Source organism: Schistosoma mansoni, chromosome W, assembly GCF_000237925.1.
Source record: "Schistosoma mansoni strain Puerto Rico chromosome W, complete genome".
Classification (NCBI taxonomy): Eukaryota; Metazoa; Platyhelminthes; class Trematoda; order Strigeidida; family Schistosomatidae; genus Schistosoma; species Schistosoma mansoni.
Window position 1 is genome coordinate 14,682,671 of NC_031502.1, and position 63,976 is coordinate 14,746,646.

A 63,976-nucleotide genomic window follows, 5' to 3' on the forward strand; every position below is an offset into this window, starting at 1 on the left:
TAAGTCGCTTCTTCAGAGAATAAATAACCAAATTAACATTAATCCAACTTTAAATAGTACAAAGGAACAACATGAATATTCGTGTTGGTTATTTATTCTCTGAAGAAGTGACTTACACTGAGTCCCGAAACGTCATAAAATCTAATTTTTGTACTCATTGGGATATTACAAATATATTATTTATTTATAACAATCTACCCAATGCTCAAATTATCAAATCAAAACGTGATAATGATACCCACAAATTTCCTAACTGATTTCCAAAGACCGTTCCTAAACACTACTCTTGTCCTTTTAAATTTTTATGATATTAAGTTAACATCTAATCAGCATCTGATATGATAATCATGTATAAACCTCACTATAAAAGACTTTATTTAGAATGAAAGTAATATAAAAGCGTACCTGTAGTAGATGTATTTAAAGGGGAAAATAAATAACAACCTTTTAAAAGTTTACCGGACATTGTTTTGGTCTTTGTTATCAAGTACAGAGTCTTTCCGGGTCCTTATAAAAGATTTCAAACAAGTACTGTAACTACAGTAACTAAAAGAACTACTTATAACACAGTTAGACCCACTGAAAGATATCATCATATTTGAAATGCTCCCCGTTTGTACCAACACACTCATCCTGTCTTCGTTTTCATTGCCACAAACAATCAGGGAATTCACATGGAGATAGAGTCTTCAAATTCCTCGTCGTCTTACGTTTATCGTTTCCGTAAAAATATGTTTTGATTCAGTGGACATGAAGTCTACATGACAAACTAGCGTCAGCTAGATTAGCATTAAAAACCACTAAACATTGGCTAGCTGCTTTGTCCTAGTACAAAACAAATCAGCAGTAAGCATTCACGACTCCACCAACGTTCGAACCCGGAACTTTCAGGTCTTTCAGAGAGTCCTTAACCTTCTGACCCCTGAGTTGGTACCTATCTGTTTAGATTTCTGGCTTCAATCAATTCTCGCTGCTGCACAATCATCTTTAAAGGTCATTGGTGAGTGACAGCCTCACATTTGATATGGTTGATCTCTACATTTTATGGCTGCTTTTCAGAGTTGACAGGAGTAAGACCTAAACGTACTGGGCTCGGTCATCAGTGGGATCGTGGACGCTCACTGCTAACAAGTCCATACTGGAACGAAACAGCCGTCCAAGTGTTTCTGGTTTCCACTGGTTGTCAGTTCGTTATGTAAATTGTAAAAAACAACACTATTCACAAGTGCCTTACACTATCAGTGAATATATTTAAATCACAAGTTAATGCCTTCTAGAAAACCAGCCAACACCAAAAGATACTATGCATTTAATTTTTTTGAACTGGTAACTTTAGAGACAAGCAAAACCCTACTTTTAACTGTGTTTAATTCACGCCTTCACATTTTTTCTCCAAGCATATAAACGTTCAAGTCTAGTGTTATGGGTCCGAATTAAAGACTAGATAAAACGACTGGCTAGCATAGTCCTTTTTAATGGCTTCCAGCTAATGTTAGTTCTTTGGGAAAACTACCGGACATAATCCACTCAGCAAAAGCTTATTAGTAAAAGAAGACATTTTACTGAATAAATCAGTGCACAAATAATATTCCCAGTTTAGCGTTTAATTCATAAGTTGATTGACCGACAAAAAGCTTACTTATTCTAAACCAATCAACTGAGACGAAATCAAACCTTCAAACATAAGTTCATGCAAACGTTTCTAGGTTTATGCCTAGTTTTATGCTTTGAAACTTAAAGTTCATCTGGGAAATAATTATTTACTATTATACTTAGTGTCTGTCTTCTGTTACTAACTTTACTTTCATTTTTTTCTAGTGTTTGCGGCTATGTCTATCGTTCACTCAGCTACAAGATGTTATGAAATTGCGAAGAAGTATCCGTTACATGCGGCCTCTATCATTTACATATTTTTCAAAATTCTGTTCTTTATCACTCAGACTGTATTTTTGCTACTTTTACACCGTGTAAGTTCCCAATTTTTGTTTAAAAACAACTATGTATTTATTTGCAATGAAAACATATTTCTCGTAAAAAAAATCTATCCATTTCAGATAGAGATAATGTAAATTATTTTTAAATTATAATCCATCTGATGAGTCGAAGATCACAGATGGACACAGATGTGAAGTTAATGTCAACATATGTTGTAGTACATATAAATATGTTTTCCTTTCTCAGAGATTAATAAACAGATCAAAAGAAAAACACAACATAAATACAAGGTTCATTTTATCACATAGGGATCATGTTCTGAAGACTTTATTAGGTTTAAAGTTTCCTTCATTGCTAACTGATATCAAATGAAAAACCATTAAAATTCATCTACACCGATTATATGTTCCCCTCTAAAATGGGACTCAACAACATCAAATCTGTTCACTCCTGCATAGTTTGGAACGAAAAACTTCTTGGTTGCTGTAAAGTATAACAAAGTTTAATCATCCATTCAAAACCCAGAGTATTGATAGTAACTTCTTCACGACCGGTTAGTTGTAGTCATTCATAGCAACTAATGGGAAATTATAATGGGTGAATAATACTGATCATCATATTTCCTCATTGTTTCCTTTAGCAATAATAATGAACCCCCTTTTAAAAGGAGTTTCAGCAATTCATGGATATTATGAGTGTTCCTCGTACCCAGTTTCTACTATCCAGAATAAACTTTTACTTTATGGGTATCATTACCAAGTTTTGATTTGATGATTTTGAATAAATTGAGCATTGAGTAGATTGTTATAAATAAATAATATATTTGTAATATCCCAATGAGTACAAAAATTAGATTTTATGACGTTTCATGACTCGGTGTAAGTCACTTCTTCAGAGAATAAATAACCAAATTAACGGTTGCTCGAACTTCGTGGATTGGTTGAAGTTAGACATTAACACCGTTGGATGCCGGCTCAGTGATCTATCGGTTAAATGCTCTGGCTCGAGACTAGTAGGCCCTAGGTTCGAATCTCGCGAGTGCGGGATCGTGGATGCGCACTGCTGAGGAGTCCCATAATAGGACGAAACGGCCGTCCAGTGCTTCCAGGTTTTCCATGTTGGTCTAGCTTTAATTGACTCATGATTTCAACTATGAAAAACACTGAAATCTCCACAAAACTCCTTCTGAACCAAGTTTAAATAGTACAACGGAACAACACGAATATTAGGTGCGATCAATCAAAAAACAGGTCTGAATTAATCAATGTCATGTCATTTCGGTCAAGGTGATTCATAAGCGACATGTATGTAAATTTGTGTGTGTATGTGTGCACTGTTAATGATGAAAAATGTATGACCTTTATAATGATAAAGGATAGAGTTTAATTTGTAAGGTAATAGTGTGAATTGTATATAATATCAGACTAGGTGACTAGGATTGATAGTCCAAGTAAGATGTATGGTAAGGCCTTCCTTTCTATTGAGAGAAGTAGGATTAAGCATTATATGGAACGCTTCAGCTACTCTCCTTTCTTTGTAATTGGAAAAACCATTTTGTAATATTTTGATATTTTTGAAGTCGATTTGATGATTGTTGAAAATAGTGTGAACTGCTATTGACGATTTAATTTGAAGTCTATGCAGTTCTACAGGATTATTAGGAAGTTTCTTTGTGTACCTAATATATTCTTTGGCACGAGTCAAGATTTCTCGAGATGACTCTCCAATATAGAAGGCATCACAATCGATACAGCCTAATTTGTAGACGCAGTTCTGTGTAGACATGAATGGGATTTTTTCTTTTAATCGAACTAAAGTATCTCGAAGTGTGTTCGTTGTTTTGTAATATACTTTAATTCTGTATTGTCTTAAGATCCTTTGGAGTTCTTCTGTTGTGCCATGACAGTATGGTAGAACTGCAGTACCAATCCATGGCAGTTCATTCGAATTATTATTATTGCGCACTGAACCATCTTGTTTTAATATACTTCTAATAATCTTCATAAAAAAATGATTAAATTGTAAGATACTAATTACATTCTTTTGTTCACTTTGTTTGTCCTCTTCTGAGTCACGAAACGTCAGAAAATCTAATTTTTCTACTCATTGGGATATTTCAAAAATGGATATTACAAATATATTATTTATTTAAAACTATTACTTTGTTTATTCACATCATTTTAGTGATGTTCTAATCCTGTCTATTGGGATTATCTAAACGAGAGAGTGAATAATGTAATAAGTAGTATATTGCTCTAATTTTATGGGACTTCTATTGGTGAGTTTATGTTGAAATGCAAACTGTTTAAGCAATCAAGATTTATTCGTTTCTGGATGTACTAATCAGTCTAATTCGGTCGACCTTGTGTTTAAAATATATCTTAGTAACTGCGACCGAAATAAAAGATTGTGTGACCATTAGTTTGGTAGCTTCTAAAGGTACACACTAGCAACTGATATTACTTGAAGTAATTGCAAAAAATTATATCCATTTATACATAAACACTAGACTAGATACTGGATTCCTAGTTTAGAAATTGTGAGAACACTTGATTTGGACGCCTTTTACAAATTTATCAAGAACATGACCCAATCAAAAATATAGGATCCTTGCTATACGGATACACTATGATAAGATAACTGGTAAATTGAAAAGCAATCCGAATATACCAGGTGGCTAGGGGTGGGATCGATGGTTACAAAAAGAGAGTGAGTATTTTATTGCTTGAGTATTTTAGGAATTCGGTTACGCTTAGTATATACTAAATTAAACCAACGTAACTAATAACCACATCTATAATGTTAGGCATAATGCTCCTTCAGGATTTTTAATAGTAATATGCATACATATATCGTTCATTCACATAAATAAATCGAATGTAAACCTGTTTGTCTTGTTTTCCCTACGATCTTATCGCTTAAATATAGCATTATTTAAAGACAACTGTCCAACTGTTATTTATTTTATGCACGAGCATAATTACTTTTAAAAAGATCAATAATCTTTAATGAATATTTATGAAGAAATTCAATTAAAAACCTTGTTATGAAACACTTTTTGAAGATATCATTATTCCACCTTTTTCCATCAATTGAAATCCTTACTTTGAAAAAACAAATTACTTGAAGAAAAATATAAATCTACATCACAGCCAACATGGAAAAGCTAACAAAACAAACCCAGTCAGTAACATGAATGATAAATAGATGCCACACTTGTCTCAATAAAATGTCCGTTACTTTATCTGTATATACATTTTTATCAGAATTACTGAAAGTCTAGTAAATCTCTTGTTTTTTACAAAAACATCCCTTCAGGTGACTTGACTGATAAATATTTTGCTTATGCTCTAGGAGACTTGGTAAATATTCATCTGTTAAGGTGAGAGAATTGATTTATTATGTTTTTGTGGATAAATTACTTCTTATTATAAAAGCAACATATTTACTACGGTTAAATACTTTATAGTGAGGCAAAAGAAATTTTCGTTTACTACAGCTAAATTTTCAACAAACAGTTCTGTAACTTGGTCAACAACTAATGAAGTGAAGACAAAATTGTTGATTATGAGATCATCCTACATACAACTGTACATTAAACTTGTTTATTGGATCTTTTGTTTCATAATTCTTTTCTTAAATGGGTTGTTATAAATCGAAATCCAGATACCTCTAAGGAATCACGCTTATTTCTCTGCACCGTAACAGATGTACAGTCTGAACAGCATTATATAACCGAAGGTTCATGGCGACAGTTAGTTTTAAGTTATTTTGGTCAAACTAGATAACGTTTTATACAATGAATGGGGCATTTTTTATTCATAAATGAAAGGGAAACGTGTTTCTAACTCTCATTCTAACCAACATATAGCTATAATGAACGATGAGCTTTGACGTTTAGATCGGATATCTGATTCAAACTTAATCTTTCCTGGTATCATTTAAGAAACAAACACAATCGTGTTTGTTTCTTAAATGATAACAGCAATGACTAAAAACTAAATGACTAAGGTGTACGATAAATTCAATACCTATAGGAATTTGTTTCTTCATGCTTAAACAAAACAGAAAATTATTACATGTGAATAAATGCTATTTTATTAATAATATATAAATAAATTTTGTCCTTTTAGCATTTTTCCAATGTTTCATTTTTACAGATAGTAATTCTTGTGAGAATACGAATCTTCAGTTTTATACTACTACACATTCTAACGGTGAATCTGTGCATCTGGTCAGATGCTGTTATTAAAAAAATATCTAAGAGTATTGGAACTTTGGCTGTTCTAAATGTGACTGTTGTACATAAAAAGTATGAACTAGCGGCAACAAATTATTTTCTCCCTGCAGTACCAGAATATTGTGCGATTGCTGTGGCTGTAGTTTACGAATTGTTACATCGTGTTGGGCAGTTGAAGCAAATCGAATGTCAACATGAAGTAAGATGCATATATGTTTACATAAATTTAAACACTAAAGACAGCAGAATAACGATATAATGACACTAATAATAGGAGAAACTACATATCAGTGTATCAACCGAGAAGCATTTATATTTTTTCAAGTGATTTAAAGATAAATGTCTATTTCCTACGCAACCAGAGAGTATATACTTCAAACATATGAAAATTCATCTAATAAAATGCTGTAGCAGTTGCATATCTGTTGAACGTATTTGACCTAAACTCTATTAAAATAATTGCGATCACCTAAATGTATCTTGATGAGAGTAGAATATGTAATCATCATTTTATACAAAACTTCCAATATAGTCCTTCTATTTCTCAAGAAATCGACCTCGCTTTTGTTTTCAACTCTGCTTATCAATTAACAGTCAGATGAAGATATGACTTCTATACTAAGCCCACTTAGTTATTGATAGTCTAACCATCACTGGCCACTGTTATGATAGACATAACTGATTACGTTATTTATATTGATAGATTTAACCAATTTTTTGTCCTTTATACCATCAGCTTGGTCGATAAATAGTTTTCCTTGATGTCAACGCCTGGTAAAACCTCTTAATGTTAAGTCTTTATATGCGTTTTCATTACTCTTACCATTGATCACCCTAAGTAAATTTACATATCGTAACTAAGCAATCTTTTACTGGTAATTCATAGCAACCGGTGACTGTTCATTAGTAATGAATTTCGGAAAGTTCCTTTACTGTTTACAACCTTATGATGACCTGTATATCCATAAATATCATTAACAATGAGATAAATGTAATCTCAAAGTATCAAGTGAAAAGTTGCTAATTACACTAAAAAAAACAGTTATGTAATATTTCTTATACTAGCTTGTGATAAACGCTCATGAATAACTTAACTACATGGTTAAATCTTGCAAACACAGTATAAAATATCTCTTATCATTATCTGATCATAACTCTAAAAAAGTATTCTTTTATTTATGAATGACACTACATATAATGAACTCATGGAAACAGCTCATAATAGTTAGGAAAAGCTTGTATGAATCCTTAGCCTCAATGCCTTTTAGACAATAAACAGGAAAGAGGCTTTTTCTAGTAACACGAACTCTTTTGATAAATATGCTACTACATCACTCTTTATATGTCTGAGATTTGGACATTTTCGGTTTTTTCATAAATTTTCTATTTTAAGCAGGTTTTGTAATTCTTATCTGGTCAGCAAGCTTTGACTTTGAAACTATCTTTTACGAATGTATTACATTAAGGCGTTAGACATACCGTACACTAAAATTCTCTTTTTCATCACTTCTGAAATCAAGAAAGTCGTAGACAACTGCTTTTCAGCAATTTCGGCTTCTTCGGTGGTGCTCATTTTTATCTTATTCAAAAGATAAGATATATTAATTCTTCTTATTTTAATCGCATTACTGTAAAAATGTTATCATAAACTAAATTGATTGTATTTAAAATATAGCTGTAAAGTAATTTCCTGCATCTGGTTAAAACTAGATAAGTATTTCATCTAATGAAAACGTAGGTTAAAGTAACTTATTATTAACACTTCTCAGTGAAAAATTAAAACAGCCATAATTGTCACTGTAATATTGAAATCGTCTGCAAGCTTATTACTAGATCACATTCTGACAGAATCCTAAGGAATTTGTCAGAGTTCAAATTTCTATGGTTTTCATTTGATCAAAGTATTCTAACTTAAGACAAAGAAACAGTAATTTCTAAAAAAAAACTGATCGGAAAGCACTTGCGTAGCAATTAAAACCAGCTTAACATCATACAGAGCCAGTGTCAAAATAAAAACAAAGAGATTACTGCAGCAGAAAAAAATATCGGTTTATAAAACTGCTGAACAAACGAAACGATGATGACGAGATAGTTGTTAAGATACTCAGCAGTGCATTAACTCAGAGTAACATGGTCATCAAAAATTGTTACACTAAACAAACTGAAGTTGTCAGATTTCTAAATCTCAACAGCTTTTAGTGTCATTTTATTTCACATCCGCATACAAAAATAAAAAACATGGAAAAGTTATCATCAAAATTGTGAAGTCATTCATTTGTCTAATTTCCTGTCCAAATACCTATAAAATAGATTAATTTAAAACCCTGTTCACAAAGTTCCGTGATGAAGTCATTTGAAGCACTCTAAGTAAACTATGGCTTTAAATTTGAATGAATAATCTTTACATTTTGTACTATCTTCAGTTATTATAAAATAAATGAATATATTCAGTGGTAAAATATACTAATAAACTTCTTTGAATACAAAAATGTTCAACATTCTTCACGGACCATCTTAAATTTCGTCACAATGTATGCACCCTGATCGTTTTAAAGCCAAGTAAATATTTTCGGAGAGTTAAGAAGACCGAAACAACTTTAAATCAGTAAACTGCATAGTTCTTTTTCGATAACCATATTTAATAATGGAGTGAATAATGTATAGAAAAGTGGAAAATTACTTTAAAAATGTGTACAAACTGACGAAAATCGCTTTACATTTTTCATTTAATTGGAGTTTTATTCATTACTGGATTGATCTGAAACTCCTTATAACTGTTGAGATTAAGTGAATAATCACATGTAAATTTTTGTGACAGTGTAAAACATATTCACCATGCGTTTTAGAAGAATAACCTTCTTTCTCTTCTTATTTTGAACTTTATTGATCCTAATCACCACAAACATTGAACTTAGTGATAAATTTTCGATTTTTGAAAGCAATGGAACTAACAATAAATTCTGTGGAACGGAAATAAGTAAACTCCATAGCTGATGTAAATCAAAGTGTTATAAATGGTAAAGAGCTATAAGAGTGGCTTTTCTAGATTTTAATACAATAATCTACTAGTAACTTTATTACTTTTGCGACATTTTTTCTTATTTAAATGGTCAGTCAACACTGTGTTTCGATAATGAGAGTATATTCATCAGCAGATTAAAAACTAAACGTCTCAAACTGAGTTACCTTAGTCTTATACTAAGTCAATTAAATTCTAATGATACCGACAAATTAAATGCAACTTGGGGTGTTAGATGAACCTCCTAATAGTCAGTGATTGTAAGACAAACTATGAAGCAATTATCTACCTTTTTGTTAGTAACTTGAATCATATTTAAAACCACCAAAACAGAGTTAATTTATCAATCAATACTAGTATTAAATATTTAGTGAGTATTTGTAGTTTTATTTACATTGACTATCAGAATATAACTACCTGTGGACGTAATAATTACCTATATTGGAAGAAACATGTTTCCTGAACTATATTTCCTATCAACTAAATAATACTTTTAATGTTCTGCGATAAATCCAATTTAATCAAAAGGATTTTTCAATGTAACCTTTTTAAAACGTAAGTTAGTAAATTCTAGCCATACATGAATGTACTTGTTTTCTTTTCCTGTTTCTCTTTAAAATATTAGAAAAAAGAAGAACATCATGTGAAATGTGTTAATCGTGGTTCCATTGGCATCATTATTGGAACAATTATAATTTGTATTGTTATGGGAGTTGTAATGTTATTGGAGATTTGGGGGAAAAAAATTCATGATTACGTATATATTGCTCATTCAACTGAAACAAGCATACTCTTTATTATTGCATTGATATTCTGTGTTATTGGTATATGGAGTACGAGAAAATTAAAATTCTCCGTGAATTTTTCAAATCAAAATTTAGATAGCAAATTATTAATAGTTACATTTTTTATAACTGTCACATTTTTAGTGGCATGTATTCTACTCAATATCGCATTTTTATTGGGTAATGGTTTCAATAATAATGAACAACAGTGTCTTAAATTACATTTATTCTCAGCACTTTTAGAGTTAATACAAGTTACAGTACAGAATTTTTTCATAAATGACTTATTCTATAGATGTTGTCACGATGCATCATATCAACAGCGTAAACCAGGCCGTGCAATGATTGCATTATTATCAGCCATAAATTTTTCATTATGGATGATTTATAGCTTTCAGGTAAGATACCAAGTACTTTAATTTTTGTGATCTGATTACATACAATATACATACATATTTCATATGCCAGATATATCAGAAAAAAATTATTGAGGCGATCATCTCCAAACAATTACATACTATTTTGGTCTCCATGCGGTCACAAACTTCTATTTTGTTAGAGTAATATTTTAATAAAATAAAAGTTTCCACTCAGACATTTAGAAAAACGTAAATATTATTAATGAAATGTTACTTTTTAGTCAGTTCTTTATCATGGCTTTATACTAGTATATATATATATATATATATATATATATATATCCTGTGTACTTCCCATTCTGTATGATTCTTCCGATTCATAATTCCTTTCTTATTCCGTTTCTGTTTTCTTCAAGTAGACTTTCATAGACTTAATTATCATACACCACAACATTAGCACTACAATATCACGTTTGACAAATGATTAGCAAAATAACCAAAAAATTTAGAATGAAGTAGATAAGATATTCAAAGAAATATTCGCAAATGAATCAAAATATATCGTTAAAAGGTTGGTAGATTACGAAATGTCCAATAAGAGAATAGACAACTAGTCGAATACTGATGATAATCGTGGAAGAGTAATGACTTGAACGTTTCAGTTATGTAAGTATAAAAAGGGCGAAACTAATTGCGAAAATAAAAAGTAACTAATAAATCTGTTTTAATCTACTTTACTTTTGAAAATCTGCTACTTTACTATAGCTTATATTAATGGTTCCTACCTTTTTATTTCAAAGGAAAATGGTCATTTGTCTGCTAATGACACAGTTACACACAGCCTTCTAAGGGTCGAACTTTCAACACTTTATCTATTTCTTATTACCCTTATATATAAGTCAACTTTAATTAATTTTTAATTGTGTTTTGTACTCCGAGCTGAGTAGTTTATTACAGAGGATTTTATTGCTGTTCTTGAAAACATCATAAGAGCTCATTTCCACATGAAGCATGCCACAGCTAAATCTTACACCTCAAAGAATACAAGCAAAATCGTCTATTTAAGATGCGAATTTCCTCCATTATGTCGAAATTTCAATAGTAACAAGGATTAATCCCACTGTTAACCAACAGATACTGAACTTCTATAATAAAGTGTTCTTGAGGATCTATACATACAGTCATTGTAAGGAAATATAGAAGGACGTGAAAGGGGTATAGATACTCGGTCTTGGGGATATTTTTAATGCTAAAAACGGATTCATGGAACTACGAAGTGTAAATTTCTATCCAGGAAAGTTAAGTCATCTGCTTAGGGGAATAATACATAACAGTCAAGATGAAACATGTTTACAAACCATTCTGAACGAGGATAATATGTGATTAGACCAGAATACAAATTAACTGTATGAGATAAATGACTGCTGATCTAGTTGAAATTCTACAGATATCACTATCTAGTAACTATCCAATTTATGTGACATGAATCAGCACTCATAACTCTTTTTAAATTCTATTTAATACTCATTTCCTTTAAAAACATAGGCTTTTTATTACTAGTTTAAATTTCATTTTTAAATATTACTTTTATTGTAGAGTGACATCTGAGGAAAACCCATTTAACTCCGAAGAGCACTAAACAGCTGGTCTGTACTATATGCTTATCAATGATAATGATCACCAAAACCAAAATAAAACCAAAGTAGCACCTTCGACTAATAAGCATGCACAATACCAGACGATGATTGAATTCCTATCTAATGGTCCCTAATTTTTAAGTTTAATACACTGGTAAAACCCTAACATATTAACTGCATATAATCAGATTCATCGTAGAAATCAAAGATCGTGAACCCAATCGCCAAGTAGAGTCATTTTTACTCATTGTTGATGGGTCCTAAAGGAAACATTACGACTGACTAGTGCACCTAACGTTTTAAAGGTTTTATAGATTATCAGTCGAGAAAGAAAACTAAAAATTTCTCTACGTACGACTATGTCCATACTTATTAATTGTTGTCCTTTTGTGCCACTTGCATGCATGTTAAAGTGAAATAATACAAGCAGGCGTAAGATTTTGTACCTTTACATCAGTATGTTTGTTTTAATTTTAAACATAACTATGAGTCAGCAGGATGTTTCATTTGGTGCAATATTATAAGACACAACAAAATTATCATAGTAAAATAACTTCGATTTCTTCACCTGCAATTTTTCCACTACACAAGATTATCAAACCTTTACCAGTTTATCCTTTTCCTGGATGTCAACATCACAAAACACAACTACTAACGATCCTGGTCAGTTTTGCCGTCACCAAGCTTAGGTTTATTCCCTTCATCAATCCCTCAAATATCATATTTTAAAACCTGTCACTAAGTATATGTTTTATAAGACAACCCCCAAGTAGTTAACATTGAAAAGGATACCATATGATTGTTGGTTATTCAGAAAAGTTGGTTTGACCATATTTTATGGGCCTGGATAATATAGTTTACTTCAAACTAATCAAAAATAAGTTACCGTGTTCATCCAAAAAAAGAATAATTAGAATTGTTTTTAAAAAAATGGTCACCGGAAGATTTAGCCAAATTATTGTAAAATTGAAACGACCTTTGAAGAACAAAGTTTATTTTTTCCTTTAATTATTAATGAGAATACTTCATCGAAGTTGAGCATTGCCTAAGAACTATTATCTGATACAAACCTATACTCAACAGATTTTATTCTTTTAGACTGGCGTGAAGTACGATTTCCAATATATTTATTAACTTCAGTTGTTTTACATTGTGCATCACCTAATATAAAACCTTTTTATCTACTTCCGATTTCTATTTGGACTAGGCAAAACATAACAATATACTACTCAGTGTGAATAAAAACTATGTACAAACAAGTGAACTTCAAAGTTTGTTCATCTACATAAATGTAGCCCTTCCAATGGTTATGTTATATCGTTATCACAGTAGTGTGTGCTTAGCAATTGAATACATTCGTGTATATGAAGATGAAATAACACGATATGAAAGTATGTTACGTGGAGTACCGCATACTAAATTACTACCATTTGGTTCTAAGTGGGAGGTAATTGAATCGCAGCACTCGAACTACCCTTCATCAGCTAATTTACTGACAGCACCTAGAACCAGAGCTTTATCAGAACCTGTAGTAACATTGAATCCAAGTGCTTTTTTAAAAGAAATTAATACACTGGATAAAAACAACGCTGAAAGTAGTAGAAATCATGAGAATATTTCAAGTTTAAATGAACAAGAAAAAAAAGAACAAATTATAAGATCAAATAAACTGGAACTATCAAAATCACCAAAGTACACCAATCAAAATAAAAGGCGTACAACACATATCAGTATGGAATTAGCACAATATCGTGTAAATGCTAGTGAAATGGAGCATCGTTTGGCTGAAATGAAATTAAAAAAATATAAACGTGGGAAAGATGACCACTCAATAAATGAGAAGTTAACACATAATAGATTTAATCCACATAAAGAAGCAGAGCCAACAATGTCAACTTCGTTATCCGACAGCGCATTATCTACAGTACGTACCACGGATACGATTAATGAGGATGAGGATGAAGATGATGTTACTGGTGGTATGGAGTGTGACGATTACGGACGACAGAATCCATCACCTGAATCATGTTATTATACTAAAACAAGGGATAGTAGTTCAGCTACATATCTTACACAAAGTCAATTATAATTTTGAAACAAAAACAATTTCTAAAGTAAAATGTAAAGACACCATTCAAAATAATTCCATTTGAACTTGTTTACTTAAAAAAACGAAAAATTAATTTTCTGTGATAATTTATTGACTGATATTAAAAGGGTTTGATGATTTTTTTTCCTTGATTTACTGTTCATGATATATTTCTAATATTGAAGTACTTTTTATTGAATATTTTTTCGATTCCATTTTTTACATTTTCACTTTTTTCTCTTTAAATTTTAAACTACAACCACTAGACAATATCGATAACAGTTTAGTTTGGACAAATAAAATTATTTTTTGTTAGATACTTTAATGCTTTAATGGAAATCTTTGTGTATAAATCACAGTGATTGTTCACACAACTATACCACGCAACAAGATGGCAATAAGAACATCAAGTTTGCAACACAAGTTAACAGGTTCACTAAATGACCTTTGTGTTTCCTTTACTCTTATTTACTCTCACCGAACTTTGTTGTTTTTCTGAAAATCATAACATTAAACACGTACACCAATTCGAATTCCGATCACATCTTTTTTTAAAATTTGAATAGCAATATTATTGTAATGATGATGATTTTTGTGTTTATGATTTGTTAGTGTTTTCGTATTAAAACAGCATTATTACTTTTACGTTTGTTCTTACTATAACTTAACGAAAGGTTATTAGCTTATGGTCTATTCAAAATTGTATTTGGAATAAATTCAAGTTAGCTTTCGGTCTTCCATCTGCTTCTGAAACACTTTCATAGTTCAAGGATAGCCGTTAGGAAGAGACGAGAAAAAGAAACTCAAGTAGTAACACCTTGATGATTTATTCTTTACATTTCCAATGAACATATACTAAACAGTTGTACTGTGAGTTTCACGGGTTAGCATTTGTAAGCTCTATTTAGAATTACATATTGTTACTATACCTTAGTTTGTTCAAAAGTTACTGTCAACTATATATCTGTTACGATGTTCTATTCCAAACATTTTGTAGTTATGTAACTAGTGAGATTTATAAATTACGGGAAAAATGAAGTGACGAGTTAAACGGATAATTGGATGATTTATTATTGAAAGTGCTTTTAGTTCTCGCTATTCATGTATGTAAGCTAGTGAGTGTTAGATTTAAATGTACTGGGTTCCTGAGTATAGTAATCGAAGCTTGCCTGTTATGTTCTCCTATTCGGATTCAAGACTGAGGATTGAAGTAGGGGTAAATATCTATGATGCAAAATGAGTTAAGATTACCTCAACTTCAATCAAAGAATAATCGTCCCAGTAGACGTGTAACATTTGTCATCGTTTAGGACGCTGAGCTAAAGCCAAAATTTTACAAACGTGTTAGACACAGTGGAGAATAGGAAACGTTTCACACTAACAAGGGCTCGAGCGAAAGGATGCCGCTGAAAAGGGAGCTGTGGTGTGGTCTTAAGTTGGCTTCCTGTATTATATTTACTCCTATAGTAATAATAGAAACACAGTTGAAGGTTCATTACCATTTTAGCCATTCCCACCCTTCACTTTATCACTCAGTTATAATGAATCATTGAAATCCCTGAGGTTTACTCTTTCCCTGTTATGTTATAGGTGCTGTGTGTAACCACTTAGGATCCAATCAGTTCTTCCTCTGCCTACCTTTCTAATGGTTCTCAATATTTGGATGATAAGGCCGAAGTTTGCTACAGGTTTTCAAAAAGTAGCCCCAGCGATCGAACTAACTGTGCGCTTTCCGCCGATGTTGTGCTTCCTCTAGAATCTCCCGGACCCAGACGTGATAACATAGGCACGGTAAAAATGTCAGATCCTTTCAAAGCTGCCCAATGCTCCGTTTCAATGATCTTGAACGGCCTAACAAGAGGCGATCATTCCGTATTTCAATTACTGAGGGTATGTTGGGTCGCACGAATACCAAGTTTTCTCATATGTAAGTGGTCGTTTTCTGCAGCAAAACCACAAAATGGTTACGAAGAACATTGATTTTTCTCTCTCTGTCTTATAGTCCACACGTTGGACTGATTTTCGCTTCGTAACTTCCCGATATCCCCATTTCGGGGAAAATTTTGTCCGGTTTGGGTAAATCTCGGGGATAATTTTAGTATAGAGCTTTCTGTTCTGTTTTTCTGGAAGCGAAAAGAATCGCGGATAAATTGTGATCTGCCGGTGTCCTTGCCGTCATATATTCAGAAATTCGCTAAGTTGTACACCGGCATAGACTTGATTATTAGAAAGGTTTAAGTCTTTCAGTTAGTTCACAGAAGCCATAGATTGCATACCAGAAAATGTATGAGGAACTTCGCAGCTTCATGCAATTCTGAAAAACAACAAATCAATCGTGGAACAAACGATGGAACTTTGTTATCAGTATCAAATTCAATAAGTAAATGAAATAGCAGCTGACAAGATGTACCTGTGAATGTCATAATTGTTGTAAACAGTACTCTTCATTTTCTAACCCTCCTAGAATTTCACCTAGTTATTTGGTGTTGACAAACAAACCGCAGGCACCAAATAAACGGATTCAAAAACTTTAATTAGTAATATGAAATCTGAGAAAAATCCAATTACAACGTTCATAATACTATTAGCAATTCACTGTTTACACATAATAATGAAATAACTGGTAAGCATTATTTAGATATTACTCGTCAACATGCATTGAAACTTTGTTCATGATTTGGTCAGTGATTTCGGATTCTGTTAAGAGAAATATATTTGTTAACTCTATAACAGACACATCATAAACTAGCATTAACTACGACATGTTTAAGTTACCATTCTCAAAACAAACACGCATCGCTTTGCTTACTTATGCATCACAATTTTAGAACCTTTGAACCTCTTTTTAACCCTGATAGGTTTATGGACCATATAAAATAAGTGTAGCAACTTTAATTCTTTAGTTTTCTATAATATATTTTTACTCTATACTGACTGTTGGGTTATTGGTTAATATTTCTCAAGGTCACTTAAGATTCGTTCGAATGTCATCCACAAATAGTTGTCTCGCCTTGTTTACGGCTGTATATTAGTAAGCTATGTAATATTCATGAATAGTTCAACGCTCAATTGCTCCTAGCTACAATTTATAAACAACTACCAACACGCATGTTCATCACCACCATAATTAGTGAGTTGAGTCATCTGTAAATGGTTTTAGGGCTCATTTTTGCTTGAAACTCTAATTTCGGTCTATTTTTGACCTGATAAATGTTGAACTTCACTTGACTGAGTTTGCATTGGTACAAATAACCAAATTAGGCCTACTAAACATTCACCCAGGTTGTGAGCAACAAATACGTCAAGCTACTAATAGACTGGAATAAAAGCTATGTAACAAGCACAAAGATTACCAAAGTTGATGTGTGACAGATAAAATGCTGTTAGTAGCCGATAGACAATGACATCTGAGATCCTCGACGGCATGTAACATGTGAGTGAGAACCCATGGCATGACTTTTCGACCGTGCCGGTAACATGTCGTATCACATTTTAATCTGACCACCACCTCGGAAACTATTAAGAAGTCAAGCTGTAGGTTTGCAATGGTTGCATACATACAGTAGCATTTCAATTTTTTCGTAACTTACGAACTTCCATATGGTCTTCTGTCTGGATAACTGCCAACAAATACTCCCTAAGCACTATTTCGACTGTAAAAACTGCCATGTTTACAGTCCTGGCAACTCTTTTCTCTAAAATGTTATTCTTATCTGCTGTAGATTTATCAGGCAGCTCTCTGTGCCTGTCTGGCTTACACTATGTTAGTAGATCATACCCGATAAGTAAGTCCCATACTAGCTTTTTCACCCCGTAGAACATTTGATCTAAATTGTTCATCTCACCTTCCCATGCATACTATATTGCCCTCACAGTTTTCACGACGGCACTGCTTGCCATTCAAAATCGTGTGTTCGATGCAGCTGTAACATATGTTGACGTTGTCACGCTAGCGTAAAAAATGATGTCGGCTACCCCCATGTCTTTTAAACCCACATCAATTTTTCTTTGAATGGTTACACTATTGGTAGACAGGCTATTGGTAGTAAATTAGCACTGCCTACTTGCACCACACATGGCATTACATAATAGTATAGTATAGTTTTGCTGTGGCCCAGATCTTATAGTCTCGCCTACATTCACCAGGCATTGACCTGTAGTGGATACTGGCAAACATTTTCATATGATTGAGTTTACAGTATCCTTTCCTGAGTAAGCTCGGCGGAACCATCGGTCGAAGATTTTTGGGGGAAGGTTTTGATATCATCTTCGTCTCTAGTATTGATAACTGCCATTTTAAATTATTGCAGTGCTCCTAGAAAGAGTGGGCACTGCAGCACTCACTTGCTGATGTTGTAGAGACTGCCGTAACTATTGTCTGCACTTATCCCTTCTTAGAGGAAGGGACTGACCTCGGATATACCCTTCATGTTAGTGCGTTTTCAACTATTTTTGCGTCACGTTAGCACTTACTGACATCTGTTTCTTTGAGGCTTGAAGAGCCTTGAGAACTGATGTGATAATCTTCACAGATGCTTATTGATGACCGAGTTCTCTGGTTTTGCACCCTTTTAGGACATTTCTTCAGATAAATCACTGAATCTCCACTTCATTTGCTGCTCCTTCTTCTTTTGATGAAAATAACTCCCACTTCTGGACTTATGTAGTCTATGTTTATACCGTAATGACGACAGTTGTGGCAGGTTCATCATATCTATGTCAGATTTTCCGCGTGGCATAATATCAATACGATTAATAAGCGAAAAAATCAGATAAAAATTCTGCCGGAGTTGAATCATAGGTGTTCTTAAAGCATCGCTTGTGTATCATAGAACGACTGAGCGAGGTGTTAGGATTAGGATTGTAGCACATAGTAAAGATGAATAATCGTTTAACTAAATTTGCGACCTTCATCGACAAAGGTGGTTGAAACATATGTAACGCATGTCGAACCACTATCGCCCCCGACTAGTGATGTTTTTCTGGTGCTTATGTAAGTTCAGATAAAGTTAGGACCAAGACAAAAGGTGTTTTAATCAACCTGGTGGATGATCGTTGCTCTGAGTAGCCCATGTCAATACAGACTCCTATTTTGGGATCCCCAAGATAGTTGCCATCAGTGATTGGTGGCTTTGAGTGACGTGATCTATAATCATCACCAAAGATCCAGACGCATTCACTCCTTATCCTCCCTTGAACATAAATTTTCAGTATTATTTCATGCATGCTTCTCCGTTTCATTTGTACTTACAGTATTAGTGATGAAATCACCAGACAATCTACTAGAAGTATATATGAATAAAGCGCATAGTAGTTTACCAGGCCACTTTTCTACCACCCAGAACTTTTCATCCTAAGAAGTTTGCATCCAGAAAAGTTTTTCATAGTAAGTAGTTCGCGAACAATTGGACTAGCAAGTAGAGCGGTGGCCAATAAATACTCTCAAAGTCAGGACCGGTGGAAGTAAATCTCATAGATACCCAACCTGACCAATATAAACCCCAGATGTATAAATTTCACCGTGTCTTCAATAGAGTTACTCAGGTTAGGAATAAAATTTCACTTAAGGAAACGGCAGCCATTAAATAGTATCAATACAATAATACTATCGATCTCTTGCAGTTGATCTGGCCCGTTTCCATTCGTTGAGAAGCCATGACTCCATTATACTCAGTCAAGACCATCATATGAGAAAGAGTGGGACGATACTAAAAAATTGAACTTATTTTTGTGAACCTTGTTGATTGATGTCAGAGTCGTCTATCCGTCGTTTGTCACCGTTATACGACAATATACTATAGAGTATTCATTTTGCATCCAGTATAACTGAGGTGAAAAAAGTTCATAATAAATAGTCTTTCAGCCACCATTACTTTCCATTCAATGAAATGCTTATCCGGATAATTTGAAAACTTTATATACGACAAATTATGAGGATTGCAATCGCAAATCTTCTAAGTAAGGCGGCTGAAACACGACAAAAATCCAACCTGATAAATATCCTATCATAAATCCTGTGGTACAAGTGATGTAACCAGTGGTGAAGCCAGTCCTCATGAGTTTCACCTATTTCTTGATGATGCGTCCTCTAGGATAAGGCGCCAGGGTTTATGATAGGTTCAAAGAACACTCCAAGATCCCACCCGAATTCTCGGCATCTGTAATATATTCATTCCTACCAGCCACCACAGTTCTCGTGATCAGTGTTCTTTGTGCAGCATGTCAAGCAAGTCCATTTATACCAATGGTTTTGTAAACAAGAATAACGTGTCTATAAATAAGGCAATATAGTTGTTGGGACAACTATAAAAGAATCCTCCAGCTTGGGCAACGTTTACCGAAAATCAGACAGTATATCTCGTTAATTTACTCGTAACATATCCACCTGAAAGTATTGACCATGCACCCTTATCATTCATTAATTTCATAAGCCAAATAACTATTGGAAAGATAACATGAAAAGTATCCTGAGATTTATTATGATTACGTTAAATTTAACCATGGAAAATGTAAGGGAGAGTGGTAAAAGTACAACAAAGCTTAAAATTAACTGGAATATATATTATGTAACTAAAAAATGAATCCAACATGGTACTTCCACGAAATTTAAAAAGACACCTGTTTCTAAAGCAGAGTGTTTGTTAGAGTACTTGATGTGATTCGGTACGTAGTCAGCAGTTCTTTACGAAGCTCAGTAGTACTCCTCCACTCTAATCCGGACTACTGATTCCAATTCCAAGTTCAATGAGTCTATGAACAGAAAAGTTATTAAAAATTGTATCACAGTTGATGGCAGTTCATTATGGAAACCTTAACCCTTATTTGTAAAACGATATCAGAACTCCATCTTAACCCTTATTACCTAAGCCTTTTGCTTTGTCGCTAGTGTTAGCTGTAGACGAAGACTTTATGAGACGATAATCCTAAATCCAAACGCTGACCGAACTCCTAATCTGTAAAACTCAACCTTTTCCTCCTACCGCAAAGAATAATTCGAAGTTTTGATGTTAAATATTAGGATCAAATATGTTATTTCACCATTATAATATAGTTTTTTAGCGTTAATTCTTTCGCAACTAAGGTCTGTTCCCCGATTGGTCTATGGGTTCTCCAAAGTCGTCAGTATATTGTACCTTAATTGGAAAGAGTGTATGCAACTCAACTGCCATTGATTAAAGACACTGTAGCTGTAAATAATTCCCCAAAATCAATAGCTCAGTAAGTGTTCGACATTGGATGCTGACCACGTTGTTTAAGTGGACTTGTTTAGCTGAAGGCTTTCGGTCATGAATCCGTACCAGATCACGTTGCAACACGGCGTGGGACATAGCTCCTACGTTACAATAGCCAGTCAAGAACGAAGTCTCTCGATATATTGGTAACGAATCAAATATATCTTTCCTGTCTCTCCTCGTCTGACTTCTGGTTTCTATTCGACTGGGAACGAACGATTATAGAAGATACCACTGGTTGCTAGTTGTAAAACTAGAATATCCGTGGTATCCTCATTGGTGAGCCCGACGTGATCTGGTACACCAAGCCAATATACTGTGAGTCTGTTCCATTTTGGAATATTATTATTCATTGTTATTCTTTATTTGAATTTTACATACTGTGATATACTGTTTTTTTCGCGATTTTTTTTCCCGGACATATTTTAATTAGACATTTTTCGTTATCTATATTACTATGACGGAACACCCACCCAAGGTTTTTAAGTTAAAGTCTATTCCCCCTATTTCGATTCAGTTAACGCCATTTTGGCCCGACAATATCGAGTCCTGGTTCTGCTACGCAGAAGCGGATTTTTACATGCACGGAATCACGGACTCGCGCACACGTTTCCTCGTGGTAGTTAAGGCGTTACCGCGCGAGTTTAACAGGTACGTAACACCTAGTATGTTTACTAGTGATGTTCCCGAACCTTACGAAACTCAAATGTTCGATTCTAAAACGTGGAGACCTAACCGACCGACGACGGTTAGACCAACTCTTCCATAACATCGACTTGCAACAGGGTTCTGCGACAGACATGTTGCTAAGAATGAGAGAGGTTATCGGCCAACGAACTTTCGATGATGGCCTATTCAGACAACTTTTCTTGTCTAAACTTCCTCAACAGGTGCAAGCAGTTCTTGCCTCATTTCAAAACAACGCCATAGATGAGCTGGCTGCATCTGCCGACCGAATCTTAGAAATCACTAAATCTTCTAAGGCCGAGGTTTTTTCCGTCAAGGAAAAACCTCAATCGACTCCGACTGACATAGTCGAACTATGTCACACACTAACACGATATCTTCGATTTCGTAATGACCGTAGTCGGTCAAAAACCCCGCGTAGAAGTATCTCACGCAAGCGATCTGCCTCTCAACCACGAGAGACAGAAAATCCCGACTGGTGCTGGTATCATAACCAGTATGGTAAGTCCTCCAGAAATTGCAGGAAAACCTGCAATTATCCGAACTCCAAATCCACGGACACGAAAAAGAACTCGGGAAACTTCCAAGCCGGCACGCGTCAACGGCAACCGTAGCCGGCGAACACAGCCGTTTGTTATACGTCACGGATGTGACAACGAAAGTTCGCTACCTCGTCGACACCGGCGCAGAAGTTAGCGTTCTTCCAGCGAACTCCAATGACAGACTTCGCGAGTCTGTTTTAAGTTTACAGGCGGCAAACGGAAAGCCGATCGCTACTTACGGTAAAAGGTATGTCTACCTTAACGTGGGTTTACGCAAACCCATACACTGGATTTTCGTTGCTGCAGATGTCTCTATGCCAATCATTGGTATAGACCTGTTACAATACCACAATCTACTCATCGACACACGCTCACGAAGGTTAATAGACGGAAACACTAAGTTATCTGTTTGCGTAACTCCTTGTTCTGGTTGCAGGTTATCCCCAGTCACGATTAAGCACACTATAGACCCCTTGTACCAATCAGTACTCCAAAAATACCCCGGGATATACCAATCGCAATCGAAATCGCCTTGTGTAACCAGCAATGTTACACATCACATCTCGACTACAGGACCACCTGTATTCTCGAAAGCCCGCTGACTCGCTCTCGAAAAACTTAGGTTAGCCAAAAACGAATTCGAGCATATGATAGACTTAGGGATAATTCGACCATCGAATAGTCCATGGTCATCCCCATTGCACATGGTCCCTAAAAAAGACAGCAATGATTGGCGGCCAACTGGTGATTATCGGCGTCTGAATGCTAAAACCATTCCCGATCGTTACCCGTTGTCTCATATTCACGATTTGACAGCTACCTTGAAAGGTACAACTGTCTTTCCAAAAGTCGACTTAGTTAAGGCTTATAACCAAATCCCGATGGCAACCGACGACATTCCTAAAACCGCCATCATCACTCCTTTCGGTCTTTACGAATTTCTACGAATACCTTTTGGTTTAAGAAATGCGGCTCAAACATTCCAAAGGTTTATAGACGACGTCTTCCGAGGTCTCAACTTCGTACATGCGTATGTTGACGACTGTCTCATAGCAAGTCCGGACAGAGAATCACATCTCAAGCATCTGGACATTGTTTTCGATCGACTCCAAAGGCATGGCATTACTGTAAACATTCAGAAATGCCAAATCGGAACCAACTCCTTAGACTTCTTAGGACACACTGCTGATGCCCAAGGCATCCGACCCCTTAGAAGCAAAGTGGCGGCCATTCTGGATTACCCAGAACCGACCACGATGAAACAGCTGCGAACTTTTAACGGACTTGTAAGTTTCTATAGACGGTTCATACCCAAATGCGCATCCCTTATGAAACCGTTAACCGATCAGCTTCGTGGAAATGCAAAATCAATTAGTTTAGACGACACAGCCCGTAAAGCATTCTCCACAGTTAAGGAACACATCGCTAAAGCAACCCTGCTTGCTCATCAAGACACTCAAGCGCCCATTAGTATCGCCGTAGACGCATCCGACTCAGCAATCGGAGGAGTCTTACAACAATGGGTTAACAACTCGTGGCAACCTTTAGGATTTTTCTCGAGACGGTTGTTAGACGCGGAATCTAGGTACAGCACGTTCGGTAGGGAACTCCTAGCTATGTATTGTGCTGTACGGCATTTTCAACATTCCATCGAAGGAAGAGAATTCACGCTTTTTACCGATCACAAACCTCTTACCTTCTCCTTAAGTTCATCTTCAGACAAGTACTCACCGCGAGAGTCTCGACAACTCGACTACATTTCGCAGTTTACTTCAGACATACAACACATTTCTGGAGCTAACAATGTAGTCGCAGACGCCTTGTCTCGAATTAGCTCCTTGAACAGTTGCCAAGGAATCGACCTTCTTAAACTCGCTCAGCTTCGAAAAGAAGACATTGATCTTCAGCACGAGTTATCCTCGACAACTCTTAAACTAAGTATTTAGCAGATGAGAACAGGTAAGGAAACCTTACTTTGCGAAACATCTACAGGTAGGGATCGTCCAATCGTGCCAAAACATCATCGACGCAACGTCTTCAATACGTTGCACAATCTTTCTCATCCAAGTGCTCGTGCAACAGTCAAACTTATAGCCGAACGCTTTTGTTGGCCTGGCATGAATAAAGACGTGAGGGAGTGGGCACGCCCCTGTGTAAGCTGTCAGAAATCTAAGGTCATAAGACACAACAAATGTCCCTTAGGCTCTTTAAAAACCCCTGACGCCCGTTTCGATCACGTCCATCTAGATTTGGTAGGACCCTTACCCGACTCGAACGGATACTCATATCTCCTAACATGCGTAGACCGTTTTACTCGATGGCCAGAAGCAGTACCGATTAAGGACATTACTGCTGAAACCGTGGCCCGCGCTTTCGTCGAACGATGGCTAGCAAATTTCGGCTGCCCTTCCACGATCACTACAGACCGCGGACGCCAGTTCGAATCTGGACTTTTCCGTTGTCTGACCTCACTATTAGGAATCACGCGCTTCCGAACGACCGCCTACCAACCACAAGCAAACGGGTTGGTGGAACGTTTTCATAGACAACTAAAGGCTTCACTATCAGCTACAAACGTTTCACAGTGGACAGACGCTCTTCCACTCGTCTTGCTAGGTATCCGCAATGCAGTGAAAGCTGACATTGGATACACTGCATCTCAGCTCGTTTACGGAACGACACTCCGACTCCCAGGAGAATTCGTGGATCCTTCAGCTTCTTCATTGAACATGGATCTAAACTCTTACACGAGTAGGCTTACAAACGCTATGCGTTCAGTTAAACCTGCTCACACTCGACCTCAATCAACTGATGTTTTCGTTCAACCCGAATTACCACATAGTACACACGTCTTCGTCGTGACTCACATCGACGACCTCTCGAATCAGCATACGAAGGACCCTTCAAAGTTCTTCAACGCGAACCTAAATACTATGTAGTCGATAAGAACGGCACGAACGATAGCATCAGTATCGATCGACTCAAAGCAGCGTACTTAGAAGGAAACCCTAGCTACGTCGATTTTCCTTCGATACAAGCAAACGAAACAGCTACTACACCTGTAGTACCCCACACGACAACCGACACACGTCGATAGATAAACCTAAAACAACGCGTTCTGGAAGAAGAGTAAGATTTCCAGAACATCTTAACGAATATTGCACGTAGGACACAGGTTTTATCTTGAATTACCCTTTCATTGTTTATTATGAAAAATTTCTTTTTTTAATATGCTCATTTTTTTATATAAAAAAACCAAAAAAAACATTTTTATTTTTTTGAGCGTATTTATATTTTTTTATATATAAAAAAAACCAAAAAAATTTTTTTCCGATCGCTTTTACGCTGTTTGTAAGTGTATTAGTTTATTCATTTTTTTTCCCCGCTCATCTTGTGTCCTTACGCAAGTGCGAGTGTATTTTCGACATGCACTCACACGTTTTATTTTTCCTCTTTTCCAGGACGGCTGGAAAAGAACGACGAAGTTTCGCAAGGAACCGAAATTTTCATTGTACTATATTTCTTTATTGCTATGTTGTACATTTTGGTCCCATAGTTTAAGGAAAGACGACCAGACGCTGCTAAACGAAGCAAGCTATCAGAAGAGTGTTTACCAACGACAAACTCTTGGGTTTAAACTTCTGGCTGGTCACGTCTTAGGGGCATCACTACCTCACTAGGGGGGGAGTGATCTGCAGCTGTAAATAATTCCCCAAAATCAATAGCTCAGTAAGTGTTCGACATTGGATGCTGACCACATTGTTTAAGTGGACTTGTTTAGCTGAAGGCTTTCGGTCATGAATCCGTACCAGATCACGTTGCAACACGGCGTGGGACATAGCTCCTACGTTACAATAGCCAGTCAAGAACGAAGTCTCTCGATATATTGGTAACGAATCAAATATATCTTTCCTGTCTCTCCTCGTCTGACTTCTGGTTTCTATTCGACTGGGAACGAACGATTATAGAAGATACCACTGGTTGCTAGTTGTAAAACTAGAATATCCGTGGTATCCTCAACACAATCTGTCCTACCTAAACATTGGGGCACCCGTCTTTTTACATCACAAGTTAAACCCTTTGGCTTTTCTCCTAGCTGACACCATGATGCGTAATTCCTTAATGATACTATGAACTGCACATCTTAGCACGGAATAGACGAACACTTTGCTCTAAAACTTCAAGTAGAGTTGAATTATTCCACTTGTCTGGTTAAATGCGAAATGCGAACTAAATTCAACGGGAAAAATACAATCATGTCGATGCCGCAGTTTGCCAGCGAAATAGAGATCACGAATCGTACATGTCTAACGAATTCATTTGAGATGTATTTCATTAAAAATCTTTGCTCAGTTAATGAAACCTGTCGCTCTCATGGAGACTAATTTCATGGCGAGACCCTCAATCAACTATTTTTTTCTCCTGCTACCAAGTACTATTCAAGGTTTTGATATCTGTCTCCCATTCCTGTTGACACGTGTTCTACGGTTTGCTTCTTCTCTTTCCCAATTACGGATTTCCGGTTATAACCTGCCTTATAATCCAATCAAGTGGCTCCCGTTAAGTGTGTCTTATCCGCCTCCGGCGTCTTTTCAACGGAACAAAACGTTCAGCATTTTTTTTGGCTAACTTTAAAATTTGAAACGTTTGAAAGATGATGATGCTAGTTTCACTATTACCGACACGTTATGTTGTGACTATGAGTGGACGTTTTGTAACGACTCAACTCCCAGTATTCCATCTGAACGCTCAACCAACGAACCGAAGTTTATTGAACTAGACCAAACTACGTTCTTCTGTATAGCGAATGAAGCGTTTTTGAGTGACTCGTATTGATTTATATCAAAACACGAATTTCGTTCCTTATTTGAACTGTTTTGATTTGAGAAAGTAAGTAAATCATATCAGAAGTACAAAAGACCTGTGCTTTACAGCCAAAGGTTTCACTAGCGCGAAATGATATGCTAAAGGGTAAAAGAAATGGCGGATAAATAAGAGTTTGATATCTGAGAATCAATAAAAATATTCTCAATAAGTCTGGATCGGATATCTACCTGAGTGAATTCCAGTGATCCATCCAAGCAGTCAGTCAAGGATTAATAATTGAACACTGAACCACGCCGTTACATTGAGCATGGTCAAACGCAATCTTATTGTTAAAAGTCCGGCAACGCGCAAACAACACGGATAAGTAATATAAGGTAAATATTTATTCAAAGTCAAATAAAAAAGCCCAGGCAAGGAACCCCGCAGGACATAAAATGTTATTGAGAAAGACCTGAATAAAGGTTAGAATACAAGACAGGGATAAGAAATAAATAAAAAACAATACCGTTTGCTAAAATGCTAATAAAAGCTGAGCCTACTGTATCAGCATTTTGTTCCTAGTGTTTTTAGCAGTGTATTTCCTCTCCTGTACAACTATATGATTGACTTTCGAAAGCAGTTTGCACTTCAGAGACCTCATTCATAAACCACCAACGTTTTTATTCTTCGTAAAGCAATTTATATGTGTATACAGATGTAAGCTCGAACCCGCGGAGATATACATTGTTTTCTCTCTTCAACATTCGCATTTAATCATGTCACTGCACAAGTTGGCTGGACTAACAAAGCTAAAAGACACATGCCAGCATCTCCGAGTGGCAGGCATATAACCATCATGACCGTCAGTAAAAATTTATAGGTATTTGTAAACAAATACGAAAGAAAGATACTCCAGATCCGTTGTCTAGAGGCCATCGGCGAAAACTTACTCGGACACAAGAAAAACCAGCCGCCAGCCGAGGAGAAAATTAGAAAGTGTGGGTGTATTGAAAAACTTTTGCAAGTCATCAAACTCTATAACAAAGTAGACCCCAACTTGTAATCATCAGGAAAAAAGAGAAATAAATAAAGCGAGGATCACACGTCGCTGAAAATTGGCGGCAGACGTCAAGAAACATGAAAAGCACTTTACAAGAATCTTCACGTTTGTTGCAAACCCTTAGTTGTCTGCTTAATATCCAAGAGGAATAAAAAAAATTAGTGAATGATCAAATACAGTATTCAGCTTGATATCAACCAATATCATCACAATAATTAGCACAAATGTGATAAGTAGTTGTGGTCAGGTTAACATGCTAACTCGTAATTCCAAGGACTATCCAATTCATACTTGAGTAGCCAAGTATGGGTCAGTATTGAAGTCAGAGAGAACGGGGTGAGCACAGTAAAAGGTATTGTATCTCTAAATCGGATCAGGTGTGAAATAATATCCAAAGACATTGTTACCACATTCCAAAACATCACGACATACCACGTCACATTTAGTCATCATTGCAGAAGTTTGATCAAAGACCATTCCTTCTGATGTATCTAAGCTGCAACCAACACCTGGAGAATGCTCTTCTTTTCCTATCCATGAACTCCTCCCTCTGAGATGACTTAGTACAATTTATAGTGTGCTATAAAAGCGTCAGTGATGTCAGTTAACAATCATGAAGATAGCACCAGTATTGTAGTTTGAAAACTCTTTACCAGTAAGACCTTCTATGATCGAATCGTGCCCACCCAGTTAAAATCAGAAGTCAGAAGCGAAGAGATTGGAAGATATATTTGATGCGTTATCAATATATCGAGAAGTGACTGATCTAATCAGGCTAATGATCGTAGGAGATGTTTCACACACTGTGCTGTAACTTGATCTGGTACGGATGCATGACCGAGCGCCTTCAGCTAAACAAGTTCACTAAAACTAATGTGGTCAGCATCCAATGTCGAACACTTACAACGCTATTGATTTTAGGGAATTATTTACAGCTACAAGCTACGATGGAAGCCTGTATTGGGGGTACGACCTCGGCTAAGGTAGAAGCCACGTAACTGCGTGCTACAAATCCGTTTCCTAAAACAAAAGAGAGAAGACAAGCGGCTAAAAAATCAATTTTAACCACCAACGATCTTTAAATATTCGCAGCGCGGAAGCAAGCATATTCATACTAGTTACTGCCACTAAAACTAATTGCAGTTTATAAGTCTGCGGATTAATTAGAAAACAGTTAATTATAAATTGCAAAATGTTACGAAGTGAAATGATTCTGATTAAGGAAGCTGGATTTAGAATCCAGAAACTCGTTCTTTAAATTCTAGAAAGCACTATAGGAATGTGAAGTGTTTTAAAACGCTAATAACTTGAGCATATTCCCTTTTTGTTTACTAATCCTATGGTTAAATGTCAACATTTTAGTCATAGAGTGACTCTGTAGTAGAATGTACTAAATTATCTTAGTAATATATCAAAGCTAAAACGACTAGTAACATGAATCTGAGAAATAGCATGCATGGGAGAATAACCTTAGTTTCACTAAATGGTCGCTTTGCATCCAATTATAGAGAGCTGGGGACAAAAAGTTATCTTCTATACAAGCATGTATGAATTGAATTCATTACTCTCATAACCAACGTTTGCAGATCATGGAAACCTTCCTGTCTCATTTTTTGATGCTAGGATATTTTAGGGTGATTGTTGAATAAATTATTATGTTCTACTCAAGGCTCTCTGTTTCATATCTAACTACAAACACTATTTCTTCAAGTGACGTGTTATAAGCATATCAAGTGGTTACAGTTTATGGGCCGATGGTTAGATATCGATGCAGTGTTGTAAATTACGTGACAACGTATGAGTTTTCGGATAAAGTATTAGTAATCAGAAAAATATGATGATTGATAGGTGTATAAGAAAGCAGACGGAATGATGCGGAGATGTAATACCCAGCAATAAGACAATTGGCAACGAGATAAACACAGCGCTGAGTTAATAAAATAAATATGAAAGCAATAAACTAGTGGGACATTGGCAAGAAGCTAGTAACATCAATTTAGGGTTGATAGTGTTTTAGGTTATCTGTCTGAGTGATAGTTTGAAGGCTCAACAAATGTGAGACGTGTGAGCAAAATTATCTGCAACTCAAAATGCAAGGAAATGAGACATATGTACATATAATGACTTGGAGACTTAGTCTTTGTTAAAATATAGTGATAAGATGTTAATAAAAATAAGTGCTGCATTTCGCCAGATAAAACCGTTAAGAACGAGTTGCCTCGAGGTGTGATACCTAGCCGTGGGTGCTTAAGCATCATCTAATTAGATGATCACACAGCACACTAACCCTATTATTAATGGTAAACTTATCATTAGGTTCAGTAAATTCAGGTAAGATAGTTGAATATCAGATGAAAGTGGTAAATTATTGCAAAGTTTTCGGTGTTCAAAAGTAAAGTAATTAAAGCTTAAGGGTGAGTGGTACCTTATAAGCTTGAATGTAACTTCGGTGCTACGAGGCTTGTACTTAAAGCGGGATTTACAGATGAAATTTTATTTTGAGAAGTGCACTAACTTACATAGTATTCTGAATACGAATTTAAAATAAAGCTTTTCTCCTACAAAACCGAGTTTCTGAAGATGTGTAGACAGCGTCGAGTCTTGATTGACTTTGATCACCACTACAATGAGATTACGCGCCCAAACTCGACTTGGTCCCTTTGATAACACGCAAATCAGAAGACTGTAACTGGTCAGATAGAGTATATTTATTGGCAGTCTCGTGGTATCGAAGGAATACCGAGACGCGCCAAAGATTACAGGCAATAAAAGCAAAGTGTAAGAAAGTTCGAACCAACAAGATGGATAGCGGAACGAGAAGTGACTTTGATACAGTCAAACAACAACGAGTACGATAAAACAATAACTGGTACAATTGGTTATAATAACAATTGTTTCCACTGCACCAATCGCGATCTTGTCCAGAAAAGCAAGTCACCACATATGAAACAGTTCAAATACGACCCACAAAACTTTTAAGTCGATTCTCTTCAAACAAAATCGGCCTTGAGTCTGCCAGCTTTATAGACATTATCGTCAAGATGAGGGCAGTGTTCCAAAAAACATCTTACACAACTTTTGTACAAAAATACTTTAGATTCAGTCGTAGTAAAGTTTACATAGACAAATCACATACGTCTTTTCGCTCTGGAAGTCTCAGAGCCGACATAATCGGAAAGACTAAAAGTTGAAGAGTATTTAGTGTTTATATCTTGCACTGAATAAAGAATAGGCATTTGTTGATTATTTAAAGTGATGTAGATAAACGCGTTATGTCATTTGGGACATAACAAACCTCAGTTTCGCTGACGTAACAACATTTATGGAACTGACATATCTTTAATTATTCTTCACTGAAGTATCTATACTATGAGAGGAATATTATACAACTATGAGTCAGTCAACGAAGAAGGAAGATACGTCATGTTTACTAAGTTATTAAGAAGACAAATATCGCTAAGACGATTTTGCAGACAGATTGAATAGTAACCCAGTATCGATCCAAAAGACTAGAACTAAAAACTATTTCATTAAGTGATTCAAACGCTTTTTACTCACTCAGAAGTTATCATATCTTCTCAAATAACATAAACAACAGATTATCTGGATACAAAAGTGTCCTAGGGAGGTTGAACCTTATCTATCTAATCTACATCTAATTGAAGCAAAAGCCCTTAAAGATGACAGAGGTAATCAGGATTCTACAATGCTTTTGTTTGTAGCACCTTTATAGTTTGAAGAAATCAACCCAGGTAAACGAGAAGTCCGGGATAAACGCATTCGAAGATATATCTGTAAGGTTTTCGAGACGTAGAGAACTGTTTGATCTAATCTGGCTAGTAGTTGCGAGGGATGCGTAGCACGACGTGCTCACTCGGGATTTGAAGCGGATGCACTATCAAGCGCTTACAGTTAAGGTGTGTTCAGTAAACCACTGAGGTCAGCATCAATGTCGAAGACTCATAGAGCTATTTATTTTGAGGATTCATTTTCCCCTACAGCCGGGCCGCCAAATTAGGTGATTTCAAGCTAAACAGTTACTGTGCATTGTAAATCCAACGTAAGATTAAATACTTTGCGCAGTCACACTATTCCTGTACTACTCCAGGATATCAACATCCACACTAAATCTCATGCAGCTAATGAATATGAGGTGACACCATTTTGAATTTGAAGTACGGCCGGTGAATGTGATCATACTATCACCAGATTTTCGGTTGATACTTTACCTTTAATATTGTGACCAACAATTATAGATATGGAAAGTGGCATACAGAACAAATGGGTTTTTTTCATTTTTAATGAATAGATGACACCATAATGCTTCAATAAAATTACATGGTTTAACTTGTTTCAGTTACAATAACAATAGTAATAATTTCTCTTAAATTTATGGTGAAAACAATCAAATACATTTGATAGTATTGATTTTCCGGTCTAAAACCTTGCACTTGCAAATTTCGATATTTGAAGTTCACCATCCCATACTGGAATAGGCCTGTGACCAGTAGCTAACAGTTTTTGCCATGGGTGTCTGTTGTAGTCAGTTTCATTCGAATAAACAATATTATGCACAAGTTCGGTGAGCTGTTCCTCTGTTTTCTTATTCTTCTCTAATTCCCGTTCATTGTCAGCTATTAGTTGTTGATATCTAATTCGTTGATCAGCGATTTGTCGTTCTAAGCCGTTACGATACGTCAAAATATTCTGGCGTCGCAAGTGTAGCTCATGTTTGGAATCCAACTTCATTCTTTCAATAATTTTCTTAAGTTGTTTCCCTTCTTCTATGCGTTCCAGATTTTCTTCGTCGTGTTTTTTTCCTGGAAAAAAACAAATAGTGAGACATAACCTTGTACCTTACATAAGTACGTACAGTGACTGCTATGCGATGAATACTCACTTATCAGGTAGAAAACTGAGTACATGGTTTGTAATCATACTCTAAATGTGGTAGCCAGTTAAAATCCTTAGTTTCCCTAACAAAAGTAAACACAATTACTGTAAATGTACAAAAAAAACTTTCCAGTAATGAAGAGACGATTATTTGCGGTTTCGGTGCCTGTGAATAATTTTGACTCAGTAGCTCGATTTTGAGTTAGAATCTTATATGTCGGTTAGCTTGACTAACAATTCAAACCACACCCCACCTTTAACGTATGACTAGCGGAAGTAAAATGTGAATGGCCATTGAGGACGAACAGACACTAAGATTACCAACTATCTGATATGTGGTTCCCTTCCTATTGGTAATTTGTACTATGCAATCACCGAATATAATCTTCTTACAATTGTATTGAGTAAAAAATTGTTTAGTTTATACTTTGACTTCCTATCTTTGACCGTAAATCGGGTTTCTGCTGTAACGTGATTCAATTTATGTATAGAGTACCAACCGAAAATCTGGTGATAGTATGATCACATTCACCGGCCGTACTTCAAATTCAAAATGGTGTCACCTCATATTCATTAGCTGCATGAGATTTAGTGTGGATGTTGATATCCTGGAGTAGTACAGGAATAGTGTGACTGCGCAAAGTATTTAATCTTACGTTGGATTTACAATGCACAGTAACTGTTTAGCTTGAAATCACCTAATTTGGCGGCCCGGCTGTAGGGGAAAATGAATCCTCAAAATAAATAGCTCTATGAGTCTTCGACATTGATGCTGACCTCAGTGGTTTACTGAACACACCTTAACTGTAAGCGCTTGATAGTGCATCCGCTTCAAATCCCGAGTGAGCACGTCGTGCTACGCATCCCTCGCAACTACTAGCCAGATTAGATCAAACAGTTCTCTACGTCTCGAAAACCTTACAGATATATCTTCGAATGCGTTTATCCCGGACTTCTCGTTTACCTGGGTTGATTTCTTCAAACTATAAAGGTGCTACAAACAAAAGCATTGTAGAATCCTGATTACCTCTGTCATCTTTACGGCTATTCTGCTTGTACAGGAAAATTCAGAAAGCGAATAAAATCTTGCCACTTAAACGTTTTACTTAGATATACAGAGCATGCAACTGGGCGAGAAGCAATCAACTTCGGCTTTCACCAGTACCATGGCTTGCAATGGTCAACCCTAGTTGTTTATAAATGACTTGAATGTAGCTCGTGAAACAGTTTTATCATTGATCAGTCCTTCAAGGTAGGGATAAGTTCATCCCCACAAATAATTTGACAAAAGACCAGTGACATTACACAGATCCCACAAACTGACCACTTGAGACAATCAGAAGAAAAATTGCATGCCTGTTTTTATTCATGAAATACGTGGAAGAAGTTTTATGACTGAAATTTGATACCTTTTAGTCAGATAATTAGTACAATCCGAGATCATAGTTTTTCATCTTTTGGTTATATTTTAACTGAATGCTAAACTAGTGAGGTCATTCATGTTTTTCAAAACAACTCATGAATCACCAGTACCCAGGACAATTAATTGTTTCATTTTCTCAAGGACTTAATGTTGAGTCGGCTTCCGGAGAACTCTAACAGAGCCTCCAAAGGCCCAAAAAGAGTACCAGCCAATCAGAGTACGATGGAACATTCTAGGGTTCCAACGTGGCGTGCTACCATTGGTCGGTAGCAATATATGTCGTTGATGGATTGGCTGAAATAGGATGTTGATTTAACATACGCTAACATCTATAAATACCTATGATTTTCTGTACAAAAACGAACATTGCAGTAAAGTGTTTCTCTCATACTCGTGTCTTCTCTCTGGTGTTCAAGTTGTTGAGTAGTTCTAGCCTGGGGTTATCAGAATAGCTTAGGATCTGAATATAGCGTCCAACCTACAAGACGTATCACTTAACAAAAGAACTCAAACGTTTATCCGTTGGGATTATTATCCCTATTAAATGAAACCTGTGTCATTCGAGACCCACTAGCATTACTTGTGCAATACGACTTGTAATCAACACGTTCCTTCCACCAGGCAGCTTGGAACCGATGGCCATATCATGAAGTAGATGTCAATATTTGTTGGACTTAGTAAGGGTCTCAGGCTATTTTAACAAGTTCCCACACATTTACAAACATTCTAGGGATATTTCAAGGCACACAACAGAAAAATTAACAAATATTTATGGAATACCATTTTGATAAATATATTAAAATACTATATAAAGACATACAACTAACTTTTTTCCATTATTTGTCGTCGACATACTTCGTTTACATCATTTTTCAGGTTTTCTCTAGCTATTAGAAACTGCATTTTCTTGTGGTGATCAAGGTTTTGTTGCTTTGCAATACATTCGTCAATACTTCTGCTCATTTCTTTCTCAAAATTCTTTTCAGCTTCTTTTGAATCACGAACATGCTCTAAATACTGTAACGCCTCTTTCTTTAAAGTAACCTAAAAGTCGAATGATTGAATTAGTTTTTTTCATTTGGGCTATTTAAAACCATGAAAAAAAACCTTTTTTCATCAAATTCTATTTCTGATTACCTTCACATTGTCAGGTCAGCAATTTGTGATCATACTTTAAAGAAAATAAAATGAAGAGGAAAAGAAATATTATCTCTCATTCAGCACGTTGTCTTCGGTAATGACATAGACTAGTTCGCTAACATACGAATTATGGCTTAGCATAACTTAATATTAAGAATATAAATTCCTTTTCAATCAGTTGGTAGTTAACAGCATTCATTATGTTACGTTTTATGGTGGTCAGTTGTTTTGAGGCAAAGAAAATCACTGTGATGTACCTGTAAACTGAAAATTATTGGGGACATGTAGATATTACTTTCCAGTTTTGTTCACATCATGACACCACTTAAAAAGTAAGGTCCTCATGAGGTTTGCTGAAAGATTTTCTATTTGCCCAAGACATTGATCATACAGTATCTGGACTAAACATTAGAACACCGTTGACACCTGATTTCATGTTCCTCTCTGACTGAGATACAAAACGTCTGTGGTAATTACAAAGAATAAATAAATCAAAATAAAACGAATAGAATTGTCATAACAGGCCAAAATTAGTAGTGTTTGACTACCAACTACGCTTAGTAGTGGATAATCAATGACAAACAAACGAATTAATTACGATCTGAATTTCCATGAACCTACAGTAGATGATCTCTAAAGGTCACTGAGTTGTTGAATTCAGAAACACAACACGGCAAGATTTTTGGCGTAGAAACATCCAGTTAATTTGCCAAGAAGGTAAGGTAATAAATTCGACAGTTATGATGGGAATGGATCTGAGCTAACTATAAGAAAGTTAAAATCAATTCATGAAGTGTAAACAATTAATGTGATGGTGATTTTACTTATTTCTTATTAGCGTACTCTGAAATTAAGCAATCACGATATAAAAGTTATTAGTCGATAGCTATATTTGTGGACGTTTAGTTCTAATATTGATTGAAGTACATAGTGCTATTACACATCGTTTATCAGAGAATTCTAAGTACATGCAGAGAGTTTTAATACAAGGTGCTTGACTATCTTTCCAATATACAAAAAATGTTTACCTGACAAAACACATCAGCAGCGTCTAAATGTTCTGCCGCCACCTCAGTGTTAAGTATTTATGAAATAAATTTATCTGTCTGTAAGTACAATCACTGCCTAGAATTTATGAAGCGAAATGAATGTTGCCAATCAATTAAATGTTATAGAAATAATGAAATACAACACCAAACATCACTAACGTTTAATTTTCCTAAACTTTGTAAGTGTGCTTAAAAAAATGTTATACTTTTTTGACATATTTAGTAACAAACGTTTTTGATTTATTATACCTTGTTCATACATACCTAAACAACTCTGTTATCCATTATCAATAAAAATATATAAAAATACATTTTCTGGAATACGTTACCTTGTCCCTTTGCTTTCCACTCCTCTCTTTATCTACTTGTTGATTTAAAAGGGTTAATAAATTGTTACACTGAGCTTCCTGGTTGCGTTCCTCTGATTTCCTTAATAGTTTTTCCTGTAAACACTTGTCCAGGTCCAATTTAATCTTAGAGAACCTTTGTTTCTTTTTTGTTGCTTCATCTTCTTTTTCTTGCATTAGTTGCTTATTTAATTCTTCCTGACAGGTTAAGACAAACAGAATACATTATTTCCAGAGGGATGCAACATTTATTTACTTCAGTGTACTCTGGATCGGAAATATTATATAGTAAATTATTTTAACCGCTAATTCTACGAAAACCTCCGCCTGGAGCTCCTCTGGGGTTACTGCCGGTCCCAGGCCCGGATAAAGGAGAAGCGTTAAGTATGGGGTTAGCGACCCCATCCCGTAGAAAACTAACTCGCTAAAAAACATTAACCAGAAAAACTAATTCAAACCATTTCAACTTTGCCCTGGGAGTTAGAAGGCCTTCATTTAGAAGAGTTATGACGTCTCATGATGAAAGCCGAGTTCTTTCATAAGTTATGGGGCTGATGCCCCTTCTGACAACCAGAGCAACCATTTATCTAGGTACACGGAGTGCTCGTACAACGTGAGAGACCAGGAGAGTCATCCGAATTACTGCAGAAATGAGGAAATACAACCTAGAGGTGCTTGGGATCAGTGAAACACATTGGACACAGGTTGGACAACAAAGACTAGCTTCAGGAGAGCTACTGATATACTCCGGCCATAAAGAAGATGCCCCACATACACAAGGCGTTGCACTGATGCTATCCAAACAAGCACAAAAACCACTTATAGGATGGGAATCGCATGGACCAAGGATCATCAAATCTTCCTTCAACACAAAGAGTGAAGGCATTACAATGAACGTCATCCAATGCTATGCGCCTATCAACGATCACAATTAAAACGTTAAAGATCAATTTTACGATAAGCTGCAGTCAATCGTCGAGAAATGCCCAACAAAGGACTTAACAATTCTGATGGGAGACATAAATGTCAAGGTTGGAATGGACAACACTGGATATGAATATATAATGGGACGACATGGACTGGAAGAAAGGAACGAAAATGGTGAGAGATTTGCAAACCTATGTGCCTTCAATAAACTGATCATAGGCGGCACCATATTCCCACATAAACGCATAAACAAAGTCACATGGACTTCGCCGAATCATACTATACAGAACCGAATCGACCATATCTGCATCAATAAAAAGTTCAGAAGGACGATGGAGGATGTTAGAACCAAGAGAGTAGCTGATATAGCCTCAAGTCATCACTTGCTGATGACCAAGATGAAACTGAAACTCAAGAAGCACTGGACAACAGGGCGGACAACATCACAAAAGTATAATACAGCTTTTCTTCAAGATACTGACAGACTCAACGAATGCAAGATAGCCCTCAGCAACAGGTTGCAGGCCTTCAATGATCTACTCAATGGAGAGGAAACTACTATAGAGAACAACTGGAAAGGAATCAAGTAGGCAATCGCTTCAATATGTCAGAAGGTTCTGGGACACAAGGAATGGATCACTGTTGATACACTGCATAAGATTCAAGAAAGCAGGAACAAGAAGGCAGCATTCAATATCAGCCGAACAAGAACAGAAAAATCCAAGGCACAAGCTGAATGCACAGAATAAAACAAGCAAGTGAAGAGGAGAATCAGAGCCAACAAACGTAAATATGTGGAAGATCTAGTAACGGCCGCGGAAAGGGCTGTAAGAGAAGGAAACATGAGACAGTTGTATGATACAACAAAGAAACTCGCTGGAAATTACCGTAAATCAAAACGAACAATGAAAAGCAAGGAAGATAAAGTAATCACCAACATTGAAGAACAGCGAGACAGGTGGGTAGGACACTTCAAAGAACTCCTGAATCGATTAACTCCACTGAACCCACCCAACATCGAAGTAGCACCCATAGACCTCCCAATCGATGTTTCCCCACCAACAATTGAAGAGATCAGCATGGCCATCAGACAAATCAAGAGCGGCAAAGCAGCAGAACCAGACAACATTCCAGCAGAAGCACTGAAAGAAGATGTAGCAGTAACTACAAAGATACTCTACATTCTTTTTAGCGAAATTTGTGATGCATAACAAGTACCAACTGACTGGAAAGAAAGACTTTTGATCAAAATACCAAAGAAAAACGATCTCAGCAGGTGTGAGAATTACAGGGGCACCACTTTTTTCTCAATACCAGGAAAAATCTTCAACAGGGTGTTGTTAAACAGAATGAAGGACTCCGTAGACGCCCAACTTCAAGACCAACAGGCTGAATTCCGTGAGAATCGTTCGTGTACCGACCAAATCGCAACTCTATGAATCATTGTGGAACAATCAATGGAATGGAATTCATCACTATGCACCAACTTCATTGACTACGAGAATGCATTTGATAGTGTGGACAGGACAACACTATGGAGGCTTCTTTGACACTAAGGCGTGCCTGAGAAAATAGTCAATATCATACGGGATTCCTATGATGGATTACACTGCAAAATCGTGCATGGAGGACAACTCACCAACTCGTTCGAGGTAAAGACCGATGTTAGGCAAGGTTGCTTACTCTCACCCTTTCTTTTTCTCCTGGTGATTGACTGGATTATGAAGACGTCAAGGTCTGGGGGGAAGCACGGGATACAATAGACAGCTAGGACGCAGCTGGACGATTTAGACTTCGCAGATGATCTGGCTCTTCTATCACACACGCAACAACAAATGCAGGAGAAGACGATCAATGTAGCAAAAGTCTCAGTAGCAGTAGGTCTCAATATAAACAAAGGGAAAAGCAAGACTCTCCGATAGAATACAACATGTATCAATAGAATCACACTTGACAGAGAAGCTTTGGATGATGTAAAAACCTTTACATATCTGGACAGTATCATTGATGAACAAGGTAGATCGAATAGAGATGTGAAGGCAACGATCGGCAAAGCAAGAGAAGCATATTTATAACTGAAGATTATCTGGAACTCAAAACAATCGTCAACCAACACCAAGATCAGAACTTTCGAATCAGATGTTAAGACAGTTCTACTGTATGGGGCGGAAACTTGAAGAACTACGAAACCTATCATCCGGAAGATACAAGTGCTTATTAGCAGTTGTCTACGCAAAATAATTCGGATCCGTTGTTCAGACACTATCAGCAACAACCTACTGTGGGAGAGAACAAACTGTATTCCAGTGGAGGAATAAATCAAGAAGAAGCGCTGGAAGTGTATAGGACACACACTGAGGAAAGCACCCAATTGAGTCACAAGACAAGCCCTCACTTAGGATCCTTAACGCCAAAGGAGGAGAGGAAGACCAAAGAATACATTACGCCGAGAAATGGAGACAGACATTAGAAGAATGAACAATAATTGGATATAACTAGAGGAAGGCCCAAGATAGAGTGGGCTAGAGAATGCTGGTTGGCGGCCTATGCTCCATCGGGGGTAACAGACGTAAGTAAGTAAGTCTGCGAAAATTCAGCTGAATTCTACACGGCTGCTCAGTACATAGTACAAGCTGACAACGTCATCAAAATAGTAAGCTACTGCATTGTAAACCAGTATAAAAGCCTAATATGACTCATAAATAATCTATAATGTTTATTTATTTATCAAGACAAACAGATCGTGCCCCATAATTTTGATTGGTAGACAGCATATTTTGAAATCATCGAGATTATTTGAATGTTCGACCAAATTTAAATAAGAAAATAAATAATCAACGAAAAAATCCTCTGGATCATTAGACAAAATTAAAACGCTTCACTCTAGAAAATTTTCGTTTGAACGATATCATTTACAATAGCTGTACAATCGCTTTTACAGTTACATTCCACATATAGTGATCGATAGCAAAAATTGGGAATTATTAAGTCATTAAAAGAGATACTACGAGTTTATCGAAATTTAAAGGGAAAGTCATCAAAATAAAATATAAAAAGGAGATACAAAAGGTTGTTCACTGAATGATTATAAAACTAAAAGTATGAACGAAAACGTGTCGAAAACAATTTATAAAATAAGCTATAGAACAAAGATCTGAAAGCTAATTTTCCACTTGGTGAATTTAAGGAGATAAAGAAGAAAACACACATCTATAAGTTCATTATATGTGAAAAAATCATATTTGAAATAGTCTCAGCGACTGAAATATAAATAATTCCAACGTTTCGTCCAGCTAACTTGTCTGGACTTCTTCAGGGAAATAATCAAAATCATCAAAGAAATATATAGTGTTTTTTTAACAATCATAATAAAACATGGTAAGCAGAGATGGGTAGTGGCTAGCAGTGGAGTCCAGGACGCGCGTCCTGGACTGCTTACCATGCTTGTGAATTAAGGTATATCGAGGCAATACGCACAGTATGCACATATGCCAATTAGAGACTGACCAGTTGCAGTCCGAACACATCGATGGGAAGATTCAAACAAACTATACTAAATGAATTCAATCATAACAAAATCTCTACTACTTTAATCCAATCATATTTGGATGTCGAATTTTTTGTAAACAGTATAATATGAGTCAGTTGAATGAGAATCAAGTGAATAGTTCAACGATCTGAATTAAAGGAGACTGGATAAATTGTGTGTGTGTATGTATGTGTAAGATGAGTTATTAATGAATGATATTCAGTGTTGATATGTTTCTATATGAAGTAAAAATAAGAATAAAAGTGCAAATTGAAGGTTGAAAAGTTGTTTCTGAATCATCGAATTGCAAGTAAACATCAAGTACATAATTGTAATGCTAAACATAACTCATAAGGAAACAACTATAGCCTAGCGCCGTTAATCTTGGTCAATGATATACTCTGGTCGTCCCAAGCCTTCAGTCCAAAGAGAAGACTGTAGACAAGAATACACGTGGTATTTCAATAAACCAGCTCAGCAGCTACCTCAGGCACTCATTAGCCTATGTACATGACTAACTAGACCACATCACACCTTAACATAGAAAATCATAGCTATTTAACGAACTGGAAGAAAGTAGCCATGATCGGAGCAGACTATGAATAATTGACTAGTAATGATTTTGGAATAATAATAAAACACATAGTATTGGTTAGTGAATCAAACGGAATCTCACAGTAAACGAAATGTAGAAATATATTGGTCCAGTTACTTAGTACTTAGTACAAATTGTTTCACATTTGGATAAAGTCTTTGGACAATGAAAGTAGTGATATCTCAACTTTGGAAATAAATATATTCCCCAATCCAAATTGACTTTCTATACATCAATATTTGAAATGAACATATCGGTCTTCTGATCTGGGAGTGAAATCCTGCATACATCTCTGACTAAAATATGAATATAATCGGTGGGTTGAGTAATTTGAATTCTTATATATAGTTGAAATCATAAGTCAATTGAAACTAGACCACCGTAGAAAACCTGGAAGCACTGGACGACCGTTTCGTCCTATTTTTGTTTACATAAATGACCCTCTGTAATAAATTATCTAAACCCGAATATTTAATCATTTTAAGTGCTACTAATGAATTGTAACGTATAAAGGACCTGAAATACGTAATTTGCACAAACAACTATTCTCAGGATGTTTGCTTACTAAATGTTGATATTCAATATACTTATAACTGATGAACCCTTATGAAAAATACTAATTTGCAAATATCTTTCGCACTGGGTGCTTAAATCTAATATGATGAACGCTCAACTATCTCTTTACTATGAACATAATTTCAGCTGGATTTTTAAGAAACCTTTACCTAGTAAATGAAGTAATCAAACTGACATGTTGACTAAATGTTTATTTATGATAATAAAAATAGCTAATTTACCAAAGCGTTTGCTTGTTTCATCTTCTCCACCTTTTCTACAAGTTTCTCCTGCTCTTTTCTTTCTATCTGTTCTTTTAAAAAGTTTGCGATCCGTCTGAAAATAAAAAACTCAAAAACAAATTACTTTTTTCCTTCTACAATCATCTGTGCATCAGCTTCATTGGACATATCCTTTGAGTGAGTTAATACGAATTTATCTAAGTAGTCATTTTGGCGTTTCTCCAGAAGATTTTGTTTCTGTTTCATTTCAATTTGAATTAACAGATCATGGGCAATTTCATTAGCTCTACGTTTACTTAATTCCTGACGTAATTCAGCACATTCTTCACTGGTGTAAATTTTGGAAAAATTGAAAAATATTAAGTTCCTTACCAGGCTTAAACCATGATTAAGTAGTCCGAAGTAACAGGAAATAAATATTCATATCTGCAGCGATTTTTTAAAAACTTTACTTTGAAGAAACCACTCCAAAGTTCACAAACTAGGTTTTTGGAAGATAGGAGTCGTAAATACAGATGAAGTTCAACGAACTTTCTTTATTCATTTTTCATTGACACTCTTTTTAAAATTATTTTATTTGTAAATTTCTCTCCCAATCTTAAGCTAAACTTGCTTGTCCGTTAGCAGGTGGCTTATTTTTAAGAAGTGATACTGTAAATATAACTTCTACTAGTTTGACGTCAAAGAATATTTACCTATTTATTTTTACCATATAGTCATTTTAAAACATATTTCTTAATCTTCAAAAACACCGCTGAGTGTCTAGTGCCTCTTTATCTGACTCCAATTAGATCGTTTGCTGATTGTCATTGAAATATACATCCCAGCTACGATCGTATATAGTTATCGATATAATCCGCGTTAGGGGATAACAGAAATAAGTAAGCCCAATACAAGAATGGATTCTGACATATATATTCTGCACTACTTTCATGCACTAACAGAAAACCAGGAAAACGAAAAGAAGAGGGAAGCCGAACGGAGAAGGCAAGTGAGACAACTCTCTTTAACCAAGCGTAAATTAATATTTATAATCACACAAAAAGAAATTACAGACACGTGATGAATAGGGTAAGTAGTTAACACACATATGATTATACTAAAAAAACAGAGTTAATAAGCAAAGGAGTGACAATGTCAAAATGTAGTTTGAGAAAAATGAATCGATTGATCTGTCCAGAAGCTAGAATGGCCTATATGAGCCTAACATATAATCAGTCGCTATAGAGAATCCCCTGTAGGAAATGTAAATAATTACAAAATAAGTCTATGTTGATTATCCCCACAAGTGTATTTTTAGAAAAATAGTTTACCTTTATAATTGATTCGCCAATAAATGGAGGTTACTACGGCATACTTAGGATAAAAAATTTTTAGCAGGGAATCCAATAGAATGTGTTCGCTTAGGCATTAAAAAATTGTTTATTGATGCTCAGTAAGGTGTTTGGATTTACTAAGCTTAATATGACAACTTAGTGTCAGTTCATCCTGATACCCATTGGAACGAAAAAAGGTGAACAAAATCGGTGTTCTAACTTCCTTTGTTTATTTGAAAACTATCTTCTCTTAAGCGTCATGGTAGTAGGTAAAATGTAGGTGTAAGTACTTATTGTTGCCTTACGCGCACGTTTTTCCAACAAACTCGTGTCATCCATGTTATTGTTCATATATTTTCATATTTGTTGATTTTTCTTGATGTCTCTGACTATTTTATGCTTGTAAAAGACTAAAGATGGGAATACAAGTGATTTTTAAGCGGGGAAACCTAGATGGGTCACCACATCATGAATCTTATCTGGAAAGTAAAATATTGCTTCAAACTTGTAGTAAGCTACCAAACGTTCTCCACAATGAATCCACTCGTAAGTTTGGAAAATTGTTTTTACTAACGACTGTATGACTTCAAGAGATAACGTGAACCTTCAAACAATACATAGAGGTCTCGCCACGTTTTAGGACTTCATTGGGGTACAATAACTGTACAACGGGTATAACAAGAAACTTTCGCTTCTTGCTGTAGTGTCGGTTACTAATTCTAGCTTCTGGACAGGTCAGTTTATCCATTTTTCTCGAGTCACGTTTTGACCTTGTCGATTATTCGCTTATTATTCTTGATTTTTTTATATGTAAGCGTATGTGTGTGTATTGCCTATCCTACTCATCACATGTCTGTAACTTATTTTTGTTTGGTTATAAATATTGACTAACGCTTGATTAAATTGGGTTGGCTCACACGCCTTCTCCGCCGCGCGTCATTTCGCTTTGCTCTCTTCTCTTCGTTTCTTTGCTCATTTGTCTGAATCAACGATTGTATGAAATATACGTGTTCGAAATTCATTCTCCTATTTGACTTATTTAATTCCGGTATTCACTAATGTGATCTAAGTCGATAACTATATGTGAGGATGGCCGATATGTATATTTCAATAACATTTATACGATCCAATTGGAGTCAGACACCAGGTCACCAAATTGAAATGAGCTTAATACAAATCGATCAGATTTGGAATCCAACGCCCCTACATCCTTCAACTTTGGTCAATTAACAGCACAACTGAACCACTATTAAAAATCACTGGTGCGTATCTGTCTTACTTTCGATTGATCAGACTCCACAGTTCAAGTTTTCTGATGGAAATTTCAGAATGTTTATCTCGAGAATATTCATTAACAACCACTGGGTCACTAACTTACATGCAGAGAGTTTTCAACTTGAAGGTAGTTTAACCTCTAAATGTGGTTTGAATATGTGAAACGTGGTATTTAGTTGAAGTAGTTAAAAATTATTGTGCTCAATACGAAACCAAAGGACCCTGAGAACAATCACGTTTGGAGCCATTAGCGTCTTGTACTCCGGGGTTTTAAAAAGCCTCTAAGCTAATAAAACTGTCGTCCAAATAAGTTGTGCTTTGGTGAGCACTGAAAATTAGGAAACTGGCTTGAACATCTTAAAATCCTAATATGCTTCCTTTTATAAAATGGTCCAGATTCCAACAGCATAAGTTAGTTGTCTCAACCCAATCACACTCAAGCCTAATCTTAGTAGCGCATGTGTAATTGTGAAGTCTATTAACCCTCTTAGTTGGACCTCACGTTGATAGAGTTTTGTAAGATCATAGAAAAGTAGCCCCACATATCACCAATACAATACAAAGTATCCGAAGATACCCTTTGATACTTTCAATTTTCATTAACAGTTCATCTATATCGTATTTCATTTTATTCCTATTTCTTGGATGCCTCCCTAATTTAATCTGTTAACATGGTTAGCTTCAGAATTTAATTTTACATACCACTGATTTAGTACAAATATTTAATTTATATCATTGTTAGAAAGAACCTGAATTAGCCTTTTGTTGATAATTTTGACTAAACTTTGATCAGTCTTTGTTGATATATACACCCGGTGCTGAATGTCTTGACATAGGTATTCTCGCAGGTTTTTGTAGATTGTATGGACTTGAGGCTAACAGTAGATTTCAAGACTCGCGTTTAATCCCATTTGAAATCCGTTAGCTATTTGTACATCTATTCTAGTATTGTAGTTCGGACCAAGACTCAAACCTGGTACCTTTCGCATACAAAAACCCAAAATGATATTCGCTAAAAGTTTGAATACATGCCTGAGTTCTTAACAATCCTACTTTTGGTTTTTATACGAGCAACAAAATACATCAATAAATGTAGCACGAATTGAATTATTAAATACCTTTCACTTACCGAAGACGCTGGTCATACTTTTCAAGAGCAATTTTTTCATCTGCTTCTTTCTTCTGTTTTTCTAGCAATTCGGCTTGTGCCCTCATAGACTTCAGACGCTCAGCTTTTTCCTCACCTGCTGTTTTACACTCTTTTAGAATTGCTCTTTCATCGTTCATCAGTACAGTTTTTAAATGTTCTCTAGAAGTTTCAGAGTTGATATTATTTTATCCCTAACTGTAAATTTACTTTTTCTTACTAAGTTCTTCAGCTTCCTCGGATTTCGCCTTCCGATACCGTCGAAGTGTCTCTGCATTGATTTGATTTTCAAGTTTGTCGTTTTCCCATTTAGCTAGTTCTTTCAATCTGTCTACATCGCTAATTGCTTTAGATAATTGAGATTTAAACTCGTTAATTTTATGTATTTTATTCCATAAATTGGCTGACATAGGTCCGCTGTTATTTGTTTCAAGCTTTTATGCATAAGAATTGTAATGAAAAGTAAAATATACTACGTTTTGAGAGTTACATAAGAATCGAACCTCCGGTAAAAAGATAAGACCTAAGGATTATTAATCTTGACGAAGTTTTCTATTCAACAAACACTTTCTTAACAACTTGCATGTTAGTATTAATGTTATTTTTCTCTGATCAAATAAAACAATTTGGCTCGTTGAGATTCAATAAAAATGATTCGTTAGGTTGTTTGCTACCAATCAGCTAACGAACTAAAATGACTGGTAAAGATATTTACCAGTCACTGATAAATATGGCTTTTCTAGAGTCAAAGAATAGTAATTTAAATGGTGGTTGCCGCATATGACGGAAATAATCTCAGCTTCAGTATGTATTTGGCAAACGTTTACTATCCTTGTCCAGTCATCAACCAATCGATAGATAGTTCACATCAAATTGCACTAGCTGCAGATTTGTGCACAAAATCCATCTCCACACTTGAGAGTGTGTTTTATTCGCCCAATCGATATTTTCCTCTTATTCCTATTTCCCTTAAATTCGAAGCTAGGTCAAATCATCAACTTTCTATTTGACTATCTCAGTTTGGCGATCAATGTTCATCGTGTATTCTTCATATCATAGTCCTTCGATTTTAGGTATGGATTTCGACAAATACTTATCCACCTTTTGAAAATATTAAAATATGAACCCGGTCACACTCCTTTTAGAGACAGTCCTGTGATAAAACTCTGATTGTTGAAGTCCTTCCAATAAGTTTGTTAACGTCGCCAAAACTTCAGCAACAATTACGTCACCACTGACCTCTTCAACCCAAAATAACAGACTTCAAAAGATATAAGTATTAGGTGGTCTTTGAGTCGATCTAAAAGTGGGAACTGACAAAACTCCACTAAACCTATCATCTGACTTGTAATTCGGGCAGATATATTTACCTGACATGAATAAATGATTTTTGATAAGATCAGAAATGTCTTTATTCTTAGACTGGTGACTGTTACTTGGTAAAAAATTACAAACATTAATATGGGTTGATTAAATGGTAATTACGCACAGGGATTTCTTGCCTGGCTGCGTCACAGATGCATATTTATAAGACTGTGCACGGACAAATTTGACTCAAAGAAACAGAGGAGAAACGCCTGTGAGGTGTCGCTTTTGTTTCAAATGGTGTCTTAATGTGATTAATTTTATACGCTTTCTGTAAGCCTAATAATGCCTTAATTCTGGACAGATTATAAATCACCTATTGACTGGTCATTATATTGATATATGAAACCTAGATATCACTGTTGTAAGAAAACCCCCAGAACTGACAAAACAGCCAACTTGTAGACCATAATTTCCAAACTTTCTCTAGACGTTCCCATATACCGAACATTTTGGGTCAGAGGCTGGTTTCCTCTGTCTACGGCATTTGAACAGCATGTATTATTGATCTAACCTGTTTCGTCAAAATGTAATGCATTAAATTTACGGTCTCTGTGCTTTACAAGTTTGCAATTCCCTATTGATTCATGCCTCTTCTTTATTCAGCTCAAAGTTCTACCCACTAAGACATATTATTTATGCCTCATATGTAAAGGCTTCATGGTGGTGTTCATGTATCTCCGAAGATCGATTACTACTTAACCTCTTAACCCGCGATCAAATTTAAAGTGACGAAAATCATGTTTTAGATAAATGCGAATCAGTATCATCTCAATTAAAAAACCTAGTTCAAATGAGATCAGTGATAAATAATAAAATCTGTTTAAAAATCGGTACCTAAACGTTTAGTTTCTAACTCACACTCCCTTATTCAAATCATCAAGCTAAGGAATCCTTAGGTATTATATAGTAGTCACAGTTGGTCTTGTCTGTAAACCATCTATGTAAATTAATAAACCTTTAAAGATTACTCAGAATGCTTAAAATACAGTCAACAGTTTGACTTCTAAGAAATAAGTGTTGAAATCCATAATGTGTTAAGAATGGTAACTTTACAAGTCTGAGGAATCTACTCCTCGAGAAACTTTCTTTATAAAGAGTTATGATAAACCAACTTCGTCGTCTGAACGTTTGTTTAGACACATGAAATTGACAAATAATCTCACACATACAAGTTATTCAGACAACTCTGGAGGACCCGTTGTTCTTTTGTGTTTGATATCTCTGTCACGAGTTTGTACAAACCAATTGTTTTCTTCGGGCTCTCCGCTTGTTATTTGAGTACGGCTCCAGGTTTTCAATAATGCCTAGTTGGCAGTAGTCTAGCCAATCAAATGCACTAACTATAGTCTGCTTGGTTGATATTTATGGATTTGTATATCTTGTGATTTCACTGAGTAAGTTTGTCTCAGGGCAGTAGGGATTCTGGATACCAGCACCTAGCACATTACCAGGGAGGAGGTCGGTTGATTGAAATGTGTGAATAATAAATTGGTGATTCGAGTGAAAAGAAAATAAGAACTTTCCAAAAGCAAATAAGCAATTCACTTAACTGACAATGTGTAAGAAGACGGAATCGAATGAATAAAATGGAGAACAAATATGAGAATAAGATGGATAGGGAGTTGTTACCGGCGTGACGAACTTTGGGAGGTGTAACAGACTCAGACTGTCGAATACGAATATGGCTAGTAGTGATTGAGTATGTGTTTTTTCAAGTCTCCTCTAAGAGCTGTCTACTATCATTTTAGCTGGGAGAGAATTCCAAATGGGGGAAACTCTTGGTGAAAAGAAGTGAGGGTGTGCCTGAGTGTCCGACCTTTGATGAAGGATGTTTTGAGGAGCCAAGTGATGATGATTCGGAAATATGCTCGTGTCGCGGTAGCCTGGTGTCCTTAATGTGTTGTACATCATTTGCAGGATTTATTTCAAGCTTAAGCACCTTTATGAGCTAGATATGCTGTATAGTTTAAATATGTCGAGCTGTGATAAACCGTACACTCACCTAAACTCCAGATCTCAATTTAGGATGACCTGAAATCAAGAAGTATTTAAGAGGGTCAATACTCTGTTTCTATAACAAAGCGCAGCAAAACTAAGGATCTCAAGGTCATACAATGCCAATTTTCCTCAAGCCTGTTGTGCCCGAAGTTTTGTGATTAAATCGTTCACCTAAAATGTTTAGATCCATTTTACAGTATAGTCATTATTTACCTATTTGAGAATCTAGCGGTCTGTTATATTTTTGGCTTTCATTCAAATTTTCGGTCCGTGGTAAAAGGAGTATTCCCCTTAACGCAGTTGCAGATAACGGCAGCTGTTTGCAGTGAGATTTCCAATCAAAATCATAAGGTGGTAAATAAACCCCCAACATAAATAGTTTCGACATTTGATGCTGACCTCATTAGTTTTAACAGAAACATCTAAGTGAAGGCTTTTAGTCACACAACCTCAGCAGGCCATAAGTGAGTATGCCATGCTATGCAGCTCTTACAACCGTTAGCCAGCTTAGATTAAACGTTTCAATTATATTTTCGAACTTCTTCATTTCTGACTTCTGATTTGATGGGGTTGGCATACTTCGATTATAGAGGTTTTACGTGTAAAGGTATTGTCAAACTCCGAATACCTGTAGCATATTTAACAATAAATTAAGTTTTCTGGTAACTTATTACGCAAATAAGTTACTGTACATATGGTCTTGATTATATTTTCATTTCAGATCACTATATTGATTATTTTTCTGCTTTCATCCGACCTATCAGACTTTGTCTCATAGGATATTGTAGGCTTATGGTCCATTGAGTTAGTAGTACAGAGAGAACCTTAAAAATTGCTGTAGTTTGGTACGTTTAATGTGTACAATAATGACACCCAACTTTGAGATCAACAGACCGGATTCTGTAAAGATCGGTCGTGCACAGACCAAAATAGCGACATTACGGATCATTATTCAACAATCAACTAAGTGGAACCCATCATCATACATCAACTTCATTGACTATGAGAAGGCATTTGACAGCATGGATAGGAGAACCGTGTGGAATCTTCTCCGACACTGTGGTGTACCTGAGAAGATTGTCACAATCACACAGAATTCTTGTGATGGACTACACTACAAAGTCTTGGATGATTGGCTGCTGACAGACACATACTATGTGAAGACCGGCGTCGGACAAGGCTGCTTACTCTCCCCCTTCCTCTTCCTTCTGGTAGTCGAGTGGTTTATGAAGACCTACACATCTGAGGGGAAGCACGGAATACAATGGACAGCTTGGATGCACTAGACGATTTGGACTTCAAAGATTATCTGACCCCTCTATTTCATACAAACCAACAAGTGCAGGTCAAGACAGACAGTTTAGCAAAAGCTTCTGCAGCAGTAGGTCTACACATACACAAGGGAAAAAGCAAGACCTCAAGTACAACAGGGAGAGCACCAACCCAATCACACTTGATAGAGAACCTCTGGAAGAGGTGAAAACTTACATGTATCTGGACGGCATCGTCGATGAACAAGGAGAATATGATGTAAATGGCAATGCAAGGATTGGCAATGCCAGGGCTGCATTCCTACAATTGAAGAACATATAGAATTCAAAACAACTTTCAACCAACATCAAAGTCGGAATCTTCAATACGAACGTCAAGACAGTCCTACTGTACAGAGCTGAAACTGAGAGAACTACCACAACCATCATCAAAAATTTATAAGTATTTACAAACAACTGTCTATGCAAGATACTCAATGTGCGTTGGTCGGATACCATAAGCAACAGTCTACTATGGAAGAGAAAAAACCAGCTTCCAGCTGAGGAGGAAGTTAGGAAAAGACGCTGGAAGTAGATAGAACGTACATTACGGAAATCATCAAAAGGCATCACGAAGCAACCGCTAACTTGGTATCATGAAGTGAAACGGAAAAGAGGAAGAAGAACGTACACATCGCACCGAGATCTGGGACTAGACATGAAAAGAATGAATATCAACTGGAAAGGACTGGAAAGGATTGTCGACGACAGAGTGGATGGAGAATGTTGGTGGGCGTCCTATGCTTCTCCACGAAGGATAAGAAGTATGAGAAAGTACTTTTAAATAGTTGTTGGGTTTTGTAAACTTGTCTTCTGTGTGGTAAGCTCATCTTTGTAATTTATATCGATTTTGTTATACACGTTGCCATTAGTGTATAAATGTTGATCATGTAAAAAAGTTTGTAAAGGTTCCAGGTCGTTTACCATTAAAACAAGGTGGACCATAACCAGCTGATCTGGACAGAATGGTGGATTCGTTATCGCTCACCACTGTCTGCAGCAGTACTCCACACTTATTGAAGAATTTGATTGCTAATACAAACAAGCCCCATTCATTTATTCTAGACACTGGTAGCACATGGTCAATTATTTCTAAGGGAAATTTGTTGTTGCTTTGTATTGGTGTCCGTTTATAACCTACAATTAGTGTAACTGCTGAAATCACTGGCACCAGTTGCTCATTATTGGTACAGTTACCATTTCATCGAAGAAAGAAGAGGGTAGTTGTGTCACTACTCTTTTCCTAGTTAGTGAGTGTAGTCCATCTGTATCTAGGTTAAGATCTCTGAATGTACGCATTTCTTTATGCAGTGATTCTTCTGACAGTACTTTAATCAAAGATCTAGTCTTACGATGCTCGTAGGCTGTGGGAGGAGTGAAAATTCACCCAGTACAATTAAAATCAAAAGGTGAGCCCAGCTTTTTGAAGCGTAGACTGGTTCCATGTGACTCAAAAGAGGCCGTCAAGAATGAGCTTGATACACTGTTTGGAAAACGGGTAGTAATCCCAGTTGATTTGTTCCGTTGCACTACTCCCATTATGGCTCCACTAAGGACGAGTGGAGAAACACCTCAAATTTTGTGGTGAGAACCGCCTGACACTAGATACTCGTCTATTGCGGCAGAGTTGTACCACTGAGGGAACTTAATATATTCCATGCAAATTACGAGGGTCAAAGTGCTGTTCTAAAATTGGCCTGGAAGACGGGTATTTGCGAATTTCACTGGATGAAATCTCTAGTGAACTAACTACTGTTAACACACCATTCGGGCTGTTCAGATGCAAATTCCTATCTTTCGGACTAAATGGACCAGAAGGATATAACTTAGAGCATTGAAGGTCTTGAAGGTGTCAAATAGTGTCATAGTGTCATTTCATACTGAAAACACTGAGTTGCATAATTAACGTCCTTTCAAATTATTTATACATCGAATTCCACCCAAGTGTCAGTTTCAACTTAATTCTATTGACTCTGTAGGTTATACTGTAGATGCTGAGGCCTTTGAACCTGACACGAGTCGCCCAGCTCCGTTGATTCAAACACAGTCACATACGGATATCTCGCCACTAAGATCATGGATTGGCTCTCTTCAATTTTATTTAAGATTTATTTCTAACTTTACAAAAGTATTATCTCCAATTTTCCAGTTGATTCTAGTTAAAAGTTTGTATGAAAACAGCCACACTTTTGCAGCGTTACATTGATGCGGTTCTGGAACAGAATGTCAAACATGTTATTTTTATTTGGAGACGATTAGGCAAGAGTGAACAACGATATTCTTAGATCCAGAAAGAGGCCTTAACAGTGGTTTGGGAGGTAGCTAGACTGATCAAATACTTGTTTGGTTTAAAATCCCATATTGTAATTGATCCCAGGCGTTAAAGTTTATTAACTACTCAACTAAGTCACTCAATCAATCACTTACTACCATGGTTCAGAGATAAAATTTAGAGTTGAATACTTATGATGTCACCATCGAGCATGGAGTGGCTAAAAGAATTTCTTCATGCAGATTTTCTATCACGCTATCCGTGTACTGAAAACCACCTAACCATTACCTGTTGATATAATAAAACTTGTGAAGGATACTCGTAAATATTTTGGGAGTCATAAGTGCAGTGAAAAGAGGTCGGAATATTCAGCAGAAGAGTATATTTCCTAAGTTCTACAGAAGAGGAAAAGATAGATTACTACATCTTGAATATTTTTTGTGCATCGATCATAGAGCAGTCGTCACCCTTACGTTCGGATCTTCACTATTAGACGGCCTTCATTCGGCTTATCTGGGGGCACAGAAAATGGAATTACTTGCTCGTCAAACTTGTAAGTGGCCTTATATTGACACTGATCTAGGTTCAAAAGTGAAAAACTGTCCTGCTTGTTTACATAATCTCTCATACAATAAAGCAGCCTTTAGTCTTTTGTTTGAATCTTGGATTGTGACAACGTATTCATACCAGTTACTGTGGTCCACTTTTAGTTTTGGTTATTATGGATTGGCATTGTAAGTAGTCATAGGTGGTAGTATTGAATAGTCATAGTGGGAAGTTTACTCAAAGAGTGATGTGGAGGAAATTCAGTGGTGAAGGGATACCCAGTGTATTAGTTACTGGTAATGTAGCTCATTTCACAGTGATGGATTTTAACAGCTGTTTTAACGATTTCGGATGCCGTCATCTATCTACGGCTTCACGATATCCTCGGTCTAACTGTTTATCAGAAACTTTCGTCCGGACCTCAACGAGCGCCATCAAACCACTGAATGCAAGTAAATTACTTTAGTATCTATCTTACCATATTGGTTGTTGTGACAGGGATCAAACCGATTGGAAAAGTTACTGTTCAGGTATACTCTGTTTTGTTTGTAATCACATCAATTTCCCGGTTCTGTTCGTCTGTTTTGTCCAATACAGTTTTCCACTTTGCCAGACTTATGTAGTTGTTAACCTCTGAATTTCGTTATCCCCAAATGAGGTAAGTTACTGATAGTTCTCCACTACAGATGTAGTTGTATTTCTTCGCATTTTTGAATTAATAAGTCAAACCTCAGGTCGAGGGTGAGATCGATTTCAATAAAATGTATATTCCCATAGGAGATGATAAAACCCTTTCTCTGTGCATAGAACAAATTAAGAAAACACGGCACTATTTGTTCAGTTAATCCCTGACTCAAAGTAACATCTATTAGGCATTTACTTCGAAAAATGAATGGACTCCTAGAATCACCAGTAAATACACGATCAGCGATAACAACAATTAACATGAATTTGGTATTACAATTGAAGAATACGAGGGGCTATGTGGTTTGTTACATGACGGTAATATCTCTAATGATGATTTATCCCACAAAAAACACCATGCAAAGGAGATCACGTAAAAATAATATGGAGATGTTTGAAATAAAATTACTTTGCAAACAACTTTTGTCATTACTTGCAATTGTTCATAATTCCATTCAATGTATACAAACGCGAAACTGACTAAAGAAATTTGTTTAAATCGACTTTATTCATCCTGTTCACTTTTCGCATGTCCTACGTTTACTAGATACACATAAATCTCCATTTTTCGCGTGTTAAGAATCAAACCAAACATGATGAAATATTAACGTGTATTTCTCGATCACTTGCTACCGTTTTGTTTCTGATTTATCTTTCGGCCTACCAATAACTTATTACTCTTGGTAACCTTCGGCGCACGACGATCCTACTCAATTTGGTATCGAACCAATGTCGCGTTGATTCTGATGTGAGAGTGGTGTAGTGACAGTGGGCTCTAACCGCACATTCCGCAAAACTGAACACGAGGCACTTGAGAAACTTGATTTTCAATATTTAACGGGGAGAAAAACCCAACGATGAAGAAGGCGAGAAGATTGAATTCAGTTGTTTTGATGGCATGGCTCAATCTTGGGTGTTGTCTTATCTCTTCTCTTCATACCAAATATGTTGTACAATCTTCAGTCTAAATGTGTTCTCCATCATATATTGGTGGTTGTTACGATTGGATGTGTCAGTGTAGACAATGATGGGATGTCCACGTAAGATCTTATGGATTAGGCTGTTACATCATAACAAATCTTCAATTTTAGGATTGGGTCTATTATCAGAGCAGTACCAGTAACAAGATAGACCATAATTCCACACGTATGCACACCTCGTTTTGACTTAGTTGGCTATTGCTTTCCAACTGCTTATTAACAACCCCGTTGCATATGTTTGAGCTCACGTCATACAGAATATTCCCTGTCAACAAAACAAGAATACTTTGGGTCCTTGTTTGACATTCCTTGGAATTATCTTTCTTGCACTAATATAACTATTAATATGTATTTTAACCTATGAATTTACATGCCTTTGATAATAACAGGTAACTCATGTATCGTGTTTAGATTTGTTTCTCTGTTCTAGTAATCCATTCTTGTTATACATTTTGAAGTAAAAACTGAGTTAGGATATTTTTACATTTGTATTGGTCCGCCAATATTGTTTGGTGATCCGAAATTTATTTTGATGTGTTGTCCTTTATTTACTACTGTGTTACAAATATTTTTACTTTTGTTCATAATGTACCCAAATAAACATAAAGAACGCCAACTCGAAAGATTCTCCCGACGTTCTCGAACTTCCTAGACCTGCTACCACAACCATTAGTACAATGGATTAAAATGGTACTACATCTATATGATGCGAACAATTCTAGAATTTTGTTCGCTGAAGTTATGACTTCAAACCATTGGTGCACATGAGACCCAGGATCCTGATGGAACAAATGAAGTACGAATATATTGTTGGTCGCGGGCTACCTTAGGACTGCATCTCCTAAAGCTGCTCTACCTTAAAGTGGTTCGAACTATTAGTCATAGGCTCGAAGAGTGGCTTCTTAAAGAAACCATCTGCTTCAGTTTTGGCACAAGACCACTATGCCAAGAAACACACACAAACACACACTCTAACTACTTGACGTTTGCCTTTATTTTACAGCGCGTCACTCGTCTGTTCTTTTATTCCCGCTTCGTATATTTCATTATTCTTCAGCCCTACAGCAGCTGGACATGATGGAAATTTTATCCTGTCTGAGAAATTTCAAGACACTGAATGGTCAGAATTTGAATGCTACCATCGGATACGAATTTCGAACCAGCCTTTCTGGAGACACGTGTGCCATTCATAATGGCCCCCTCGAATGTTCTCACACCAACTCAAATCGAATGACAGATAGGTTACCATTGTCTTTAGAAATGCTCAGGACCAATGTTTGTTGTCTATTCGAGACCCGTATTCAGGCTCTAATGAATTACTACAAATTCTCCCTCCAACTTTAGCTTCGAAAAACTTGTTTCGAGAGCGGTTGTCTGAGGACCCTGTGGCAGCTTCGTCTGGTTCTGTTGACTCTTCTTTCACATTAAGGGCCAGAGCTGAGGTAGAACTTATAGAAATGATCACCACTAGCGGTCGATTATGTCCGGCTAGACTAGAAAGTGAGAGGAAACCGGTTTTATAAACAATGTTTTTTCATTACCTACGCCTACACCATGACAGATGGCTGACCGGATGCGACCAAGCATGAAAGCACGTTCAACAGACATTGTAGTACTAGCCGGGGACTTGAATATACGGGTCGGGTGTCTAGGCACATATGATATGACATTAACACCGTTGGACGCCGGCCCAGTGGTCTAGAGGTTAAGAGTTTGCGCGCAAGACTGATAGATCCTGATTTCGAATCTCGCGAAGCGGGATCAGGGATGCGCACTGCTAAGGAGTCTCACATCAGGACGGAACGGCCGCCCAGTGCTTCCAGGTTTTCCATAGCGGTCTAGTTTCAATTGACTCATGATTTCAACTATAACATATGATAGTCATTTGGGTAGCAAACGAGGACTTTTCGGTTGCAGATCAGATGACGATAACCACCTGGTACAACTTTGAGTAAAAAAAAACTCGTTTCTAGCCAGCACTAACTATCGGCAATCATAACGATGTGTTACCTGGTGTCATCCCTCTGCATCTCAAGCCTAGACTCAGGTTGACCACATCGAGATCAGTTGCTGCTGGTATGGTTGTGTACAGATCTGCCACTTCTGTCTTAGTACTTATCTGGACTTTGACCATCTACATTTTTGTGCTAATTTTACCCCACGTTTCAGTGGTCGGCAAATTCACCTTACTAAACAGATTGCTGTCCACGAGTCGGTTGCAGCTTTGTTGCAACTAAATATCTAACCGAGCTAGGGATGGCTACACTAGCATGACGCCGTGGAAATACAGAGCAAAGTAGCCCGTGGCATTGCAAAACGTCCCGCTTACAACTTTTGGGCTATTCACAGCTTGTTGGATCAGTCCGGTTTACTCCGGTCAACTGGCAGTTTGACCACAAACAGAGATTGTTGCACAATCGACTAGTACAAAACTTGGGCAAAGACAGAGAAGCCGGATGATTGGAACGTGCTAGCGAGTCGGAAGTAGCAGCTGCGTCTGATAACTGGTAAAAGCTCTCTCAGATCATCTCAGGCACTGGCACCATGAAGTTCTGTGTGATTGAAACAGTCCGTGAAGTCGATGATGTGCCATTCAACAGTATCAATGGGCAAAGTTTCTCGTGGAACAGTTCTGCCTGTCTCTGGCCTCTTGAACATATACCAGATCGTCCTGTCCTCCATGGTCGGTGTTAACTGATCCGGATAACAAGGCAGATATCTGTAAAGAAGTCCGAAACTTGAAGCACTACCAGATCCAGATGATGTCACTTTACGTATAGTGAAAGTTAGGACAGCCTACAACAGTGTAGACCAACTGTAGATGCCAAACTAAGGTTTGGGATGATTAATAATTTCCTAGACTGTTTAAATGCGCATCATTGCACAGTTGAAATCAAAACAAGGTAATTGGGTAAGTGACGGTTCTAAACAAGTATTACCACTCAGTTAATCACACAATAACTGTTCAATCAGTAGTCAAATGAAGTGCAGATTCGTTCGAAAGTTAATATTTAGCTGCGTTATGATACGGAGTGTTACCAATCCTGGAAGTGGCTTCATTACACAATCAAAAATGCGAAATTGCAGTCAATGAGAGCAATACAATGAAAAAAGGGTTAAGATAACCAACACAGATAATCTCTGTCGAATGATCGGGGGCCTACCCAGGTGAGACGGGAATGGTGTGGCCAACAGCTATCTTCGAAGTCATGCTTCGAGACCAGCATTTAACGTGGATTACACCTCCAACTTATCAAAGTATTATGGCTGCTTTGAAGACCGTATAACACAAAGGACGTTATTAAGGGAATATATTATTGAGAATGGGCACAGAGAAGATAGTGAGACCACCACCTCATGGGCCAGTCCATGGCATACAATTAACTAATGCGCACTGGTTGTGCTTGACCATAACAGGGATCGACTATCTGTTCGATACTCATTGACCCAACTGCCGGATTACTTGATTAACACCCAGTGACACTTCACTGGCCCTACAATCGGAACGAAATAATATGGCTACCGCAAGGACTAAGTATCAATTAAAACAATGCAAACCTAGTTTGAGAAAATCATGTAAACTCAGTGAAAGCGTAAGGAAAACAAAAACCACAATATAACATAATTGGTCCCATTTCAAATGGACTAAAAATGATCAACAGAATGTACATATAAAGGAATCAAGAGGAACAAGTTACAAGTGTGTACTTGGAGGGATTTTCATACACGGAACCTTCAAAATGGATCTTACACCAACTTAATAGCTATCGAGATGTGATTGTCTAGCTTTAGAAAGCTGAATTTACAACACGTTCTGATGTATGGTTGTGAAACCTAGTCTCTGAGTTGAGTATGTTAAGTAACTGTCTGTGTTTGACTACCTTAGCCCCTAAAGGATTGTCAGCACCCAGTAGCAACACCATGTTGAGAGTGCAGAGGTTCGGCATCGTGTGTTCTGGCACAGAGATGATAATTCATTTAGTGCCAACATCTTGAGATACCGGCTTCAGTGGTTTGGACATGTAAAACGAATGTCATTCGAGCGAGTTCCATGGCATGTGTCGTGCATTATTTGACGACTCTGAGGCTGTTTGGAAATATCTGAGAGGTGATTGGAGTATGACATATTGTCGTGGTATAAAAGAGTGCTGTACAGGACTGTCTTCTGTTCGTTATTTACGCTTTCCTGGTTCAGGTCTTAAAGATTAAGTAACTCGGTGATTTGAGACGGTATCAGATATGGGTGAGAATAGAAGTCAGTAGAGATACTACCGTAACTCTCTTTATAAAAGTGAAAGTAACTTCTCGAACTGGAAGAACTCTTCCGTGAGGTACTTCCTCTAATTGAACTGCTTCTTTCACTATTGTGATCATTATCGTAGTCATTATTACTATTACCTCACTCTCATATACACTAATTCACACTAATTGTTACTCCTCCTTTTTATTACGCTCACTTTTCTTTCTCTTTCTCTTCACAACCTCAACTTTGTTGTGTGGTGCATATATATTTTGATGCCACTGTATCAACGTTTATTAGTTCAAATAGATAAATAGATAGCTAAGTACATAGGCTGTGACGCTATGTGGGCACAAACCTTGACTGTTGATCTGTTGTGGTATTGGTTTCCAACCTCACGACATTTGCAGCTGAACAGACCTTAGCTGGGAAGATTCTCAGTCACCGCTCAGCACCATAGAGATTGTCCGAGACACGAAAATACTTTGTCAGCATAGAATGGCTCGCCTTCTCATAATTAATATATATTCTATCCCCAGTCCAAATTTATTCTTCAAAAGTGCTAATCGTACTGCTGAAAATCACGTAGGATGGGTCAGTATAGATTGTGAGGTGGCTTCCACGTTAGATGTTACAGATTGGGTAGTCACATCATGGTAGACCTAAAATTAGGGATTAGGTCTACTATTCTAGTATCAAGGATAAATGCACTTAATATCAACTCAGAAAATAACTATGCAAGCCTTTGTCTAACTCTTTTCGATGGAAGCAACAAAGTCAAAACCAGTGTGAAACGGCTACAAATTTATTTATAAAAGCACTTATCTACTGCAACATCTGATCGCCGTCCAGTTGAAATGAAGGATACGGAGTACAAGGGGTCACCATATATATCAGCATATTTTTTAAAGTAACAATGCGGTTCAAAATGTTGTTTGCTAAGCTAATGAAGTCTGGATAGGATTGTTTCACCGTAAATAACGTTAAAGGCTTGATCAACGATGTTAACTGCCCTATTGGCCTGATATAAAGGATTAACCACCTTCCACAGCTGTTAGTTAGGGGTTCAGAATTCGATACACAGTATAAGTGGCAAGTGAAATGAATGAGTGATTCAGTGCAAGGTGATATGTTCCTAGTCGGGGAGTTTGTGGTGACAAATATCTGTGCTTATAGAAAAAACGAGGACTTTGTTACTTTAAAGCAGCTTCTGACTCTGAGGAGCTAGCTATACGTTCTGATTGATGGTAAAAAGGTTCAATTATAGGTTGTGAACAACTCGGTCACTTAAATAAATCTCATATATTTTCTAAAAGTAATCAGGTAGATGAGAAGGCGATGCATTTCGTTGATATTCTTGCAAATAAAGCAGTGTTAATTGTAAATTTAAAGTGTACCAACCACGATACATCTGGTAAATGACTGCCAAAATATCAATTATAATGGAAAGATGGAAGTCACTGTTCCACTGGTTTATATACTTAAGGTTCAAATAAAAGTACAGTTGGACTAAACGTTAATTCTCGTCAGCCTCTGGGTATCGCTGAAATTATTAGTCTTATGACCGTCACCACTCAAGACAAGAAACGAGAGGATTACATTGAATGTCATCCAGTACTGTGCACTCTCCAATGATTACATCACATCACTTCGGTATCCAACACTGTGTTTTCCTTGCTACGTTTTAAGAATCTGAACAATTTAAAAATACTTTTTCTTTTAAATCTCCTTCATCCGTATACTCCTTTATTCACTTAAGGTCAAACTATCTGCTTGTTTTCTGTCACTCACCTGAATACACTCACGTAACAATCTATGTAACAAGAGAGAATGACGTTAAATGATCGTACTCTTATTCCTCCATCGCCGATGACTTGACGAGACTTAAATATTGTCTGCTCTTCTGCTTGTCCTTTTCCATTCCTTTCTCACTATCATCATGACACCATCCGAAACACATGTATGTGACCTATGACTCTTTTCTACCACTTAATTGACATTTCCTATGCATCAAGTAGATCTATATTTTTTCTATTAGAAGCCTGTCGTGTGTTATTTGAAGAATACTAACAAGAAGTACCAAATAATGTTTAAAAAATGGCGTTTGTTACTAGTGAACATGAACAGTCCGATGATCTCTTCAGGTAAACCTACTAGTACGTTGGGATCCATTTGGATCGTAACAGACATTCGGCAAACGACTTTCTTGGCCGTATTTTCATCAATTCTCGTGCACGTTGTGCTGATGGTTGCTATTTTTATGTGAAAATTTAGTTTTCATTTTCATTGGTTTGGTTGGAAGACTTTTCGTACATCTCGGAAGTATGTTTTACAGCCACGGTCGCCTATCTCCCTTTATAGTCGTTCACTATTGTTTGGGTACTTCAGTAGCACAGCAGCAATGGACCTCTCTGCCTAAGTAGATGCCCAGTCACTTGTCACAACTGCAGAAAGTTAATGTACTAAAATTATTTCCACCATTAACACGGTGTTTTTGGGGAACTGGTTTTTGGACGCTCTTTTTTCTACTTTTCGTAGCTTGTGTCCAACACTAACAAAAAAGGCGTGGGTTAAAATGAAATCTCTGTTGTTTTATGAAGTACTGACGTCAGATAGTCAAGTCGAGAGATTGATCCTGAACATGCGGCCTCGGGATGAATCAATATGTCCTAGTTTGTGGTTTCTACACAGTACCATGTGAAAACTTTGGGTTGTTCACTTCTATGGCAAGACTGAATGTTCGCCCCTGCTGCTATGCTATTGGAACTGGTGGGAACACTAGTACATACTTCTTGATAAATCGGAGGGTCCCTATTATACTACACTATGACCAGTGCTACATAACGTTATACTTCACATATAGCTGCACTCTCTGCTACTACTGTTGGCTATCTATCTTGAAAGAGACCGTCGAAGACCTAATAATGCCTTACAGTATAGTTTCTACAATACATTTTTCCTCCTAACATCTACTTTGTAACGTTGAGTTAGCGAGAACTGTGGTGAATGTCATGTCTAGTGAAGCTCAAATACTTACTGATACACTCAGTTCTTAACACAGATGAGTAGGAAATTACAGAAACTAACAATAACGTGGACAAACTGTTGACAGCTTCTCTAAGAAATCCAAAGAATAACAAGACGTTTATCCAGAGCTCAGTTCCTGAGAATTAATCGCGAAATTTATCCCGAAATTCCGCAAGTATTTGACTGAAATGATGAATAATTATTGATGATTGTACAGATAACCAAAATGGGATTGTAAGTCCAACGCCTCAAAGAAGATGGATTTGTTAGCCAACCGACTGAATGTTCATCAGGCAATTAGAGCCTTTATTCATACGAAAAGTATGTATCTGGGATGACTTAATATATCAGAAAAAAAGTTTAATTACAGTCAAAATGGTTGTGCTTTCATTATTAGAGTATATCTTAGCTATTATTAGACAATTTGTTGCACTCACCAGTACTAAGTTGAAGTAACCCCCTGATACATTATGTTCAACCTGAACTACACTGGTAACTGAAAGGCATTTTTTTCTGATTGTCGGACAATATTAAGCATCTGAAACATGGTTACTGTTACAATAAATGAGAAGACACAACCTAAGATTGTTAACTAATGGAGTAGATTCAACTAGCCACAAGTTAGCCAAATATTTACATAGTTAATAAAAATCTCATCAAATATGAGAAATAATGCAGACATTTCGTAAGGAATAGAGACATTAAAACACGGAGTTCAGCGA

General features: G+C 36.5%; 4 protein-coding genes across 4 annotated transcripts in view; 3 read left to right on the forward strand and 1 right to left on the reverse strand.

Annotated features, from left to right (window-relative positions):
• Nucleotides 1–6,095: 6,095 nt before the first annotated feature.
• Nucleotides 6,096–14,586, forward strand: Smp_174870 (hypothetical protein; the record flags this gene model as incomplete). Its single annotated transcript, XM_018788674.1, has 3 exons — nt 6,096–6,374; nt 9,820–10,377; nt 13,183–14,586. Coding segments are annotated over 3 exons (1,719 nt in total), but the record flags the coding sequence as incomplete, so codon positions are not given.
• Nucleotides 14,587–32,828: 18,242 nt separating this feature from the next.
• Nucleotides 32,829–47,239, reverse strand: Smp_174880 (putative fog precursor; the record flags this gene model as incomplete). Its single annotated transcript, XM_018788677.1, has 7 exons — nt 32,829–33,211; nt 35,535–35,751; nt 37,226–37,441; nt 43,092–43,185; nt 43,216–43,419; nt 46,812–46,991; nt 47,040–47,239. 7 exons carry the CDS (start codon nt 47,237–47,239, stop codon nt 32,829–32,831), a joined length of 1,494 nt encoding a protein of 497 aa, XP_018654195.1.
• A 7,066-nt stretch (nt 47,240–54,305) lies between these two features.
• On the forward strand, nt 54,306–61,649 carry Smp_174900 (hypothetical protein; the record flags this gene model as incomplete). The annotated part of the gene is made up of 2 exons (XM_018788678.1): nt 54,306–54,511; nt 61,544–61,649. The coding sequence occupies 2 exons, from the start codon at nt 54,306–54,308 to the stop codon at nt 61,647–61,649; spliced, it is 312 nt and encodes a 103-aa protein (XP_018654196.1).
• Nucleotides 61,650–62,324: 675 nt separating this feature from the next.
• Nucleotides 62,325–63,976, forward strand: part of Smp_174910 (importin alpha-related) — a gene marked incomplete at both ends in the record, with an annotated part of 38,159 nt that continues 36,507 nt past the window's right edge. Inside the window, 1 exon segment of the mRNA XM_018788679.1 lies at nt 62,325–62,371. Coding sequence (XP_018654197.1) covers nt 62,325–62,371 — 47 coding nt within the window.